This window comes from Manihot esculenta, chromosome 5 (assembly GCF_001659605.2).
Source record: "Manihot esculenta cultivar AM560-2 chromosome 5, M.esculenta_v8, whole genome shotgun sequence".
In the NCBI taxonomy this organism is placed as follows: domain Eukaryota; kingdom Viridiplantae; phylum Streptophyta; class Magnoliopsida; order Malpighiales; family Euphorbiaceae; genus Manihot; species Manihot esculenta.
This window is the reverse complement of record NC_035165.2, coordinates 1,696,191-1,757,138: the sequence shown is the minus strand read 5'-3', so window position 1 is coordinate 1,757,138 and position 60,948 is coordinate 1,696,191. Positions and strand designations below refer to the sequence as shown.

The 60,948-nt window shown below is 38.0% G+C and overlaps 5 protein-coding genes and 1 long non-coding RNA gene across 6 annotated transcripts; 2 read left to right on the top strand and 4 right to left on the bottom strand.

The window, feature by feature from the left end:
• Nucleotides 1-16,942: 16,942 nt before the first annotated feature.
• On the bottom strand, nucleotides 16,943-17,455 carry LOC110614546. The gene has a single exon (XM_021756106.1). The coding sequence runs from the start codon at nucleotides 17,453-17,455 to the stop codon at nucleotides 16,943-16,945; it is 513 nt and encodes a 170-aa protein (XP_021611798.1).
• A 3,368-nt stretch (nucleotides 17,456-20,823) lies between these two features.
• Nucleotides 20,824-22,892, bottom strand: LOC110614889 (cytochrome P450 78A9). Its single transcript, XM_021756579.2, has 2 exons — nucleotides 21,845-22,892; nucleotides 20,824-21,649 (listed from the first exon to the last, which is right to left on the bottom strand). The coding sequence occupies exons 1-2, from the start codon at nucleotides 22,808-22,810 to the stop codon at nucleotides 21,032-21,034; spliced, it is 1,584 nt and encodes a 527-aa protein (XP_021612271.1). The 5' UTR covers nucleotides 22,811-22,892; the 3' UTR covers nucleotides 20,824-21,031.
• Nucleotides 22,893-29,120: 6,228 nt separating this feature from the next.
• LOC110615807 (uncharacterized membrane protein At1g16860) lies at nucleotides 29,121-33,954 on the bottom strand. Its single transcript, XM_021757934.2, has 4 exons — nucleotides 33,046-33,954; nucleotides 31,319-31,474; nucleotides 29,786-29,997; nucleotides 29,121-29,705 (listed from the first exon to the last, which is right to left on the bottom strand). The coding sequence occupies exons 1-4, from the start codon at nucleotides 33,355-33,357 to the stop codon at nucleotides 29,492-29,494; spliced, it is 894 nt and encodes a 297-aa protein (XP_021613626.1). The 5' UTR covers nucleotides 33,358-33,954; the 3' UTR covers nucleotides 29,121-29,491.
• Nucleotides 33,955-34,107: 153 nt separating this feature from the next.
• LOC110615808 (homeobox-leucine zipper protein ATHB-12) lies at nucleotides 34,108-35,440 on the bottom strand. The gene is made up of 2 exons (XM_021757935.2): nucleotides 34,897-35,440; nucleotides 34,108-34,802 (listed from the first exon to the last, which is right to left on the bottom strand). The coding sequence occupies exons 1-2, from the start codon at nucleotides 35,254-35,256 to the stop codon at nucleotides 34,443-34,445; spliced, it is 720 nt and encodes a 239-aa protein (XP_021613627.1). The 5' UTR covers nucleotides 35,257-35,440; the 3' UTR covers nucleotides 34,108-34,442.
• Nucleotides 35,441-41,483: 6,043 nt separating this feature from the next.
• Nucleotides 41,484-44,357, top strand: LOC110614636. Its single transcript, XR_002487813.2, has 2 exons — nucleotides 41,484-42,055; nucleotides 42,329-44,357. It is a non-coding gene; the product is annotated as an uncharacterized LOC110614636 (long non-coding RNA).
• A 2,959-nt stretch (nucleotides 44,358-47,316) lies between these two features.
• LOC110614563 (auxin-responsive protein SAUR32) lies at nucleotides 47,317-48,223 on the top strand. Its single transcript, XM_021756123.2, has one exon. The coding sequence runs from the start codon at nucleotides 47,579-47,581 to the stop codon at nucleotides 47,930-47,932; it is 354 nt and encodes a 117-aa protein (XP_021611815.1). The 5' UTR covers nucleotides 47,317-47,578; the 3' UTR covers nucleotides 47,933-48,223.
• The last annotated feature ends 12,725 nt before the right edge of the window (nucleotides 48,224-60,948 follow it).

Below are 60,948 nucleotides of genomic sequence, written 5' to 3'. Positions count from 1 at the left end.
CCTTTCCAAGCGAAATCTAAAGTGCAAAAGCCTGAATAAAGTACTTCAAGGTAAGGGCAAGTCAATCCAAAAGCTAGAAAAAGTCTTAACAAATTAATGTGCATGTCTCTCTTGAGGAAAACAAATCCTAGCCATGGTAAGCAAAGGGAAACAAGGAAAAGAGGTAAGTAATCTTCATGCATATATTCTTCACTGCCATGCTTCAAAATAAGTGTCTAGAGTATGAGATTAAGTGGAAATAAGGATCTAGAGCAAAGAAAACTTATTTGACTATGTTTGTTTGCTTGAGGACAAGCAAAAGCTTAAGTGTGGGGGTATTTGATAGAGCATATTTTAGTCCATACTTTCATGATCTTATTGATGTTTATTTGCACCTATTCTACCTAATTTTGTGGTTTTAATCATGTTTTGCAAATATTAGGTGTGAAGAAACAATTTGAAGAAAATGCTCTTAAAAGTGCCAAAGAATGCCCAAAAACAGCCACTTTCGGAAGCACCTTCGGAAGCACTTTCGGAAGCCAAAACTCAACCACTTTCGGGGGCACCTTCGGAAGCACTTTCGGAAGCCGAAAGTCACCCACTTTCGGGGGCACTTTCGGCGGCCTAAAGTCCAGTCCAGAGGCGAAAGTCACCCACCTTCGGGGGCACCTTCGGCCGCCGAACCTTGGCTCCAGAGACGAAAGTCCTGCCCCCGAAACTTAACTTAGGCGGCCGAACTTGCCCCCGAACATGCTCTTCCCTATTTAATGAGCCAAATCTTGAAGATCACATGTTTCCTACATAGTGCCATGCTCATTCAAAATTCAAATCAAGGCTCCACCTTCCTCTTTAGTGCATGAATCTTCTTGGACACACCTTGGACATCAATCAAAAGACCAAAAAGGGCTTGCAACTCCACACATGCACAAAGAAAACTCAAGGGCACTATGGGGCAATCACTCAAAGATACATGGACACTAAAAAGGAAAAAAGGCAGCCTCTCAAGATCTATTTAAAGGCCTTTGATCCTCCCAAAAATCGGAAGGCCCTCCAAGGCATCTCTACACTTTAGTTCTTCATTTTCTTCTTCTTTTCTTTTATTTTTCTGTTTGGTTCAGCCATGAGTGGCTGAAACCTTCTTTCTAGTTGAAGTTTGGTTGAAACTAAGGTTGTTTAAAGGGTTGTGAGATCTGAACAGAAACTTTTGTCTTTGATTTTATTCAATATTCATGCAATTGATGCTTAATTCTAAGATTGCTTTGTTGTTTTGATCAAATTGGCCACTTGATTCTTAATTGCAAAGTTAATTGATTGTTGGATTAGGATATTTGTTAGTCCGTAATTGCTGGAAATATTCTGTCCATAGAACACTTGGTGTAAAAATCCAAGGAGTTGCGTGATCTAACATCATCTCATGCGTTTGAGTAGTTAGGGTTTGGATCTTTCTTGTTCTTCATGCAATTGGCAATTGTTTTGATGCCTATGGCCCAAGGACGTTCCTTGGCAATTTGTTGATTAGTAATTGGTTAGAGGACGTTCCCTAATCAATTTGTTCATAAGAAAAGACATGGTGGTGAGAAGCGTCTTCCACCCCCATAACCAACCTATTGAGTTAATCAAGATAACCATGTTTCAATGATCAACCCAAACAACCAAAGTGGATCCATATCTTCAACTAGACCTTTCTCTTATTGATTTCTCTCTTATTTTAGATTACTTGCTGTTTTAATTACTTTCATTAGTTGTTAATCCAATCATCTCAAAACCCCCCTTTTTACTTCCCTTGCACTTTACTTTTGTTCTATTTGCAATCACTTGCTTTCACTTGTGCTTTCAATTGGTCTGATTGGTCTTGATTAAGATAAACAAATAGGTAATCAATTCTTTGTGGATACGATCCTTCACCACTGTCTACAGTTGTATTTTGTAGGTAACCAAAGAAGGTTATTTTTGACCGGCTTCGACAACCGCTCCTGTCATTAGCCATAGCAGGATATTCAGCTTCTACTGAGGACTTAGAAACAATGGTCTGTTTCTTTGTTTTCCAAGATATGAGTAAGGCCCTAGGAAAATGCAATAACCATATAGTGATTTCCGTGAGTATCTGCAAGCAACCTAATTAGAATCACAATATGCACTGAGAGATAAATCTGAGCTCATAGGAAAACAAAGGCCCTGATGCAAGGACCCCTTAAGATATTGAAGCACATGCAATACAGCCTCCCAATGAGGCTTTCAGGACATGCTCATAAATTGACTTAAGTGTTGTATAATACACCATATATCAGGTCTTGTTAAATTAATGTAAAGAAGTCTCTCAAGCAGCCTTCTGTACATATCAGGTTTAGAAAGAAGTTCTCCTGAGTCAGGAGTCAAATGCAAACCTTGTGGTAAAGGAGATGATGCAAGTTTACAATAAAACATGCCTGCATCTTTAAGCACATCTGAAATAAATTTCATTTGACTGAGAACAGTGGCATGTGAAGATCTAGCAACCTCTAGACCCAAGAATTATTTCATAGGTCCAAAATCTTTAATAGTAAACTTTGCATGCAATACATGTTTGCACTTGTTAATGACATCAACTGAATTTCCAGTCTAGATAACATCATCAAATATACCAGCAGAACTAAAAATAAAGTATCAATATGTTGTATAAAGAGATAGTGATCATATGAGGATTGTATAAATCCCAAAATCTTAAGAAAGATAGTAAATTCAATGTTTCATTATCTAGAGGTCTGTTTAAGCCCATACAAGGACCTTTCAATCAAACAAATTTGTCCAAGTTAAGCTTTGTAGTAGCCTTGAGGAGGTATCATGTATACCTCTTCATTCAAATGTCCATGTAAGAAAGTATTATTGATGTCTAACTGAAAGATTAGCCACTGTCTAGAGGTAGGAAAGGCAATAAAGATTCTCACTGTGGTAATTTTAGCCATAGGAGAGAATTTACCTTTGTAGTCTAAGCCCTCTATTTGATTGTAGCCTTTGGCAATCGAACGGACTTTATATCTATCTACATCCCCATTGGATTTAAATTTCACTTTATATATCCATTTACAGTCTATTGCCTTTTTATGCTTAAGTAGAGCAGTAAGAGTCCAAGTGTTATTATTTTCCAAGGGCTTGAAGCTCTTGTTCTATGACCTCAATCCACTGAGCATTCTAGGAAGCCTGAGCATATGTGCAAGATTCATAGACCTTGTTAACATTGCAAATATAATAAGAGCTGTGAGAGGGACAAAAGGATAGAATAGTTGTGTGCAATAGATTTACATAGTCTTATATCCAAACAGGTGGCTGTCTATGCCTTTGAGGCCTTCTAGATGAAGGACATTCCTGAAGGCTTTCATTCACAGGACTTGAGAATCAGTGTAATCATGTTCAACCACAAGTATTGGAATAGCACGACTCTCAATATCCTTATTGTTTTGAAAAGGAAAAATATTTTCATGAAAGATGACATCTCTACTGATGAAAATACACTTATCAGTGAGATTATATAGTTTGTAAGCCTTGTGAGTGTTAGTATAACCCACCATTACAGCCTTGATAGTTCTTTTTTGGAATTTATCCTTATGAGTGCCCATATAAGTGGCAAAGCATAGAGACACAATTTTCTGAGATGAAAGTAATATGGTAAGGTTCCATAAAGTCTCTCATACGGTGTGGTCCAGTTAAACTATTCTATAGGCATTTTGTTTATAAGATAGGTGGCAGTCAGAATGCATTCTGATCAAAACTGGATAGGGGCATGAGATTACATTTTTAAAGCTCTAGCAGTGTCAAGGATGTGTCTGTATTTCCTTTCCACAACTCCATTCTGTTGTGGAGTATATGGACAAAATCTTTGGTGAATAATGCATTTGCTGGCTAGCAAAGAACTATAAGTATGACTTAGAAATTCTCTGCCATTATCTGTTCCAATAGCCTTAATTATGGTGTTAAATTGAGTCTCCACCATATTAATGAAATGTTTAGTCAGATTAAAGGATTGGCCCTTCAGATGCATCATAAAGGTCCAGACTGCCCTACTATAGTCATCCACAATGGTGAGGAAAAATCTAGCTCCAGTGATAGAACTAGTCTTATAGGGTCCCCATATATCAATGTGGATAACTCCAGTGATAGAACTAGTCTTATAGGGTCCCCATATATCAATGTGGATCAAGTCAAAAGGTTTTGAAGCCAAGGTATGGCTTCTAGGCAAGGGCATTTTGGCTTGTTTTGCTAAAGGGCAGACAAGACATGTAATACCCGGCTAGACTCCGGTATCGGAATTCCTACCGTCCGGCAGAATCTCGGATGTCGGAAGCCTCTAGTAGGGTAAAACCATGTTTTTATGAAATGTTTTAATGTGTTTTATGTTTTAAGCGTGAAAGAAAATGAGTTTTTGCATGAAAATAGCATTGGAGGAAAACTCAGGTTCGGCCGCCGAACATGCATGCGTTGCGGGTGTGCTTTAGGCCCCCGAAAGCATAAGTGAGGGAAGTCCAGGTTCGGCCGCCGAACCTCAAGTTCGGCCGCCGAACATGGCATGCATGCGGAGGCACATTCGGCCCCCGAACGTGGTCTGGCCAGCCACTATAAAAGGGTCCCTTAGCCGAAAACGGGCGAGCTTTTCCCCATTTTCGGCCAAGGTGAGCTCTCCGCCGTCCCTCACCCATTTTTGATGTTCTTCCTCTAAATCTTTCAAGATTTTCACTTGTTTTAACTTGGTTTTGAAGATTTAAGCTTTTGAGCAAAGTTTTGGAGCTTGGAGGTTCAAGAACCAAATCTCTCCCAACTCCGAGTTTTTGGGTCGTCTCTCTCGATCTTCAAGAGGTAAGAGCCGATCTTAAGTTCATTATATGTTTTAAACAAGTTTTATGAAGTTTCTTTGGGTAGAAATGCATGCTTAGGATAGTTGAGCTTTGATAGGGTTTTATGTATGTTTATGGGTATAAATGTGTGTTCTTGAACAATGTGGATGCTTGATGTGTTGTAGATGGGGTTTATGATGGTTTGAGACCCCTAGGAACATGTATGCTTGCGTTTGTGTGTTGTGGAATAGGTTTGATGCATGTTTGATAAGTTTGGAGGCGAAATGTGCATTGGGAGCCAAGTTTCTGCCCTTTGGCAGAAACCAGGTTCGGCAGCCGAAGGAACTTTCGGCCGCCGAACGTGGCTGGGGAGGCAGCCTTTCGGCTGCCGAAGCTTGCCCCCGAAAGGAGACTTTCGTCTCTGTCTGGCAGTTTCGGCCGCCGAAGGTGCCGCCGAACATGCATGAGTTTCGTCTCTGTCTGGGAGTTTCGGCCGCCGAAGGTGCCGCCGAACCTGCCTGACTTTCGGCTCTAGAGGGACTTTTGGCCGCCGAACCTGCCGCGCGAAAGTGCCCTGTCCAGGCCTCCTTTGCATGTTTTTGTATGGTTGTTTCATGATACTTTAAGGGGTTTTTGGGGAGTAGTTTATAGTTATGTTCAGGTATGTTTGGTCCCTCATTTGAGTCAACCTGTGTAGGTTCGGACCCGAGGAACCGAGGACCCCAGCAGTGAGTTCAGCTGCTTCGGTGTTGTCAGAGTCAGCCAGAGGTGAGTGGAACTAAACTTAATCTTTTAAATTAAATGTTTTATCATGTTTCATGCATCATGGTTGTGCAATAGGATGATTGCATTAGTTTCCACGAATATGCCGCATTGCATCAATTGTTGTTGATGTGGGTGAATATTGGATGACCCAATTAGTCCATGACAGGAAGACCAGGACCCCATGCTACGGCCTGGCACTATGTAAGGAAAGACCAGGACCCCATTCTACGGCCTGGCACGGTTATGAGACTCGAAGACCAGGAGCCCAGAGGAGGCCCTGGGGAAATGGTAAGTAATGTATGTTATGACAGGAAGACCAGGACCCCATGCTACGGCCTGGCACTATGTTAACTTGGACTAATTGGTGACAAGTTCACCCAACCCTTATGTGAATTGTCTGTGTTATGATGCATTTCATTGGAGCATAGTGTTAATATGTTTTATAGTCCTACTCACTGGGCTTTTAGCTCACCCCTCTCCCTTACCCCCAGGCTTGCAGGTACAGTATAGAGCGGGAGTCCGGATAGAGTAAAGAAGTCATGTTTATGTAATAGCTAGCAATGGACATGATCAAATTGTAATGTAATGTCTTAAGTACAGTATAATTATATAATGATGTTTATGGATGATTAGAGGTGTGCTTGACCATAGATGTTGCAATCCCTTTTAATACATGATCTTGGTTATTTTATGTCATTTATGTAAACCAACTCAGCATTTGTTGTGTCACCCATTGGGGACACTGATGAGATCCCATAGAGGGATCAAGGTTATGTTAATGTATATGCACAGGTTGAGTTTGGTTGATGTATATGGAAAGAAAAGATTTAATTTTTATGTATGTTGTTGATCATGTATGGGATTAAGCAGGTTTACAGGATGCATGTTAGGCTTGCTACGGGTCCCGGCGGCCTTAAGTCGACCCGGATCCTAGCGCCGGTAGCGGTCCGATTTTTGGGTCGTTACAGAATGGTATCAGAGCCCTAGGTTCATATGGTCGGACCTAGAGTGTCGGGCTCATAGATGTTATAGAAGGTCAAGCACAATAGGAAAGATCATGTCCACTAGGATAGGATGTGGAGTCCTGTCTTGTATGATGATGTGAAATGCCATGATAATATGCATGTGCATTAATGATATGCTATGATATGTGATGTAGGTGATGCGGGTTCATGTGTGCCCACATGAACCATATGATGCTAATGTTTGCTTGTGATGTGTACTGTTTTTCAGAAAACAGGATGAGAGGAACTCGTCGATCAGCAAGATTGACTGGAGTACCACCTGAGGATGAGGGCATGAGCGCCCGTCCTCCAGCATTGCCGAGGGCAATGTCTAGTAGGTCTAGCAGAGAAAGAGCAGTAAGAGACCCTAGAAGGTCTCTGGATCTGGGTAGAAGCAGATCAGTCAGAGGAACAGTTCAGGGAGGAGCGTCAGAGGACGTGGGGGATGATATGGATGTAGAGCAGAGGAGGGATGGCAGTCTGGGAGTTAGCATGTCGGAGGAAGGTATGGGAGAATCCCAAGGAGGCACTCAGGCCTCGGAATTTGTTCAGCCACCTTACTACCCACCCTTCTCACAAAACCTCGGGTATTCGATGGGAGGCACATCGGATTACCCTAGCTTCACTCCTTATCCCACACAGATGCCATACCCACCATACTACCCACCATACTCACAGTACCCAATGTATCCACCCCCACCTTACTATTCAAATCCAACAAACCCTACCTCAGAAAATGTTGCACCACCTCCACCACCCACAGAACCAGCAGCCCCCGTTACTCAACCTTCTAGACCTAGCTCAGCCAGTGGGAGCAAGGTCAAGATGACTGACTACATGAAATTGGGTGCTCCCCAGTATGAAAAAGGGGATGACCCATTTGTATATCTGGAAAGGGTTAAAGTGATCACAGAGGAGATTGGGGCTGGTGACAGTAGAGCCATTCAGATGGCTGGGTTCACGCTTAAGTGCAAGAAGGCACGAGAGTGGTTCAAGAATTATGTGAACCCGAGAGTGGACAGCATGTCCTGGGAAGAGTTTGCAAACGAGTTTGCAGGATGGGCTTTTCCCGATAGTTCAAGGGAGTTGAAAATGATAGAGTTTGAACAGTTGAGGCAGACAGAGAATATGAGTGTAGAGGAGTACACCGACAGATTCTTGGAGCTGTTGCCTTTTGCTGGGCAGAGTCTGGATACAGATTCGAAGAGGTCAAGGAGGTATGTCATGAAACTTCATTCCAGGTATTCCTCCTTGATTCAGTCCGTGGACAGGGAGAGCTTCCATGCCATAGTAGATATGGCCAGGAAAATGGAGGCCAGTGCCATCGTTCAGGGGACAGTTAAGCAGTCAGTGGCACAGTCTTCCGGTTCTAAAACTCCGGGTGGGGGAAGATTAGATCCTTCTACCCTGAGTGCAGCAGCTTCAGGCAGTAAGAGATGGGGTAAGTCCAAGGGTAAGAAGAATAAGTTCTGGAATAAAGTCAAGTCCAGTCTGGGATTTGGGAGTGGCTCAAGCTCTGGTGCGGATAATGCAGTTTGTGCGAAGTGTGGTAAGCCACACAGGGGAGTATGTCGGTTTGGGACGAACGCCTGTTTCAGATGTGGTCAGGAGGGGCATATGGCTCGAGATTGTCCAAGAGCAGTTCCGATGGCTCAGTCCCAGCAGACAGCCTCAGGCAGTGTAGCGCAGCCAGCAGCTCCAGCCATGACTCAGGCCAGTGGCAGAGGTAGAGGGAGAGGAGCAGCCTCTTCTTCAGCGGGTTTCAGAGGTGAAGGTCCATCAGCTCCAGCACGGATCTTCACAATGACACAGCAGGAGGCAGATGCATCTAACACCGTGGTGGCAGGTAACTTAATCATTGGTTGTTCAGATGTGTATGCCTTGATGGACCCTGGTGCATCTCATTCTTTTATAGCTCCGAGAGCCGTGGGGAGGTTAGGTCTGATGACTTCTGGGTTAGAGTGTCCTCTCTGGGTCAGTGGACCCAAGTGTGATCCATCAGTGGCATAGTCAGTCTGCCAGTGTAGTCCTGTGTTTGTTGAGGGAAGATGCTTGTCCGCCGACCTGGTGGTTCTAGATTTGACAGATTTTGACGTCATTCTAGGGATGGACTGGTTATCTACCCATGGTGCTACCTTGGACTGCAGGGACAAGGTAGTCAGGTTCAGAGGTCAGGATGGGTCTGAGGTTGTCTTCAGAGGAGACAGGAGGGGTACACCTAGAGGTCTGATATCAGCTCTTCAGGCTCGTAGGTTGCTCAGGAGGGGATGTCAGGGGTATTTGGCTCATGTGAGAGAGCTTAGCAGTCAGGTCAGAGAGCCCGCCTCAGTGCCAGTGGTTAGAGAGTTCTTAGATGTGTTCCCAGACGAGCTGCCAGGTTTACCACCTGCTAGGGAGATAGAGTTCGAGATAGAACTGATGCCTGGAACCCGACCGATCTCTATCCCTCCCTACAGGATGGCGCCAGCAGAATTGAAAGAGTTGAAGGAGCAGTTGCAGGAGCTGGTAGACAAGGGCTTCATCCGACCGAGTACCTCACCCTGGGGTGCTCCAGTTTTGTTTGTGAGAAAGAAGGATGGATCCCTTAGGCTTTGTATCGACTACAGGCAGTTGAACAAAGTCACTACCAAGAACAAGTACCCATTGCCAAGGATCGACGATCTATTCGACCAGCTAGCAGGAGCGGGTTGTTTCTCCAAAATAGATCTGAGGTCCGGGTATCATCAGTTGAGGATCAGGGAAGAGGACGTGCCAAAGACAGCTTTCAGGACCAGATATGGGCATTTTGAGTTCCTTGTGATGCCGTTCGGGTTAACCAACGCCCCTGCAGTATTCATGGATCTCATGAACAGAGTGTTTAGTCAGTACCTGGATCACTTCGTTATTGTCTTCATAGATGATATCCTAGTGTATTCTAGGAATGCAGAGGAGCATGCCCATCATCTGAGGTTGGTTCTACAGATCTTGAGGGAACATGGCTTGTATGCCAAGTTCTCTAAGTGTGAGTTCTGGCTGAGGAGCATTGCGTTCTTGGGGCATGTAGTGTCAGAGAATGGTATTGAGGTAGACCCCAAGAAGATAGAAGCTGTGGCTAACTGGCCTAGACCCACTTCAGTGACGGAGATCAGGAGTTTCTTGGGTTTGGCAGGTTACTACAGGAGGTTCGTTCAGGACTTCTCAAAAATAGCAGCTCCTCTGACTAGGCTAACCAGGAAGAACCAGAAGTTTCTGTGGACGGACCAGTGCGAAGAGAGTTTTGAAGAGCTTAAGAAGAGGTTGACTTCAGCGCCAGTTTTAGCTCTGCCATCTAGTGATGAGGACTTTACAGTCTTTTGTGATGCGTCCCGTGTGGGACTGGGTTGTGTACTGATGCAGAATGAGAGGGTGATTGCTTATGCTTCGAGGCAGCTAAAGAAGCATGAGTTGAATTACCCCACACATGACCTTGAGATGGCAGCAGTAATCTTTGCACTCAAGATGTGGAGGCACTACCTCTATGGGGTAAAATGCGAGATCTTTACAGATCATAAGAGCCTGCAGTACATCCTGAGTCAAAGAGATTTGAACTTGAGACAGAGAAGATGGGTAGAGCTGCTAAGTGACTATGATTGCAAGATTCAGTATCATCCGGGTAAGGCGAATGTCGTGGCAGACGCCCTAAGCCGGAAGTCACTAGGTAGTCTATTCCACATCACGGCAGAGAGGAGACCAGTGGTGAAGGAGTTTTACAAGCTCATTGAGGAAGGTCTACAGTTGGAGTTGTCTGGTACAGGTGCTTTAGTTGCTCAGATGAAAGTGACACCTGTGTTTCTGGAGCAAGTGGCTCAGAAACAGCATGAGGACCCAGAGTTAGTGAAGATTGCCAGGACGGTTCAGTCAGGCAAAGACAGCGAGTTCAGATTTGACAATAAGGGGATCCTCCGCTATGGGAGTCGTTTGTGTGTACCAGATGACATAGGGCTAAAAGGAGACATTATGAGAGAGGCTCATAATGCAAGATACAGCATTCACCCCGGAGCCACCAAGATGTATCAAGATCTGAAGAAAGTTTATTGGTGGCCAGCTATGAAGAGAGAAGTGGCACAGTTTGTGTCAGCCTGCGAAGTTTGTCAGAGGGTGAAGCTGGAACATCAGAAGCCGGCTGGAATGCTTAACCCGCTACCTATTCCAGAGTGGAAATGGGAGAATATAGCTATGGACTTCGTAGTGGGGTTACCGACGACGTCCAACAGATTGGACTCCATATGGGTGATTGTGGACAGACTCACCAAATCTGCTCACTTCATCCCTGTCAGGAGTGGCTATTCTGTGGACAAGTTGGCGCAGGTGTACGTTGATGAGATAGTCAGACTACATGGGGTTCCTATTTTTATAGTGTCAGATAGAGGACCCCAGTTCACCTCCAGGTTTTGGCGGAGTCTGCAGGATGCCATGGGTACCAGGTTGGATTTCAGTACTGCCTTCCATCCACAAACAGACGGACAGTCAGAAAGGACCATCCAGACCATAGAAGATATGCTAAGAATGTGTGTGCTGGACTTTGGCGGTTCTTGGAGGCAGCATCTACCTTTGGTGGAGTTTGCCTACAATAACAGCCATCATGCTAGCATCGGGATGGCTCCATATGAAGCTTTATAAGGAAGGAAGTGCAGGTCACCCGTTTGCTGGGAAGAAGTTGGAGAAAAGGCCTTGGCAGGGCCTGAGCTAGTAGAGATCACCAGCAGGGTGGTACCCTTAATCAGAGAAAGAATCAAGACTGCTGCAAGCAGACAGAAGAGTTATGCAGACATCCGCAGAAGACTAGTAGAGTTTCAGGAGGGGGATCTGGTATTGCTCAAGGTGTCTCCAATGAAAGGAGTGGTTCGGTTCAGGAAGAAAGGTAAGCTGGCTCCGCGGTACATCGGACCCTTTGAAGTCTTGCAAAAGATTGGGAATGTATCGTACAAGCTGGATTTACCTGCTTCAATGGAGAGAATCCATCCGGTTTTCCATGTTTCTATGTTGAGAAAGTTCGTGTCAGATCCGGGCAAGGTTCTTAGTGAGCCTGATGTGGAGATCCAAGAGGATCTCACCTATGTTGAGCAGCCAGTGCGGATCATAGACACCCAGATCAGAAAGCTAAGAAACAAGGAAATTCCGATGGTGAAAGTCCTGTGGAACCACCACAATATGGAAGAATGCACTTGGGAGACACGGGAGTCCATGCTCCGGCAATATCCTCATCTCTTTTAAGGTTAGTCTCTATGTGTTTTATGTTGTATGCCTTACATGTACTAGTTGAGGAACATTCGGGGACGAATGTTCTTAAGGGGGGGGAGAATGTAATACCCGGCTAGACTCCGGTATCGGAATTCCTACCGTCCGGCGGAATCTCGGATGTCGGAAGCCTCTAGTAGGGTAAAACCATGTTTTTATGAAATGTTTTAATGTGTTTTATGTTTTAAGCGTGAAAGAAAATGAGTTTTTGCATGAAAATAGCATTGGAGGAAAACACAGGTTCGGCCGCCGAACCTCAAGTTCGGCCGCCGAACATGCATGCGTTGCAGGTGTGCTTTAGGCCCCCGAAAGCATAAGTGAGGGAAGTCCAGGTTCGGCCGCCGAACCTCAAGTTCGACCGCCGAACATGGCATGCATGCGGAGGCACATTCGGCCCCCGAACGTGGTCTGGCCAGCCACTATAAAAAGGTCCCTTAGCCGAAAACGGGCGAGCTTTTCCCCATTTTCGGCCAAGGTGAGCTCTCCGCCGTCCCTCACCCATTTTTGATGTTCTTCCTCTAAATCTTTCAAGATTTTCACTTGTTTTAACTTGGTTTTGAAGATTTAAGCTTTTGAGCAAAGTTTTGGAGCTTGGAGGTTCAAGAACCAAATCTCTCCCAACTCCGAGTTTTTGGGTCGTCTCTCTCGATCTTCAAGAGGTAAGAGCCGATCTTAAGTTCATTATATGTTTTAAACAAGTTTTATGAAGTTTCTTTGGGTAGAAATGCATGCTTAGGATAGTTGAGCTTTGATAGGGTTTTATGTATGTTTATGGGTATAAATGTGTGTTCTTGAACAATGTGGATGCTTGATGTGTTGTAGATGGGGTTTATGATGGTTTGAGACCCCTAGGAACATGTATGCTTGCGTTTGTGTGTTGTGGAATAGGTTTGATGCATGTTTGATAAGTTTGGAGGCGAAATGTGCATTGGGAGCCAAGTTTCTGCCCTTTGGCAGAAACCAGGTTCGGCAGCCGAAGGAACTTTCGGCCGCCGAACGTGGCTGGGGAGGCAGCCTTTCGGCTGCCGAAGCTTGCCCCCGAAAGGAGACTTTCGTCTCTGTCTGGCAGTTTCGGCCGCCGAAGGTGCCGCCGAACATGCATGAGTTTCGTCTCTGTCTGGGAGTTTCGGCCGCCGAAGGTGCCGCCGAACCTGCCTGACTTTCGGCTCTGGAGGGACTTTCGGCCGCCGAACCTGCCGCCGAAAGTGCCCTGTCCAGGCCTCCTTTGCATGTTTTTGTATGGTTGTTTCATGATACTTTAGGGGGTTTTTGGGGAGTAGTTTATAGTTATGTTCAGGTATGTTTGGTCCCTCATTTGAGTCCACCTGTGTAGGTTCGGACCCGAGGAACCGAGGACCCCAGCAGTGAGTTCAGCTGCTTCGGTGTTGTCAGAGTCAGCCAGAGGTGAGTGGAACTAAACTTAATCTTTTAAATTAAATGTTTTATCATGTTTCATGCATCATGGTTGTGCAATAGGATGATTGCATTAGTTTCCACGAATATGCCGCATTGCATCGATTGTTGTTGATGTGGGTGAATATTGGATGACCCAATTAGTCCATGACAGGAAGACCAGGACCCCATGCTACGGCCTGGCACTATGTAAGGAAAGACCAGGACCCCATTCTACGGCCTGGCACGGTTATGAGACTCGAAGACCAGGAGCCCAGAGGAGGCCCTGGGGAAATGGTAAGTAATGTATGTTATGACAGGAAGACCAGGACCCCATGCTACGGCCTGGCACTATGTTAACTTGGACTAATTGGTGACAAGTTCACCCAACCCTTATGTGAATTGTCTGTGTTATGATGCATTTCATTGGAGCATAGTGTTAATATGTTTTATAGTCCTACTCACTGGGCTTTTAGCTCACCCCTCTCCCTTACCCCCAGGCTTGCAGGTACAGTATAGAGCGGGAGTCCGGATAGAGTAAAGAAGTCATGTTTATGTAATAGCTAGCAATGGACATGATCAAATTGTAATGTAATGTCTTAAGTACAGTATAATTATATAATGATGTTTATGGATGATTAGAGGTGTGCTTGACCATAGATGTTGCAATCCCTTTTAATACATGATCTTGGTTATTTTATGTCATTTATGTAAACCAACTCAGCATTTGTTGTGTCACCCATTGGGGACACTGATGAGATCCCATAGAGGGATCAAGGTTATGTTAATGTATATGCACAGGTTGAGTTTGGTTGATGTATATGGAAAGAAAAGATTTAATTTTTATGTATGTTGTTGATCATGTATGGGATTAAGCAGGTTTACAGGATGCATGTTAGGCTTGCTACGGGTCCCGGCGGCCTTAAGTCGACCCGGATCCTAGCGCCGGTAGCGGTCCGATTTTTGGATCGTTACAAGACAACAGGTTATAAAACTATCACTAATGTTTATGTCCTTGATGTGTTTGAGTTTGCTTACAGATGCATGGCCTAATCTATCATGCAGATCAATTATGATCACAACATAATTATACATATGTTTAGAAGGTATGAGGCTTCCTTTATTAGAATCAATTATAGGAAGCATGGTATTTACAAAGTTATGAAGATCAAGACCAAAGTTTATGATCTGAGCTAAGCAATATTTAATGTCAGTATGAGAGAAACTCATTTGATTCAGCCTGAAAAGGCCTCCTTATTTCTTTCCTATGGTCACCACCCTCTTATTCAATGGATCCTGTTTGATGTAATAATGATGACACATTATAACACAATAAGCATAGTTATTCACAAGTTGACTAATAAATATCAAGTTGTATTGAAAATGAGGGATATAGAAAACATCGTCAAGTATCAATTTCTCAAAAAGATTTAGTTTTCTAGAATGTGATACTTGTATTGTGTTTCCATCTAGAAAGCATACAGAAATTTATTTATGCAGAGGGTGCAGGGAAATGAACAGTGTTTTATCTGAGCACATGTGATTTGTGGCTCCAGTGTCTAAAATCCAACTAATATCATTATATAATTATGCATAGCAAGTTTTAAAAACATTGGATTTACCGGCAAAATCTATTAAATGAGAGTATAGTTCAATTGAGGTACTTGGGGTTCGAACACCCTTGCCCTTCACTAGCTGTGTAACTTCTTACTTTAATGAACTTAATATAGATGTTAGTTCATTAATTCTGGTTGATGTGTCAGGGTAGTCTAGAGGATTATTCTCTTCAGTGTCAGCTCCCTCTACAGTAGCCACCATTCTAGTGTTTTCATGTCCTGATCAAGCATAATTTAGCCACATTTTTATTATATTTATTATTGCTTATTTAGACATTTTTCAGCCTAATTTATGGTTTTTATATTGTTTTTGTAGAAAATGAAGAAATTGAAAAACTGGAGAAAAAGTGCAGAAAATGACAAGAAAAGTGATTGGGTCAGTAACTTGGCCAAATCACTGCTCAGATCAAGCTAAAGCAGAAACCTGAACTATCTCACAGGAGACTGATTGGATCAAAAAATTGGCCAAGTCACCCGCAGGAACAGAAACCCGGAGGCAACACGCAGAAATGATTTGGGCATGACGATTTGCTCAAATCACTGCCCAAATCAAGCGGAGGAAGCAGAGACAGAAAGCTAAAAACTAGACTGACTCACAGAAAGCGATTGGGGCAGCGATTTGTCCAAATCACCGCCCCAATCACATTGATAGCAGAAATTGACAGCAGAGGCGGGAAAGTGTAGAAATTCAAGATTTAAAATAAAGAAGTCCTAACCCCTCTCAAACACTTCAAGATCAATCCTAGGGCATCTCAAAGAGTCACTCTCAAGATAGACCTCCTCAAGAAGAAGATTTATTCACAATTAAAGAAGAAATCAAAGACAAGGACCAATCCAATTTAGGATTCCAAAACCTAATTGGATTGGGATTCCTCACCTATAAAAGGAGGCAGCCTAAACCAGCAAACACATCTTCTCTCCATCATCGGCAGTTCTGCAAAAGCACAGCAGCAAGCCTGCGGCAGTCCCCATCTCTTTCTTTTCTTCTTTTCTTTTGTGATTTTATCCACCATGAGTGGCTAAATCCATTCCTTTCTAGTTGAAGTTGGAAAATTCAGATTTGTGAAGAATTGGGAGATTTAAATCTCCATTGTTAAACTTCTATTTATTTTCAATATTTATGCAATTTGATCTTTCTATAATTGTTGCTTTGCTTTTAGAATCAATTTAGGCCTATTGCTTTTAATTGCTTGAGTAACAATTGTTTGAATAATTTAGGTCCGTAATTGCTTAGATTATTTAAACACACATTTAATCAAGTTGCATAATCTAAACTTGACCACGCGGTTGGCAAGGTTAGAATTAGGTTTCTCTAAGTCTTAATGCAGTTAACAGTTGTTCGATGCTAAAAAGTCTCAAGGACGTTCCTTGGCAACTTGTTAACTAGTGTTTGATTAGCGAACGTTTCCTAATCAAACTAGAACTAAGGAGGAATTTGGATTGTGAGAAGCATCTTCCACATCCTAAACTAATTTATTGAAATAAATAGGAGTGTTAAAGAATCAATGATCAATTCTAAACAATCTGAAATAGATCCATACTTCAACTAGAAGTTTTTCTCTTATTGATTTACTCATCTTTAAATTATTTGCTTTCTATTGTTAATTAGCTTTAGTACATCTTCAAAATAAAACCCCCTTTTTATTTTTGCTATTTACTTGTCTTAGTCATTATTAGGAAGATATTTGGTGTCAAATCCCTATGGTTCGACCCTATTGCCACTATTTGCAAATTTATTTGTTGATTGATAATAGGTTTATTTTTTACGGCTTCGACAACCGCTATCATGTCCCTTAACTAGTTGTGTGCCAGATTTGATTTTAGTTTTTAATCAATCAAGGTATCCAATTAGTTTAAAACATCCTTCTCGTACGTGCCCATCTATGTTACAATAAGTGCAATATTCCCTTTTTATATTAGACCTCCTTGTTCTTGTTTGGGTTTGAGAGTGTGTCTTATTGAATAACACAAGGGACTTAGAACTATCATTCATGACTCCCATAATCTTTCTTTGGGATTCAAAATTCATAACCATTGAATAAGTCTTGTTTACTATTGGCAAAAAATCCATTCCCAAGATCTTATCTCTTACAAATCCAAAAACCTCATTTAGACCCGTTAGAAACTACATAAGTCTGTTTCTACTCGTTATTTCTGTAATCGCTCTAGAAACCCCACAGATACAAATAGGGAGAGTTTCCATTGAGCTAAGCTCATCATAAAATCTCTTTAGCTTAGTAAAGTAGACAGAGACAGAAGCATTCTCTTGAGATATAGGAGAAATTTTTCGATGCAACTTATATATCATAGGCCTGTTGCATTCTCCAAATCTTTCACAGATCTCTAACCAGAGGTCTCTAGCAGAAGCAATATAGATGAATCCATCCACCAACTCTTTGGAGATGGAGTTAAGAATGCAAGATGTGATCATGAAGTCACATCTTCTCCACTTTTCGTAACCCTTAGAATCCTTACTAGGTGTCGAAACTGTTCCTTTGACAAACTCTAACATCATTTTGACACCTAAGGCTATTCTAACAACCCTATTCCAAGATTGAAAGTTAGTTCCTATGAGAGGTACAGAGACCAAAGCCATACCTGGACGATCAAAAAGTTGCAAGCTTAGAGGATCTCCCATTTCTTGAATCACGGTCTGTCTCTTTTTCGGCACCACCGTCGATATCTGCTTGTTTCATTCCGTCATCATCAGATCTCTTGAGAGCTCTCAGATTCACTCGCATACAAGGAACAATGTGTTGCCGTGAGCCAAATCCTAGCTCTGATATCATGTTTGAACCGAGAGAGAAAAATATTTCCTGAAGTTTTATTTTTGAAAATTATAAAATTACATACTGTCTAGAAGCTTCAAAGATTCCTTTTATATCTAAGAGTAAGCCACGAGAATAGCATGCAACTATTACAAGAAAAAAGGTAAAAATTACATGAAAGGTTCTAACAATGGCTTCAAAAGACAATAACACCCAAATCTCCTATTACAAGATCAAACAGCATTAAAACAACATTAAAGAATTGATTTAATACAATTCAACACATTCTAGATATCAACTCTTGGGAAACTTAACAAAAAACAGGTATAAGACATAGTACTTGGCAATAGTTGGAATGTCATCGATATATATACATAATAAAGTGTCCTTGTAATAAAAATGTATGAAACATCAGAAATGGCTATGTTTTCTAATAATACAAAGGCAATTAGCTATGTGGGTCTGAATTTATTTGTTGACATGATTTTGATGATCACACCACTCCAAGTACTTAATAACTGTATAAATATATATACATGGGAGGCCCAGTGAAAAAAAATAGAAGCTAGATAAGCTATGTATTAATTTTATGAACATGTGCAGAAATTTAAAAAGGGTCAGTAAGTAACCTGGTTTGCTGAAATCTGACGCTGCCGACACAAGAAAATTAATAAAAAAAAAAAAGGATTATCTGTATGATTAATTGTTCAATTGTGCTAGATTTGTGGGATATGCTGCATTGGTTAAATGGCAAAGTAGATTAGACATTGTAAAGGGAAGTAAGTTCACCAGCTAGACAAGATGGGAAAGTTTGTAACAGCATATGAACAACAAAGCTAATTATAAATTAGTACAACATCCTTATCTGTATTTAGTCATTATTATTAGGTTAATGACATGATGAGCCTTCCCTTTTTCCTATTCATGCTGTTTCATTATACATGCTTTTGGCTAAACACTAGCCCACTCCAATACATAACTCTTTGATGCCTAAAACCCTAATCCACATCAACGTACTTTCCCTTCTTCCTTTATATATAATTGTAAAACACTTGACGATTTCAACTGGTCATAACACATATCTCCATTTGCTCAAAATTATTAATTGTAAATGTAATAAAGATATGTATAATTGAATTGATTGGGATCACTTTCAGCATAAGCAAGTTGACCCTTTCTAAAGAACAATATGAGTATTCATTAATTAATTAAAAGGATGAAGAAGGGTTCAAAAGATTAAACAAAGCAGAAAGCATCCATCCATATAAAAGAGACTATGGGGATGTTGAAAAGGACTTGAAGTAGCCATAGCTCCAGAATTGAAGCTCCATTGCTTCTTATCCAAAACACAAGTCACCTCAAATATTTGGTGGGTTATGCTTAGATTTCTCAAGAGGGTCGCAATCTGGGAGTGGAGATCTAAAGGGTTGGAGAGGGTGTTGCGGGGATTGATGTGTTGGTACCATACACATTGATGTCTACTTCACAAACCACACACCATCTGTTGCCTGTTGCTGGTGGTAAGTCTCTTTCAGTTTCATGAGAAAATATATATATATATATATATAAAAGCCCTTCAATTTTTGTTCATTACATCACTTTCGTTGTCTCCATTTTATGTTCCTCTTAACCGTCTTAATTCCATGAGATCCAAATGCTCGACAACAATTTATCATCCTTGTACACGTAAGATTTTGTTTTCTTATCGCCATTTTCCTCTGCTACTAACTCATCATTTCCATTTATAATTAACTCCTTACTCAATATATGTAATCACCCTTCTTAATTAAGACCTACTAAATCATTATTCTTATAACTAAACCTTAATTATATCAATATTCTTGAGCAATAGCTAGTGATTGAACTTTAATTAATTCTTGTGCATATTTCATCAGCTTTATCATTGCTTCAATGGCTGATTTCAATATTGACGATCACAAAAAGGCAAAACTATTAATGATTACATTGCTAGAAAGAACTCTTTCCTTCCTAATAATAGAAATGATTGATTCAAGAAACAAAATTATTATTTTTTTTAAAAGATAAATCTTCTTTTTTTTTTTTATTTGTTAAAAAAACTGTGTTGTAATAGAAGAATTCTTAAAACAAAACTATGTTTTATATATATGATGTCCAGAAAAGAAGGAAATTATGAAAGGGAAATTGTATTTACAACAGTGATCATGGGCCCTCAACCATCATCCATGACGCCTTATAGAGCAGTAGTTGATGTAATAGGCATATTGTTATGAACAAATTTTAATGATTTTAATCATGTGTTCACAGCAATAAGAACAAAATTTTCATATAAAAACACTTGTCCAATTTGAGTGTACTAATGTCCAATTCCATGATTATATACCTTAATAATAATTCTACAGGTCAATGCCGTGTCTTAAACGTTTCTCATATAACTAAACACAGCGCGTGCCCTTGATTTTAACCAGTTTATGCAATAAATAAATTAAGCAGCTTAAATTAATCAGTTGTTAAATTTTATCTGATAAGAGCTTGTATGGTGGTTATACGGTTAACATAAGTGATTTCAAAAGTAAATTACTCACATACCCATTCACTCTCGTAAAAGAGATTACTAAAAATGTTATAAAAATTGTGATATTATTTTAATTTTATTTTTAAATAATTTAAATGTGTGGTGAAATTTTTTAAATTTTAGATATTACAATTTTTTTTTAAAAGAAAAAATTGCAATGAAAGAATTTTTTTTTTAGATCTATTATGAGATGTTTTAAATTTAAGAAGTAATAATTTTTTTCTAATAAAATTTAAGAGTATATTTTGCCGTTACAAATAAGAATAGAATGCATCAAGTTTTGTAATGAAAGAACTGTTTGTTTAGGTAAAATTTGAATTTCATCAATTTCAATCTCAGTTTTAATTTCAAATCAAGTCAAATCAATTATGCTCGTAAACCGGCCAGCCAGGGCTGGGTCTAGCAGCAATCCTGAAAGATAGCTTGTGACACATAAACCTCGGTAAATATAGGAAAATACGCGACCCCACATGCGATTGGTGAAAAAGAAAGCAACTTTACATCCTCAGACGACCTGTCCCGATCCAAGAATGACGGCTTCATACGATCATTAATTTTTAAATGTATATGCTCAAATCAACGCTTAATAATTGCGGCTCAATTTTAATATGAAATTTCACCTTCGCTTTTAAAAAAAAAAAATTTATTGTTATGAATTTTTAGCAATAATCGGTGAAGCTGAAGTGAAGATTAAAAGTTGAAATTTGTATTACTTTTTCACCCGTATTTACATGAGTGGAAAACAAGTCATATAATTTTATAAAGAGATACCTTAACAAAAGCGACACCCAACAGACACACCCAAGACAACCTGATCATATGGTTGATCGATTTTTAAGATTTCTGAACTCTGATCATACTAATAAAGATAAAAGGAGTAATGAGGCTTAATTTAGTGCCGTCTGGCCCGTACTTTAACGGTCAACGGATTAGCCATCTCGCAGGACAGCCCCAGCACCTCTGATAAGTCAACACCATTCTCATCGGACGGTAGCCATTCAAATTCATGCAACAGTGACGCAACCCAAAAGGTTACCGTCGTTAATCCCAGGTTCTTTCCCGGGCAGGTACGCCTACCCGACCCAAAAGGCGCAAGCCTAAGATCCGACCCTAGCACGGAAAACTCCATCTCGCCCTCTTTTGCCACGAACCTCTCAGGAATAAATTCAAGTGGGTCAGCCCACAATTCTGGGTCTCTTGCTATGGCCCACATATTCACCATTGCAGTGGTCCCTGCAGGCACGTGATACCCATCAATGACTGTATCAGTTATGGCTAACCTGGCCCAGGAGAGTAGTGGGCCTGGTGGGTGCAGCCTCAGCACTTCCTTCACTGCCGCGTTGAGATACAGCATAGCCGTGATATCAGACTCAGCAACGGCCCGTGATCTACCCACCACCTTGTCCAGCTCATCATGGACCCTTGATTGAACATCAGGATGAAGCACCATCCTTGCTAGTATCCACTCGATCAGAACCGCCACAGTGTCAGTGCCTCTAAAGATCATTTCCTGTGCACACATGAACATATAATGATCAGTACGAAAAAACGTTTGATTTGCTTTGTTATTGTGATACACAATAATTTAAGGGCACATCCGCTACCAAACAACAAATAAGATACATCTTTGTGCCAAAGATATCAATAAGGTACATATGCTTAATAATGATAACGATATCTGTCTCTTGCTTTTGCTTTTGCTTACCCAAAGAACGGCGATCATATCGGCGTCTGATAGTTTTTCGGGGCCTTGAAGAGACAGTAAAACATCCACGAAATCTCTGGTTTCGCCACCTCTTGGAACTCGGTGTTCTGCGATGATTCTGCTCACGAATCGGTTCACTTTTGGCACCAGGCTTGAGCATCTGAACCGGATTTTTTGGGGGTCAAAGTCTGCTAGCCAAGGAAGGTGGTCGGTCCAATTAAGGGTACCCAATAGATCGTATCCTTCATCAACTAGTCCTCTAAGCTCTTCCACTTCATTAGTTAGAGAATCTAGTCTATATTCGAGTCCAAAAACCGAACACATCATGTTGTTCAAGGAAGCACGTTTAAGTAATCCACGAACTGTAAAATTTTGATCATGGTCCTTCAACATGTCCACCATCTGACAAGCTATTATGCATCTCTGAGCCTCAGCAGCTTTTATTTGCTTCGGACAGAAAAGATGTGTAGCTGCGATTCTTCTGAGGGTACGCCAGTACACTCCATAAGGAGCGAACCCAATTGCTCTGTTGAACATTAGTCTGTAAGCAGACTCCTTCACTGGACGATCTGCGAACACCGTACTGTTAAGTATTTCTTTGGCAACGTCGGGGTTGCATGTCACGATAACACGTGTATCGCCTAGGCTAAAAGCCATAAGTCTCTTGGCTTTGCATGCTTTGGCGGCAGCAGCAATCCGGTGGTGCGCGAGGGAAGCCATTAGGTTCATGCTGCCAATAAGAGGCAACCCCCTCGGACCAGGAATTGTCCTAGCACCAGTTTTAAATCCTTTCTTAAGGTTGTGTTTTCCCCAAGCTGGACCACCGGGATGAGCCCAGTGAAGAAGGACAATGGCTAGCGAAGCGAGACCCATGATCAAAAGTGACCATGCAATATTTTCTTGTGTAAAGGCTCTACATTTGGAGGCCAGAGCAAAGACCCAGAGGGTATCTACGTCGGTTCTCATGGCAGGCTTGGGAGGAGAAGACACAGAAGGGGTAGTAGCACACCGAGAAGAAGGGGTTTTTGGGGCGGAAAGGAGAGAGGTTGGCTGGGATATATATAGAGGATCGAATAGAGAAGAAATAAATAAATACATTTATACTAGGAGGTAGGACCGTATAACTGATTATATAATAAGTAAATGAAATTGTTTTGGAATTTTGAGAAGCGCCGCCACGAGTGCATGACGATACGTAGAAAGGTATCGTTCCACGTAGGGTCGCGTGAGAAACACGCTCCATTCGCGTGGGATCATGACGTTCACTTGTCGGGGAGTACTGCCGTATACGAAGGCCAATGAATGCGCCATGTCTTAACTATACTGCTTCATCGATAACTAGTCCCAGTTAAAAATCCAGGAAAATGTCAAAATGACATAAAAGTGGGAGATAGGATTTTATTATTTAAAAATAATAAACAAATTTCTCTAAACACAATTACAAGCTCTAGCTACATCACTTTAAAAGGACAAGCCTAATCAAGCATAATAAAATTTTCTTGTAGAGCATTCATGTACTTCACGAAATATTATTAATGAAGATTTTCCAACGGATGACATTTGATCATGTTGGTAGACATTTAAGAAAAGATTGTTTATGTAATCGATTGCTTAAATAATATCAAAAAAAATTTGAGGTCAATGGAACACAAAAGATTGTCATGATAAAAGAAAAAAAAAATCAATATAAACAAAAACCTCGGTTTGCGAAAAAGTCTCACTACAGCTGTTAGCGAGCTAAATTTGATTGTGGGGACCGGAGCGTGAAAAGAGGTGCGCGTGAGATTTGCAAGAGAGCGGGCAAACATGGGGGGTGTAAAATTCAGGTTTCATCGAATGACACGTAGGAAAAGAGTGGCTCTACGATGTCGGGTCCCTAGTAGAGGGTAGCACATGAGACCCATGCACTCATGCCCTTCACAGTCACCGCTTCTGGGCAGCAAAAATGGGGAAAGCCAAACGCGGTATGGCAATGGGAAATAAAAGAAGGGGCCGTCATAGCGCTGAAGTACAATAAAGCATGGCTGTTCAACCGCCACGCGTCGGTTTCATGCAAAATGTGTATGTTCATGACGGTGACTAATCATACTACCCGCTTTCCGAAGCTTCTGGCTGTAATAAATGCAGATGCTTGCACGTGGCATTCACTGAGGGTTAAAAAAAAGGAAAAAGAAAAAGTAATTGCCCCTGTGGGTTTTTGGATTGTTGCGAATGAATTGGAAGGGCAAAAAAGGAACATGAAATTATCAGACACCACACATGGCACCGTATACAATGTCTCAGGATTGGAGTGAGACCATTGTATTTGTATAGGAACTGGGGCCTAACTGTCAAATGTGGGACCAACGTGCGTCACGTTCTTAAACCCTTATAGCCAGTCGTTTAACGGCTTCGATTTCAACGTTGCACGATCAGCAATCCCTGACCGTTGATGTTGTTGCTCTATCAGCAACCGAGCGGTCAAATGGATATTTTTTCGAATCTAAAGCCTTATATAAAACGATAAAATTAATATAATGTATATATAAAAAAAAGTGTTATTAAATTATAATTATTTAATATTTTTGCAAAACAAATATTTTTAAATATTAATTCTTAAAATTATTCATATATGTTTTATTAACTTATTGTTTCATATAAAATTATTGCTTTGCTCTTTTTTATTTTTATTTTTTTATCGCTTTGCTCTTTAAAGATGAAAGACTCAAAGCTTTTTGACTTTTTTTAGGTGTGGTCACTGCTCAGTGCTTGGGACTTGTGTTTCAGGTTGTATGTTTCCTCAATAATACAATTATTACCAACTTCAATGAAATCGAGATTAACACCTTGTTTGGGTTTTGGAAAAAAAGAAAAAGAGAAAATAAAATTAAAAAGCAGAGGAGTTTTCACCTTGTTTAATTTCCCTCTGCACTTATTCGGGATTCATAAATAATTTTTTTGTCAAAATTAAAGAAAATTTGAATATTAAATGAGAAATTATTTTTTGTTACTTTCTAAATCATTTTTTTAATTACAAATATATAAAAGACAAAATAAATATTTGACAGCTACTTTCTTCTTTTAATATGTAAACATAAAGATAAAAATAAAATTGACTTCTTTTTATTTTCTATTTCTATTTTTCCTTTACCAAACACGGTGGGAAAGTGTTTAATGTCCTTCGTTTCAATTGCTCCTTTAGAAAAATATTTTTATCATTTTGTTTATAATTTTAAATTAATTATTTTTTTCAATTTTATTTTTTAGTATTATTCCATTGTAATAAAAGTGAATAATTTGATGCTTACATTTATTTTTTTTTTAACGGTAAAAATTGAAAATTTTGAAATGTTTTTGATGCTGTGACAAGGCATGGAAAATAATAAAATAAAATAAAATAAAATATATAGTTTATGTAGTGATTGGGGTTAATTAGTAAAGTGAAATGAGATGACCCATTGGAAAAATTTTATAAAAAAAAAAAATTAAAATTAAAATTAAATTTAAATATATGATTAGACAAAGTCATTTCATAAGACTAAAACAAGGTCATTGCATGACACGATGTAGACAGAATTTCACCAACTCAATTTGACCCACTTGTTTTTCCATTAAGACTTTCAACTCTGCAATTATTAAATAAACATTTAATAAAAATTAAGGGATAGGAGCCCATCAATTTCTTCCCTGACTAAGTTTTAAACATTTAAATTATTATTATTTTTAAATAAATTGTTCCAAATGAAAAGTGAATCTCAAATTGATTGGAGATTTTAATTTAATTTAATTTATTTATACTATTCCTTGATTTTATATTAGAAAGAGAAAGACCTGTTTTTCTTTGGTGGCTGCTGGGGAGTTACAAGGAAGTTTCTTAATCATGTAGCGGGTGAAGATTGATTAATCTCTAAGTCTATATCCCATCATAACATATATACATATTATATGTTGATCAAGAAATGAGGTATGATCCGAATCTTTCTATGGATGCCTTTGTCTCATAGGCATTGGAAATTAGTTGTGTGAATTCAGACAAGTTGCCTAAATTTATATACAAATCACTACGTATCTATTAAGGTTAAATTTTTAGTATTTATTAAAGAATATTCATACATAACCAATTAATCATGACTAAACCATCATAATAACGTTCAATTTTGTTTGTATATACATAGACATGTTGTGGCCAAAGAAAGAAATTTCTTGGGTGTTAAGGAATGGAACATTATTTTTACTTCTATATTGGCACATGAGATTGAATAGTGATGATCGCTGGATTTCTCTCACTAATGGTAGATTTTTCTCACTACGGTGAGAACGGCTGAACATCGCGTTATCTAACCCTGTGATGTGAAGTGGACTGAACTGACCGCGCATGTGGCCTACCCAAGAAAAGTCTAGCTCGGTGATATGATAAAAAGTAAGAGAAGCGCGCAGCTCTATTAGCGAGGGCGTCGGAAGAAATTAAATGGCCATCTGGCATGGACGGTTGTTCCGTACATACAAAGCTGAATGACAAAGATATGTGGCATAGGATGGCAGTTACGAGTCACTAGAGGATAAAAGAAAAAAGGATAAAAGAGAAGAGAGGTGATCTTTCCGAATCAAACTTACCCACTCACTGTAAATCTTATGTTCTAAATATAAGAATATCAAATAGATTTTTTTATTTTTTATATTTTAAATTAACTAATTTAGATGTAACAATTCAGTTAAAAATTATTTAAATAATTTTTAAATTTATTTTTCAATAAACTCAAAATGATTGATAAATTCTAATAATATCGTGGATAATTTTTATTTTTTACTTTATTTTTTTAAATTTTATTTTAAAAATATTATTCGTGAGAAAGAAAGATAAATAGTTTATTCAGACATTGAGATTTTTAAAATTTTTTCTTGTTCGGTTCTAATCCTGACTAGCATAGTACATTTTTTTCATATAAAAAATGTTTTACCTAATTAGCCTAATTATAAAGAAAATGGATAAGACAATCTAGTCAAACCCTAATTCAACTCAACAAAGCAGAAGTTTCTTCGAAAGGAAGTGGTAGAGTCGATGTTCAAAATTAATGAAGAAGTAAAGTGGTGTGAGATTGAGAGAAGGAGAAACCATGGAATTAGATTTGGATGCTGAAAAGTACGATTTGGGTAATAAATATAAAGAATGTAGCATAGTAGGTTAGTGGGATGGTTAAGGCCTAACCCACTTAGCTTAAACAAAACAAAAACTGTATTGATGATTGGATATAATTGGATGCCATAATCTAACAAATTCCTTTAGCTATTATGGGTAGGGGAAGGTCTAAATGATTCTTGAATTTTTTTTTTTTTTCATATTTTTGAATCTTTGAACACAACACAATAAAAAAAAAAAGAAGATAATATATTTTTTTTCCCTAGCATGGTCATTTTCTTTTCTTTTTGATTGGCTTCTTTAGGCATGCACAAATACTGTTGATGGATAATATTAGCTTCCCTTTGCCACTTGTTCTTCTGACTCATAAAAAGCTTAAAATTTTGGACCCCACATAAAGATTTCTGCCTTTGAAATATCCATAAATATCATCAAGAATATTTATTAATTAATTAAGTTATGTTGTTTCAAATGTCAGTTGTCTTCCCTAATACAGAAACAAGATGAACATACAATGACTTGAAATATTTTGCCTCTTTCTGTTTAATTAATTAATTAATCAAGTTATTAAGCATGATCATCTATATAGACACGATTGCTAAATTAGGCAATATGTCTAATGATTTATTGGTGATAAAACATCACAGCTGTCCAAAAATCAAGGGAATCATTTCATTTTTGCTAATTAATTGATTAGAATGAATTCGATCATTAGGTTTCAACTTACAGATATTTGTCATGAGATTAAAGCCAATAGAAACACAAACAGTAAAGTAAAAAAAAAAAAAAATTAATTACATGAGATACCCGAAAGGCTGCTGTTATAACTCAACAAGAAGAATATATGTAATATTTTTATAATTATAATAATAGTATGGAGAGAAGAAGCATCCACCTTTAAAGCAAAAAACCCATGATCTTTGAGTTGATGATATTCTTTAATTCCTCTAAAGATTTGATTCGAGCTGGAAATAAATATTAAAGTGCAGCTTTCATAAACCCTGCACAGGATTAGTCTTGTTTTTTGCCATTTTCATTTTCATTTTCATGCATAATCTTGTATAAATAAATATATATGTTTCTTTTTTTAGATATGAATAATTATTAAAATTGATTGGTGGCCAACAACTCATTTAGATGTATGAAGAAGAGCATATGTCCCCTACACTAGATAGATTTCTCCAACTGTTGCTTATATTCTAAAACCAACCAATTGTAATTAATGAATTATTTTTTAAGGTTAATTAATTTGAATCTAAATCCATGTTTGATGCAAATCATTGGCTTCAATAGCTTCTAGCTACCACATTCATTGATCCATAATTATGAAATATTTATAATTTTTCATTGATTTTTAATGCTTAATTATAAATCATGATTTTTGAAATAAAAGTTAATTAAGTTTAGGATTGAATCAACTTGCTTTGCTTTGTTGCTTTGACCTTGATGGGAGGGAAGACCAAGAGAGAATCTGTCTGCCACCTCCACTAAACCATTTAGTGCACTAATTTGTTTGTTGGTTTACCTTTAATTTTGTGCCAGAAATTCAAGTCAATAGAAAACAAGTTGGGTCAACTTGAAAAACGAAAAATGTGAAAGAAATTGAATAGTAATTAAATGATATTTTAGGATAAAAATAAATTTTTAGTTTTTTTTAAGAAAGAAAGAAAAAAAAGAAACTTAAAAAGGACAATTGATGTAACATTTTATCTCAAGGATGGAATGAGATGAGAAGGCTACCAAACTGAAGAGTACAAAAATTCTTGATTAAAGGAAATGTTTTTCTGGAGAAATTTCTGATGAAGAAAGACTATTCATTGGAACTGAAACTGCACAATCAAAGGGGTAAACAAAGTGATTCACTAAAACAAGCAAGAAATTAATAAAATAAATCACGTCCCAATCTTTTAATCAGGCAAAGGGGCCTAATCAAATTCCTTAAGCCCATCAAATCCAATGAATTCAAAGTGGAAATTGTTTTCAGTCTAGATGAGATGAATCCTAAGAAATGAAGTTTGAGTAAAGTCTATCCACATTCCAGACACTTCTTTCTTAACATTTCATAATACATGGATAATGATTAACAAAAGACAAATGCTAACTTAGACTCATAGGTTAATTAGGATAATGAACAGAAAAGAGTACAAGACAGGGAGAATGTAAATAAACAAACATAACAATACGATGTAGATTCATCCCAACATTCCCACTCGCCATTATTTCTTCTTTATTATCTTCTTCCCTAGAGCATTTGCTCTCATTCTACATCTAAATTAACCTTCTTCAAGCTTGTGAAAAAAAAAAAAATTACAATATTCTCGATCCATATCCTTTTCAGAAGATCCAGATTAGTGAACCTTGCTCCACCTGAGTCCACGTGTCAATCCACTGGCCATTAAGGATCTCTCAGTTTATCAAGTGCAAAGGTGCATGTACAACATGATGGGGATAAATTTCTAGAAGAAATCAATTTATCAACCACAAGTCTCTAAAATCCTATATTTCCCTATTTTTCCAATATGAGTTAGACATTATTGTTCAATGTGAGACCTGTAATCTGGGTTCATGATGCGGCCAGGTAGACTGGAGACTCCTAGTACTAGTCCATCAATATCAATGGGGAAAAGAAGCTTTTCCCACAGGCATCCTGTAGTGAGAAGCTCTTCTGGTTGAACAATCATCACAACTTCGTTATTTTTTTGCAGCACCCCAATTACAGTCACAGTGCTGCCTTCTTGTATATACCTGCCAAATCCAACACAAGTTTCCAGCTTACAGCTCCTAATAAGAATGCATAAATTAATTAGAAAATATTTTAGTTTTACCCTTCTTCCAAACGCAGGAGACGGGCTTCAACTGAGAGGTTTCTCTCTTGCAACCATTTCCTCAAGGGAGAGGATAGACTTCTGCAATTTCTTGTAGTACTCACTAGTTTGCTCTCAACAATCAGAGGAACAACTTTACAACCAGGACCAGCTTTCACCATAGCTCTGATACCAGACTTTTGATCAGTTATATAGAAGTCGGTTGAAAACCTCTGTCAGGTGGAAATCCTAATCAGAGATATATCAAGCTTCCAAACAAAAATGACTTGAGAGGGGTCTTGGACTCAAATGAGATCAATTCTTTGTAGCTAATTTAATATGGCATAAGACAAGGCTGCCAAATTTTCTTTGGTCTAGTTACATGTTAACAGGCAAATTTAGCCTTTCGATAGCATCAATAAAGGAATGGTGGATTGATTCCTAGTCTAGCATCAATAAAGGAAGATTGGCCGGATTGGTCAAAAAACATCCCAGAAATTTGCCATGAGATGGACCTCAAAATTGGCTAGCCACTACCAAAAAAGAAAAGAAGGCAAAAAGAAGAAGAAGAAGAAGAAAGAGAATCAAAATTAACCAAAGTGCTTAGGCAATTCTAAAGTAAATGAACAATCACCCTTAAATATTTCCAAGTTTCCCCATTTAATTTTCTTTGATATGAATTTCCAACATATTATGAAAGTAGATTAGGCCTAGCTTATTTGTATTTCCAGCCTGAGTTCAGTAGGCTAGGTTCTCTAGATGTACTTAATAACGTTTGAAATAAAGCTACAACACATTCACATCTTGTTTTAAGACTTTCAATCTCCCTCAATCTATTGTGACTTGAGAAGAGATGATCTGCACCAGAAATCAGCAGGTAACAATATTGCAGATTGAATAAATTATTTGATTGTAGATTTCTAATTTCGTCATTTCTGTTTAATAACTGAAGAAGTGATTGAGCAGGGCACTGCAAAATGAAGCAGAAAAGGAATATTTCAAGAAAGTAAAGGACCTGGAGGCGTAGTTATAACATTGAGCTTAATGCTTAGTTGTGTGTGTGCGTGTCTATAACCAGCACTTCAAGAAGCTTCCATTTTTATCTTCACAACTTTAATTGTCAGTATGGTTCTGAGACCACCCCCCACAATACATGGTACAAAATATAGAACTATAAGAAGGCAAATCATAAACGTAATTAGCCCAGTTGGAATAACAGCTTCAATATAAATTACTACAAACATACAAGGGGAGGAATCAGAGAAAGTAGGCCATTTGGTTCAAGCTGGGATGCTTTAAGGACACAAAAATGAAGTTGAAGAATTAGATTGCAAAGATGTAAGAAAAAGGGCATATGAAAGCATTATTATTTTCTTAATCATGTTCTGTTAATGCAAACTTAACTCTAAATAGACTGTCAGGTTACAACTATGAATTTAAAGAAAGTAGTTTGAATCAGACAAGTAAACCGACATCAGCTATCAAACTCCTAATGAAACCTTGACAAAATATCGACTCTGATTGCAACAATTTCTTGAAAATGAGGATCCTAACCTCACAATATGTTAAATTCCACTGGAAGCATGACATGTTAGCAGCACTTGGCTTTAGTCGAAATCCTCCATATTCATACAAAAGTGTAGATGCATAGATACATCTGGTAGTCCTTTCATATGAAGATTCCAAGGAAACACTCCCACATGACACAACCTAAAATCATCAGGGGAAAAAAAGAGTACCAATCATGCTTCAAGTTGAAGTAAGCAGTATAATTACCAAGAGCACTTCATCAAGTTCCAACTTCTACATCCATGAAGAAACTAACATATAGTAACCTGATCTACTTTGACTCTGTCAAGGAAATATTAAACTAATACCAGCTTTTGAACCATCTCTCTACCACACAAAGATACAAATTATAACTGTTATTGTCATGAAGCTATATCCTTGGCAGGTCAAATTTGTCAATCTATGTCATAATTAGTCTTTCCATGAATGTCTAATTGGTAATCAGAACCTCATGCTTAGTTTTGTAGATATTCAAAGTCCACAGATATCAAGAAGCTAAAATTGGCTCCAAATACTTCAAAACAAAATTTCAACTGACACTTTCCATGAGTTCATAATCTAGATAGTAACAAACTATCATATGCAAAGTAACACCTAAACTTTTGATAACAACTTCTGAAATATTTCATCAAATCATAAAGCTATTAACTTGCTCATTGTCAATGACTTGAGGAATCAGCAAAAGCAGGATGGCTAAAGCCCAGCAAAGTCTCAGTGTTCAATAACGTAAAATTCAAAAGCTGTTCTCAGGACTCAACCGTTTTCTTTTAGAAAAACTATATGCTTGGTGCAGTGAATCACTGCAGTGAATAATGTGGTAATGATCACAAAAAATGAATGGACAAATAAAAAAAAGTGACTGAAACATATGAGAAAATACGTATGGCTTCGTTTGAAAAATCAATCGTAAAAAAAAAAAAAAGAATTCAATGCAATTCCCACACAATCATATTATTTTTAGCCTGATTTTTATTTCGTTTAATTTAAATTATTTTTAAGTTAAAAAGAATTGAATTCTTTTACTTATTAGGTTTCCAAACATGAGAATTGACAAAAGAAAAATCAAATAAAAATTTAGTTTTGAAGGGAAAGTGAACAATAGAAATATATAAAGTGAATGAAGCATGTAAAAGAATTTCTGCAACTTACTATGGCACTGTTTATCATCACTATACCTAGTAAAATCTTTTCCCCCAAATAGTAACCAACCCTCTCCCCGAATCCCCAAATAACATTCTCTAATTTTGATCAAGAGAACCGCATTCCTTACAAAGGAGAACTCATTGACATCCATTTCCACAGAAAATAAATCAACCAATTTTCCATTGTGACATCTGAGGGTTAAAAACTTTTAACTTATTTTGATAATCACAATATTACTTCTTTGCACAGCATTTTCATAAAGCAACTCAATAGGCCATGAAACCTTCACAAACTTCACAATGTCATTCTTACATTCATACTGTACAACGACAAGCATACAAATCCATTGCTTGAGATTATCTGAGCTAAAGATTGATGGTACACTACCCCAGTGAAAATTCCACAAAAAAAAAAAAAAAAAACAGAAGCAATGCAATATATATTTTATAAAAAAAAATCTTTTTTACACAAAAACTTCTTTTTTCTTCCCTTTCACAAAAAGCTAAAAACATGTATGAAACATAGTAAATTAATAAGGGAGAAAAAGACAGAGAGAAACAGTGAAGTACCCCAGTGATCTTAACAAGCTGTCCCTCACGTGCAGAAGCAAGCTCAGAATCGGGGAATGAGCGAAGAAAGCGAATAGTAGCATAGTTATGCCTCCAATTAAGCCTGTTCCAAGCTATGAAGGATAAAACGAAAGCAGAGAGCAAGATGAAAGAAAGAAAGAAAATGGGGTTGTGGACCACAATCAAAATAAAAATAGAAACCGAAAGCCCAGTCACGAACAAAGCCACTAGAATGCAGATTGCTTTTCTCGGTATTGGATTGCAGCTCTCGCTATTCTGCTCTCTCACCACCGCATTAGAGAGGTCGTTCATTAGTTTAGTTCCTCTCTTCCCCGTCAGAGGCTCAAAGGCACTTTACTAAAACTACAACTCCAGGGAAGCAAAAGCATTGCGCTGAGATTCGGGAGACATTGCCCACTAAACGACACCTCGTCTCTTGCGTTCGAGAAGAACACGGCGCCGTTTATCCGGTAAACAAGCGAAAGACAGGACGCGTCATTGACTAAGAGATGAGATAATGGGACCCATCAAGCTTTAGTTCCAATCGTAAAAAACAAGAAATCTTAGCCGTCCGATTCGCTCTCATTCCCGCCCGGGCGCCCTCTATTTGTTTTCTTATAAATATAAAATACACTAAGCCAGCGATGAATTAAAAAAATAAAAAATAAATTTCAGAATATATAATTGAATTTGTAAACTTAATTATCTAAATATATTAATACATCTGAAGATTAGATAATAACTATTACATTTTTAAATCTTTCTAAAGGGGAGTACGGTTGGATTCTTCAATTTATATGGTTTCTATTATATAAATTGGCTGAATTGAACAATTGAGACATAATTAATTATGCTTCCTGATGCCTAGGCTTGGCAAGCATAAAACTATTATATTAAAAGAAAAAAGAGAGAGAAAGAATATGGAATAACACTCTGCGACTGTCAATGGTAGCCAATAGCCATGGTTGGCATATATATAATCTGATTAATTATCATGTTCCCTATCTGTTCTTCTGCCAATTGTTTAATTTTAGCTAATTATGTGGATGAAAAGACTATCAATAACGCATACAAACACACTCAACTGAATATATAGCAGATGGTATGTAACACCAAAAACTTGTAAGTTGTAGCTAAAAAAGCACAAGTTTGTGTATCCGAAGGTACGTATTTGTGCAAGATGTCTGTGTTAGCTTCCTACTTTTATGCATGGATGATCATCTTCATTGGCAGCTTTTGCATTTGTGTTATTTCTATTTGCATCCCGCAAAATTCATCATTTCTTCCATCTATGCATTTTACTGAAATGTTCTTCTCTTTGATGTTCTCTCAATTATCAGAAAATATTATTTTTGCGAGTTTGATCCATGTTTTGCTCTTACCCGTTTCCATTAAACTCAAGCCCAGAAATCCCACCACTGACAACAACTGTTTGATTGACCGAAAAGGCCATCAGAGTCTAAACTCCCCCAGTCTTCTTGTGATGTTGTCAATGATCCATCAGCTGGTTCCATTTCCACCATGCTCATAAGGTTGTGTTCTTCCTCTAATCCAAAATATTCAACCTTTATTTTACTATCTTCATCTGAAACAACTCCCAGTCCATGTGCTGATCTTTCATATAACAAGCTGGCCTTCTCTTCTGAATCACACTTTGTGGCGTCTCTATTTTCTGATTCACCTTCATTGCTGTTCACAGCTACACAACACCCGCCTTCCTCTTTCGGCTTCTGCATCAGATCATTTAGCTTCTGCAACTGTCAAATTTTATAATGATAAATGAGCACAACCCAGGAGTAGCTAGGTAGAACATAATAAGCTATCAACAGTAGCCAATGTGTAGCCAAGTACCTGAACTGCCAACGCCTGTTTCTCCTTCTTGAGAGACTCAAACCTGGTAGACAAGCTATTGTAATTGGATCGTAGAATACTGTAGTCTCTTTCTAGCTGCTTGGACTTCCATCTAGCTCTCTTATTCTGAAACCATATTGCAACCTGTCTCGGCTGCAAGCCAAGCTCGTTAGCTAGCTGTAGTTTCTTTCGAGCCTCAAGCCTTGATTCGGATTCAAACATAGACTCCAAAGATTTAATTTGCTCATCACTGAACCTTCTCTTGTTCATGTTCTTCTTCTTTCTTGGGGTTGCGAGAGTGTCGATGGAGCTAAAAGGCTCCTGTGTTGAAGGAGAATATTGTGCTTCATCTAACATCATCTTGTAGAGATGTGAAGTGAGCTGCAGGAATTCTGAGTCCCTGCTTAGACAAATTATGTGAATCTATGGATCCGCTTCCGACCGAAATGATCTATTTGTTGCTTTATATCCAACGAATTGGGGCTTGGCTTCTATGTATCTAATATCGTATGGTAATTTTCTTCTAACATTCTCCATCTTTTTTCAACACTCCTAATTAATTTTCTTTCTTTTTCGATTTCATTTTCTGAACAAGGCTTCAGCTTAAAGAATAGACTAGCTGATACGTTGCGTGGCCAATTCAAGCCGGCTTGTCTATTTGCTTGTAATTTCATGTCATGTATATAATTAAAATATACTATTAATTAAACAAACAAAAAATTAATCTGAAAAATCAGATATCCACTACATTTTTAAATAAAGAATTCAAGCCTGATCCAAATTTAATTAGAGAATATTCATCAATTAATGTGATAGATAATGTTAGTAATCACCTTCTCAAATATAAATGATTGAGTACTCCACCGTATGTATTATGCAAAATGGTGAAAGAGAATATTAAAATACATTGCAGTATAGAATAAGGTAGTCACCAATCACCATCAAATTTCACCCTATTATTGTCGTGATTTAACCTTTAATTGTCGGCAACGTGAATCATGTGCTACCTCCTAATTCTTCCGATCCTTACCCCAGAGAAGTGAATTGCGAAGAAACATTATTCAAAATCTTAAAATACATTCTCCGTATAAAATAAATTTTTTATTAATATAAGGCTGATACACAAATTCTTTTAAAAAATTTAAAATTTTTTAAATAAAAATAGATGATCTATAGATAGTATGGTAAATGATCTTTAACGAGGTGTGACGATTTATTAATGGGGTGTTTTGTTAGAGAGTAAACCTGGCTGATGAGAGAAAGACTGGAGTGTCCGAGATGCGGGCTGATGCTCGTCAAGGCAGGCAAGGTATCTAGAAAAATTCAAATACTCAAAAGTTTATAAGGTAAGAAGAAAAGTTTGAAAGTTCGAAAGTTCGAAAATTCGCTAAAGCTTGAGAATTCAGAAGTCCAAAAAACTGGAAGGCGAGGGTAACCCGAAAGCTCGAAGACTCATTAAGGCAAAAGTAACCTGGATACAAAAATTTAAAATCCCGGAAGTTTAGAATGCACAAATTTCTCAAAATACTCGAAAGGTTTTGATAAGCATATGTTTTAGGAAAATAAAAAAGTTTGCAAGAATTAAAAGGAACAAAGATATTTTATTTTCCTACCTTTATTTAAAAGATCTGAGAGATTTTTCAGTTTTTTACTTTGAAAATCAGGTTCATTGAGTTTGCTATTTAAGTGACAGATATCTCTCTATTTTGAATGTAAAAAAATGTAAAAAATATATGAAACAAAAAATATCGTGATTGTTATTTTTCTTTGCTATTGTTAATTTATAATTAAGTTCGTGTTTATTTTTTCTCCATAATTCATAGTGAATAAATGATTTTTTCTTTCAAAATATAGTATGATTCTCGAAAATTGATTCAAACTCATAAAAATTTTTCTATATTTTTTCTTTATTTTTTTATTTTTTTATTACGTTATCAGAACAACTACAATTAATTATATAAATAGTATTACATTAATAAACTCAGCTAGTAATAATATAATTGGATTATAAGAGTTATATAACATTCTTTCACCGGCGATAAATAAAGTGATTTTATGCTTTTAAAAAAAAATAAAATGATTTTAAAAATTGAAAAGAATGGTCAATTAAGCAACTAAATTTTAATACTATAAAATAATTAAAATTTTCGAATTACGTTACCTACAATAAGATAATTTATAATTAGGCATGGAGTCTAAACGGCGGTGACGGGCGAGCCAACAACAAGCCGATTGGAGCCATGTTCGGTTCAGTCATTGTCGAGACCACAGGCTCAACGTGCCCGACTTTGGTTCTTCGCCAAATATCAATTAAAAAATCTATATATTAAATTGCCAAAATTAAAAAAACATAAAACAAATATTTATTACAGCCAATGAGATTAGTTGCCCAGGAGCAAGTATCTAGCAGCTGCAACACGTCACCCAATAGCCTTTCGCCAGGTGCAATGAGTCAAAACAAAGTACCCTAATTTGCCTTCGTCGTCATCCCCTTTTGGAGTTTTTTATGCGCTAATGAGAGACGTAGCAGAAACTCTGTGGTTCAACGTAGAAAGCTTGTTAAATATGGAGGACACGTGCCTTTTGTTGCTTTAAAATCGTAGCTTACAGAAAGTCGCCTGTGGGGACAAGTTTTGAATCAAATGTCTCTGTTGTCTATTCGCTTGCCACGTCGTGAGGCTGCCTTTGTCTTGCATTCCATTGATTAAACCCAACAAAATGCAACGTCGTCTTAAAAAGGATTAGGGATAAACTTCATCACACACGTGCGAAGAACATAAACCGTCGAGATTCATTGTGTACGAGACTTTGATTAATACAAGATTATCATGACAGACGGCCGATTCGCGAAAGAGTGGTGTTTGGATTTTGGAAGGACAGGCAATGAGCAATAGTTGCCACATGAGCTGAAGAAATGTCCAAAACAAGCCACACAGAGGCTGCCCAAATGGCGGAAAGTGAATGGGACATGGGTCTGAAGATGTAATTAGTGAGTGAATTTAGGTACGTAGAATTCTGGGGAGTTAAGGAATGAGAAGGGGATTGAATTGCAGTCATAATCATGAAGTTTTTGTTGGCTTATGAGGTTGTACAAATACATAACTTGCATCTCCTGTTAACATGAAGTTTGGTGGAGATGAAACATTGACTACGTCGTATTCATGGCATGTCTTGTTAATGATTACTCAGTCCCATGATTAGTTTGTACGCATCTACTTGTGTGCAAGGAATTTCGATTTAGGATACGAATGGAGTAATTAGCATATATATCCAAATTTGATAATGTTGGAATCCAATCTAAACTATATAAAATATATTTTAATATTTATTTATATAAACAGCTTCAAATAACGGGATATCAATCTATTGGGCTCAGGCACTTAACGATCATTGCCATGTTTGGGCCGCTTTTTTCGGCATTGATCTTATCCGTGCCTCATTGGGTGGGCTTGCAACTTCGAACACGCAGGCCGAGGGGCCAGAGAACTGACAGATAAGCGGGTTTCTATTCGGCGCTGCACCTCCTAAAATGGGCCTCCAAGCTACAACCGAAATCAGAAGGTTTCCTGTTTTAGGCTTATTTTTATTTATTTAATTATTATTATTATTAGGGAAGGAGGTCTCTATTTCAACTTTCAACTCATAAAGTGATTTTGCAGGCTGATAATTTCGATCTTTTAATTACTTTTGGAATGACATCTGGACTTTGCATTTTCATTATTATTATTATTATTATTATTATTATTATTATTATTATTATTATTATTATTCATAATGAGTGAGATTTTTGGATACATTCAACATCTGCCTTCATTCATAAATTAAACCAATTCAAATAATTCATGTTTATCAATAATTATAATATGTATGTATATTTATTATTATTTTGCATAATAATTAAAAGTAAAAATGTATAGACAGAAATACAGAAGCAAGTGGAGAGAAGAAATAGGGGAGGAAAATAATTAATTAAAATTAATAAACAAACAAACAGGGTGTTACAGTTGCTTGAAACTTTCACTAATTACAATGCTACAACCTATAGCAACAGGGTTTTAGGTGTTTCAAAAGTCTTCTCCCAGTACAAGTATTTTTTTCAAAATCAGATTAAAGGTGCCAAATTTACGTGGGGGAGCGTGCACATTGGCCGTCTTAATAAATTTTCCAAATTAACAACACTAACCCACGTAAGCTTTTGCACCTTTGTTTTTACTTTTGGAGTGTAATTTCTGCTCTCTCCTCATTCCAGACATCAATTTGACTTAAATATCCAAAAGCTCCTCTGTTTGGATGCGTGGAAAATAGGGAAAGAAAGCTACAAGTTTAAGAAAACAAAAAAAAAATTGTACTAGTTATTTGTCCGGGTAAACAGGGGGGAAATGGGTAAAACTTGTTTAAAATTTTCTATCTTTTCAACTACCCTACACAAACATATGGCACGTGACCATGCATTTTGAGGACCAGGCGATGGAGCTGGACTAGTGAAAAGGCTGCCTTGATTATTAATGAACTGAAAATTTGAAAACAAGGGAAAAAAAAACATTAGTTTAGATGTTAAAAATCACAAATTTCTCGGGTTTTGTCGTAATATAAAATTGAAATGTCGACAAGCTGGTTTAGAGATGCAGGGATTTGACATTTACGTGTTGTTCCTATCCCACTTTCTCTTTCTGTCCATATATATTATAGAGACACAATTTTCAAGACTGTAAAAGCGTTGAAATCTGTAGCCAGTATCGTCCTCTCCGTTTGTCACTCTGATGTACTGTACAAAAAGAGAGAGAGAGAGAGAGAGAGAGAAGGTGATAGCTAACATGGCAGCACTTCTTACGGGCACCAACCTCACATGAAAACAAAACCCTCATCTCTTTCACACAATTCCACTGTATAAATTAGTTAACTCTCTTTATAATCCATTCTTTGATTATTTTTTCTCTATTCCAATTACAACCCATTTCAATCCATCCCATCACTCAGAAATCAACTCATGAATTCACCTTATATTTTCATTGACTTGTTTAAATGTCAAAAAGTTGTATACATGCTTCAATTATGAACTGAATTTTCGAGGTTCACAAGTTAAATTAATCTCAGATATTTGTAATTCTTATGCCACCCAGGAAATTATATTTTATATATATATTTTGGGGAAGGGATCGAGAATGCAATAGTTGCTATGTAAGACAAAAGCATTACTATGGTCACAAAGTACAAGCAGAGTATCCTCTTTCATCAATTCCGAATCAATATTTCAGACATGTATACAGTTGCAGGTTCAAAATTAATTAATTAATATATGGTCTCTGCATATGTAGATCTTTATTAATTTATATCAACCTCAACTTAGTTCTCTCTAAATGACGCATTTGGCTAAGTATTCTATCATCATTTATTATCGAAACTAATTATAAAGATGAACGAAAAGGAGATGTCTGTCACAGAACAAGAGAGAGAGAACAAATTGGACCCATTAAATTTCATGGCGATGTGTGTCCGAAGATGGTGGTTGTGCCTAGTCACTATCTTGACAACAAAGAAAGAAGAGGGAAGTTTTTAATAAGCCAAACACATCATTATCTCAAAGGCATGTCTTGTTTCCATCCCTTACTCCAATCTTAATTGCTTTGTTGCTTGCGAATTGCCCTCACCGCCATTACCAGCCAAACATTCAAAATTATATCTACTTCCAAATCAACGATAGCAGCTCGTCTTTCTTAATATTTTATTTTGTAATAATGCAAGCTTCTCCTTCTTACAACCACGACTCTAATTTCAAAGGGACTCCATATTCGGACCCCACAGTAATAAAAGTCCTTGCATGGAAACTATAATGTCATTTATGGAGTCTAATCAGAAAAATAATTAATTTCTTTTTTATTGAATTACCACGAACATAAATAGATAATCTTTCATTTGGAAAATAGGATGGAATTTGAAGTGAAAAAAAAGAAAAAAAGAAAGCTAGGCATTTTGACCTAAGAAATGCAAGAAAGAGTCACCGAGGAATTGGGATGGGGTAAAAAGGCAAAGCGAAAAGGAGAAGAGCGTGGACCCCTGACTCTATCTGTCGGTCATCGCCTCGAACTCCTCGCCCCTGCCCAAAAGTGACACGGCAGACGAGGGTCCAATATTTCAATTCATAATAAAATACAAATTTTTTAAAATAATTATTAAAAAAAGGAAAACGAGGAGGAAAAACTATATGTAATAGTAATAGTAAGAAAAATTATTAAATTAAAAAATCCTGATAATACAAATAATTGATTCTAAAAAGTGAAAGCATATTAAATAGGGTTTCCATTATCGGGCAGCTCAATAACTCAACCACTCCTCTGACTCAATTCTAGGCCTCCTTTATTTTGATTCCTTTTTCTATTCAATTATTTAATGCTATTACATTATGAATTAAAGAGTAGAATGATATTACAGCTTTTTAGATCATGGTATACAGTCCAGTCTCTTCATCCTACGGTGGATAATGAGTCTTGATTTCTAGGTTAACATAGTACGTGGACAGCACAGTCACAGCAGTTGATGTTTGATGACACCATCAACCATCATACCTAAAATCTAATGGTGGGTTTCTCTCCTGTGCATGTAGTAAATCCCGTACGAGGTGTTACTATCAGAGTCATCTGGGAAATCCAACGGTGGAAATGGATTTTAGCGCATGTATGTACATGTTATCATGTATATACATGAGAGAGGGAGAGAGAAAGAGAGTGAGGTCGTGGTCATTTCTGGAACTGAAAAACCAGCTGGTAGGGTCGGGGCCTGCACCTATCTTTTGTCTTTTTTTAACATTGGCTTTCCACTCTTTTTTACTCTTCTTATAACCCCCATGCCATATCATTCCCTTCATCATCTCTTCATGATCACCAAAATCTCTCTCTCTCTCCCTCTCGCTCTCATCCCCCTTGAAGATAGGCGAGACTCTTGGGGGATACAGAGATAAGATCAATTTTCTCTGTTATGAATTCAACACCATATTCAAGGGAAGCTTCTCTTTTGAGGGGAATGTTGTCTGGCTCGAGGACTCTCTTTTGATGCTTTTACATACAGATCTAAGCATATTGATCAACTGCTAGTGTCGTCGGACCAGGCTTCATTCCCCCCAATTAATGCTTCCATACTGATTTTTCAAGACCTGCATGTAAAGGTTTGCTTTTCTATAATTAAATCTCTTTTTTCTTTTTCTCTAATTTGTTGTATTGGTCTTTTTTTGGGAAACATCGGCAGTTCTAGATCATGGGTTTTCATTTTTAGGCTAATCTAGGTTGTTAGACCTTTGCAGCGTGGTGTAATGATGAAATATTTGACCATCCACTTTGAATAAAAGTTTCATCATTACCCTCCCTCTTTTCATTTCTTTTTCTGTTGTTGCGATTATGGTGTTTTCTTTGTCAGACTTTTGTAGTTCATCATTATGCAGATTTCTCTCATGATGGTTTGCAGTATCTGATCTGTTTGTTTCTGGTACCTTCAGATCTGGCTTTCAACTCTGGTACCTCTCTCTTCCTTCTCTCTCTTAGGGTTTCATGCTGTTTAAGTTTTTGGCTCTAATCTCCAAATAAATCTTTTAAAAAAGGTATAAACTTTGGGAAGATGCACTAGCAAGAAAGTGATTCCTTTCCCTTCCTTTTTTTTTTCTGTCATTATTTGAAAAGTTGCACAACTCTGTATTAGAGAGAAAAATTGGTGTAGAAATGTAGTCTTAAAAACTTCTTTTTATGTACAAAATTTTCGTACATGTCTTTGTGGTGCTTAATTACTTGTAATACGTTTTCAAAGGTTTGGATGGTTGTTTCATTTGTTTATCAACTTCTGCTTTAATGTAGTTTTGTCTTTATCTCAAATCCAAGTTGAATAGTCGAACAGTATAGGATCATTTGATTTGCATGCCATTAATCATTGGTGGAACTCCATTAAGGCTTTCGATTTCTAATACTGGCTTGTTTTCGTTCTTTCAGTCGAGTATAGACATTGTGTGTCTACAGGTGAGGATAATGATGTGTGTGTCTGTGTTTGCCATTAAGGGAACCCCACAACTCTTGGCTTTGTTATCTCCTTGTTTAAAACCCTAATACGAATCTTTTGTTGTAAATGTATCAGAAACATCAGCTCTACATCTCTTTGCTAAACTTGCCCTCTTGTCTTTTTCATTTTAATTAGTCTTACTGGTGCAAGAATTATTTCATGTGTTTTGGGCACTTGTGAAAACCACTTGAACACCTAGCCAAACGTTATCCACTTGATATTGTGTGTTGGATTGCCTAACTCCTTAGGACTGATTGATAATGATTGGTGAAATATAAAGTTTGATAGATTTGCAGAGAAACATTGTGCAGCTAAACGATATGCTTAAGCAATGAGCCTTTTCCTTTTTTGTGCTTTACATTTTAATGGGTTAGTGATAGAACCATTGCATCAGCAAGGGTTTTAAGTCGTTGATGACTAATATACTGTCTGTACATGTGAAAATTTTTATGGGAGTTGGGGGTAGGGGTGATTTCGAATGAATGTAATGAAACATTTGATTTGAAAGATGAGCAAAATAGTGGCCTAGCTACAATGCCTTCTAGGGCATAAACAACACGTCTTCTTCCCTTCGGCCCCCTATCTGGCCATCCCTCTTTTTCTCTTCCTCAACTACACAGATTTTCACTGTGCATGGAAAAACGTGAAACAATGTGAAGAATAGCCATGAATGTTTCTATATTCCTTCTCCAATTCCCACCCTGTTCATGGATGAAAAGCAGGAGTTTTGGAATCTAGGAAACATGTGTAAACTTTGAACAGGTGCATCACCTTAACGTTAATCAGAACAACGTTGATGCTACATAAATTCAAGGATAAGGCTGTTAGCCTTTACCTAAATTTCATTGAAAAGGGAATGGTGTGAATACTGTCTTGTAAAAGAGCGCTTTTTGGGAAATTGAATCTTTTTGACCTTTGCAAAACATAAAGTAAACCATTTTCTGCTTTGATTTTATCCATGATTGCATTTGTTCTTAGTCCTTGATTTTGACAAAGAAATGGAGTAGGTATCGGACTCTGGCCCATGTTTATGAATTCCTATAAAAGCTTTACGACCACAAATTTCCATGAATGATCTGTCGGCATACAACTTGAGTAGAAACTTTGAAACAACTGTGGAAGAAGATTGCCTTAATTTGTGGCTCCATATTTATAAGGGTGTACATTTCTCACGTCTCTTGTGAAACCCATGTTAATTACGTAGTAATTTGCTCATTGCAAATGAACACGACCATGAGAGAAATAACAAGACATCTCCTACACCGCCACCTGTGTAGACCTGCACATCAGTTCGAGTTGCTGAATAATAGATTAAACAAGAACCGTATTCAATTCTGGTTTAAGGCAGTTTGTTTCCAGCAATAAATTATTAAAAAAAAAAAAGATAATCAAAATTTTCTGCAAAATTATGGATAAAAAATAAAGAGAATAAACGATGCATATAATAGTCAATGTAACTCATTTCTTAATTTAAACATTGAAAATAAAAGTGTGAAATGAACATGTGGAAAAGAAATATTATAATTTCGACTTGTAAATTCGTCATTGTTGATATCGATTTTATTTTCTCATTAATAATTTTCTGCTTTATCCAATAATATATACAAGCTTTTACTTTTAGCGATTGAATTTGAAGGTCCATACTAAATGAATTGATCAAATTTAATTGGTTTGATATGAGAATTAATCTTATTATTTTTTATTTGATAATTAAACTAATTAAATAACTAAAGTTTTACATTCACACGGTGATAAATGTATTTGAGTAAATTTGAAAAGTTTCAATTTTTATTCTCCAATCGCGAATTCTGAAAAAAAAAAAAACCAAAGTTTTATTAATTAATACAAATTAGAATTTTATCAACGGTTTGAAATTTCAGGTAACATCTGTCCCTTCGGATGACTTGCAAGCCTTTTATACTTTGGGCCGACCCAGTTCTCCATTTTCTTCTCTTAACACTATCGACTAGAAGCCCAATACAGTATTGGATCTGCCAAAAGTTTCTTGTTAACCCAGAGAGGCAGTAGGTAAACGAAGACTCTTAAAAGTCAATCAACCTTGAGTTGACCTATCATTACAAATATCTGAATTTTGTGAAGGTGACCCTATCAAGACCTACTGAATTTTCCAAGTGTCAATAGATACTTGTGATCAGAATTAATAACCCATATTACAACTTAGCATTATTATGTGAATTAATCAATGATAAAATGAATTCATTGTATAGCTACCATATTTTCCTTTGTTTTGGAGCTCCACTTAACGAAAATGGCTCAATGGTGTGCAGAGAGGAAATGAGCAGAAAATGGCTTTGACCTTTGAAAGTGGAGGAAGGGTAATGATGATGTTGTGAGTGGAAATGTGTGAAGTGGAACATTCTTAATATATTTGATCCATGCCATTCACCTTTACACATGTGACATTACACAAATAATTATTTAATTTCAATTTGCAAGTCAAAATATCATATTCATATAATTGGCTTAAACCAAACCAAGGCCATAACAAATAGAATCAAATGTAAAAAATAATGTTTTTTTTTTTTTTTTCCTTTTGCTTTCTTCAAAAAGACACTATGCTAATTTCCTCCCTCCTCCCACTTTGGATGGTCTTTCCATTTCCCCACCTTCACTTTGCATTTTCCTCCACCCACCTTTTTTTTTCTTTTTATTTTAATTTTATTTGATTCAAATATATTACATTTTTAAAAAAATCCACTTTTCAAAAATAACTTAATTAAATTACTTATTTTTCCTCCATTAAAAAAAACTTTTAATTTTTTAGGAAGTTGTCCAATGTGCATCTTCTTTTAATTTTATTTGATTCAAATATATTAACTTGCTTTTGTTTTTTTATCATTTGCCACTTAGTGCATTTGCTTTATTATTATTATTATTGTTAATAAAACATAGAGAGAGAGAGGACATTCAGTACAACTCCAGTACATACCAATAATTCCGATTAGATTAAAATTTTTTTTTAATAAAAATAACCCTAAATATTTTTATACCCATAAAAACAAATTCTCACGTAACTTACACTCCCAAACCCAAAAAGCATCTGATTTTCTGGAACAAAATAGCACATCCATAAAGCCAACCTAACAGAATCAATTAATATTAATTCCACATAACAATAATAAAAATTCAAAAAAAAAAAGAAGAAGAGAATGCTTCTAAATCCAAGTTACCCAATAGCCTTTCCTTCTTTATTTGTGAAAATCCAGCGTTTCGTCATTGACACGTCACATAAATTTTACTTTCTTGACAGAGAAAAGCAGTGCCACACCATATCTAGCCAACGGATCTTGGGTCCCAGCAATTAAAGGAAAAAGAAAGGGATATTTTTGTCATTATGTCACTGATCTTTATTTTATTTCCCTTAATAAAAATGAGAATTTTACTTTGCTAATTACGACTTCGGAGAATCTCTCCGTTCTTCTCAAACTAGTGTTTCTGTTGAATTCGTGAAGACTACGTCGTTCCATCCAGTGGACACCATTGCCGTCTCATTTTGATTTTTTTTTTGCTTATTAGCTTCACCTTTCTTTACGTCCAAAAAATTATTAGTGATCATCAATTCGTGACTTGTTATGTCTAACAAAAATCAACGTCCCACGCAAAAACGACATCATTTGGACCACCTCTCGATATTGTTTAGAAGAAGCATAGCTCCTACAAAAGCTATTATTAATAAAACCTTGATAGTTGGTACTTGCTCCAAGACTGGACCCTATGTGTCTCTTTATTTACAAGATAACTCCAATCAATATATCAATATCATATTATTCCATTTATTTTACTTTTTTATATATATTAAAAAATATTTTTTATTAATTTTTTAATTATATTTATATTAAAAATATTAAGAGATATTTCAAGAAATTTATTAAAAATTATAAGAAATTATTTATATTTTATTATGGTATAGAAAAATAGATAATAATTTTAAAATAAATAAAAATTATAATAGGAAAATAATAATAATTTTTATTTAAATATACCTACATCCAAACACACGTAAAATATTCTATTTACAATTCATTGCATACTTCCTTGGTGTCTACATGGACATGTTCTAGACCTGCAATTGGCTGTCCCATAGAATTGCTGGACTGCATACAACACTCGATTGTCGGCTATGTTTATGATGCACAGCCCCACATCTGTCCACGTGTCCACATCAACTCCGCTCGCCGTCCACGTTTCTTCTCTTATACTTTCTAATTACAGTTCTGCCACTAAGAATCCTAGCAAAAGTCCGTTAATTATAACGCCAATTGCAATCGTATCATATCTCGTTATGATTGCCCGTTTTGATCAAACGGTTCAAATCTACTGTGTAACAAACAAGTAGCTTTATTTACTCTAAACTGCTATTTATGCTATAAAAGTAAAACCCACTTTTTGGTGCTCTCTCAATTCCTCAATTTTCTATATAATCTTCTCCTCTTTCCTTGGCATGGCTCGCTTTGGGTTTTGTATCCGCCATGGCCAACGTTCCTACGTCTCTTAGATACTGGTCTCTAGCCCTCTTTGAGCAACCTATAGCTGCAGACCCTTGGGCTTTTCCTCTTGTTTTCTTGTAAATTTTTTATTGGCTTTCTTGTTTCTGTTTCTGTTTCTGCAGTAGTTGGTCGTTATAATGGGTAGTGGAGATAAGAGTCTAAAGAATTTTCACCTGCACTTGCCTCATCTTTATCACCATCATCACAATCATGGAAGTAACAAGAAGCAAGCGAGAGACGTCCCAAAAGGCTGTTTGGCAATCAAGGTTGGGCAAGGAGAGGAGCAGCAGAGATTTGTGGTGCCTGTGATATACTTTAACCATCCACTGTTCATGCAATTACTTAAAGAAGCTGAAGAAGAATATGGATTTGATCAGAAGGGTACGATCACCATCCCTTGTCATGTGGAGGAGTTTAGGTACGTTCAGGGCATGATTGATAAGGAAAGATCCCTTCATCACCACCATCATGTTGGGTGTTTTAGGGTTTGAATATGATTTTGAGACATCATGAAAGATTGTGGGAGTTGTGGTGCCAAAACAGGCCTAACCCCCCTCTGAAACAAACAGGTTTTGATGGTTCCAAATCTTTTTTCCCTGATGGGATGTGCAAATCTGTAGTCCTTATTAGGGTTTGTTTTAGTTATTTTCTTTCTGTTTCTTGGTGGTGGTTGCCCGATGATGTGAATTGATGAGATGATGAAGACAAAATGTTGCCTTGCAATTGTATTTGAATTTTGTTAGGAAACGTAATGAAAAAGAGAAGTAAATGCTTTTCGTTTCTTTTTCTTTCTTTTCTTCTTCTTTCTAGGAAAATTTTAATGGCATGGCATCATCAGTACAATCCGGAGAGTGAGAGAATGGACAAGGCTAATCAATTGTAGGACCATATCAGTTGCTTTAGACCATTAAAATTTTGTCTCAATAATTAAACAAAAAAAAAAAAAAAATCAGTACAACAATCACGGAATATTAATTTAAGTATAAAGCAAAACTACAGTTGATGGGATAAAACTTTTTCTCTCTCAATCTTGTTAACCAGAAAAATCATATAAAATCAAATTCTTTAAAGAAAGGGTTCCATACATTAACGGCAATCAATGAGAACCACAATTGAAGAAGAAGCATGGACCATCGTAAGATTCTGCGGAGTGGAGAGGAGTGCATCGCACTAGTTAACAGTTATAAAGAAAAGACTGAATACAAATCCAAGGTTGCATTTGCTGTTTGGACCGCATATGCAATCAATTGGGTGGGTGAAGAGACGAAGACGAAGAAGGAGAAGAAGAAAAAAAAACAGTGATGTTTGTAGGCCACACTCTGTTCTTGATTGGAAGGTTCACAGCGAATAACAAACGTTCTTACTAGTATTTTTGTAAAAGGTGGGGTATGAGTTTTGACTGCTTTGCCTAATTATTTTATTAGTGAGGATAGTGACAAATTTAATGAAAGTGATAATGATTTTTGATCAGCCATCACTCAGATAATGACAAGTTAAGAGTAAATCAATATTCTGTTTAATCAGTTTATATTATCTTCTCTTAAATGGTAATTTTTTTTAAAAAAACAAATGAATAATGGTAAAAAATTAAAAAAATAGAATTTGAAATAATTAAATTTATTTAAATATATTTATTATTTGATTAAATTCGTGAATGTTTTAAGTAATAACTTTTAAATTTATTATTTTTAACTTGTATATAAATGCACGGAGTCCAAATTGTTGAGTCAGACGAATGATTTAATATTTTATAAATTTTTAATAGTGAGTATATATTGAATATGCCTTAAAGAAAATTCTTTCTTCTAGCCGATGTCTTACGCATCTGATGTAAGACACAAGTTTAGGTGGACAACCAAGCTAGCTTTATTATTATTATTATTATCTTCTTAATAGGCAATTAACTTTTTTTTTTTAATTAAATACAGAACTGAAGCCGCATGCGGCAACGGAATGACGTAGGATTTGCAATTATTAATTATTGATTAATCTTGTGAATTCATAAATTCCATATTTTTAATTGAAAATTTCATTAATTTGAGTAATGTGAATTTAGTGAAATGCGTGGGTGGACTAAAATTAGGGGTGAGCATTTGGTCGGTTCGGTTCAAAATCGAATCGAATCGAATAAACCGAAAATTGAAATTATAGTGTTTATGAAAATCGAACCGAATCGATTTTGGTCAGAAACCGAATCGAACCGAACCGGTCTGATTCGGTTCGATTTGGTCGGTTTCGATTTTAATAATTTTTTTATTTTTTACACTTTATTTTTAATATTTTAAAATTTAATTAAAATATTTTAATTTTAATATAATTTAATTTCTCTATATTATTAAAAAAATATATTATTATCATTAATCGGTTCGGTTTGGTTTTTTCGATTTTTTTTATCAAAACCGAATCGAACAAATAATTGAAATTTCTAAAATTAAAAATCGAACCGAACTGAAATGTATAAAAAATCGAACCAAATTTTTAAATCAGTTCGATTCAATCAATTTTTTTGATTTGAACCGAATACTGCTCACCCCTAACTAATATAAGTAAAAATTATCCCATTCTAAACGCAGCGTAAAATCAAAAACTCAAAAGCTTATAAGAGTGATCACCAATTGTAAATTGGCCCTTAGGAGAACTCCAAAAGCTTTCTGGTATCATTTTTCTTTTAAATGAAAATTGAATAATGAAACTTAAAATCTGTCAAACTTATTAAATTAACGTACCATCAAATTAAAATGTGAGTACAGAAAATTTTATCTTTTATCTGCCAAAGTTCGGCAGTACAGTATTATTGCTAATCTAGGTAGTGGTGCCTTCTAAAATTTTAATTTTAAACGAGAGTAAGCTAGAATGTATAGTTTATTTTTAATACATTGTTACTTTTAATTTTTATATTTTAAAAAATAAAATATTAAATTTCTATTAGTGTAGTTAAAATAAAAATTAAGAGAAATGCTAACAATTCTTTTTAAGTGATTATTCAGTATTCTTCATTTTATTAATTAAAAAATATTTATTATATTTTATCTCTCTTTAACTAATGATTAGTTAATTTTTTTTTTAAAAAAAAGTTGCAGTTGAGAAGGCCATTAAATCTAACTGAGCAGCAAACATAATTATTCCAAAATTATAATAATATTGTAGTAAAGTCTAAATCAAAGTAGGAAGTATGGTATTCAACATAATTAAGCACATAATATTATTAACTGAAAATAATTAATAATCAATATACTAATATTTGTTTGAATTCAATATATTTAAAATTTAAGACTTAAATATTATTTATATAATCAATTAAAAAAATATTTATATAATATTAGCCTGCATTTATATACCGAATATGCCTATTTTGAGAAAACATGTTTAAATAATGTTACTTCCACTATTCTATTTTACACTGTTTAAAAGGTAGGAAGTTAAACTGAAATTATTTTCCTTTTACTATTCCATATATATATATATATATATACCTCCAATTAATGATGGCTAGAATAAATAACTTAAACAAAATAGGGGTATAATTTTTTTAGGGTAATTCATAGAGCTTTATAAAAGTTGAATGGTCAATACTTGTCTGTTATTTTCAAAGTATTTTTATTAGTAGATACTCCACTGTCTAGATACATATCAACACTTATACATGGCAAAGTTAAAAGAAATTTACACAAATGAAAATGATAATATATATTATTTTGGGATGAGAAAAAAAGAAGGGACTTGGCCAGACTACAAGCGCCCGAGTATTGGCGACGCCCAAGCTAGAAGGACTAAATTTAAGTTCCAGGTGAGTTCAATAAGCAGCTCTAAGTTTCGTGTGGGATCAGAATCAGTTTGGATAAATGGGCTAGACATGAATTTGTCCTTAGGATCTTGACTTCGAATACCCATTTCTCCTCGTGGTAAAATAGACTCCATAATATTTGAGATCGTGTTCAGATGGTATAGAAAGAATTAAATAGCCGCCTGACAAAAAAGAAAAAGGCCATACGTCCGTACATACAGCTAGCGTGACTGTGGTAGGAGAGTACGAATATGGGACGGAGGTTACATATCACTAAAAGACCAAAGAGAAAGGGAATAAAGGGATACGTAAGGAAAATAGAAACCAAGTTCACCAAAATATACCCTGAGTCTAGACCTATTCTTGGATCTCAAACATCAATTAACGCCGTTTGTAGAAAAGGAAGGAGATCTTTTCATCAACGGAGTTCTCATTTTCATTCACCCACTGAGATCTACATGGTCAATCACGGCGAAAACTACACTGGAATCACCCTAAATGACCTGAGCTCAACTCAGGAAGGTCCGCAATTCTCATTCTCTAACCCAACAGCCCCAGTAAATCAGCCACCTATGTTGTTCAACCTTTCACCAAGCTCAACTGGGACTATACCCTAAACTTCCCTGTCTGACTAAGAATTACAAAGCATGGCTCTCCAGTTACAAAACACTGCCCACTGGCCAAGCTAGATGTTATAGCAGAGAGGGCTTAGTACCCCATTGAGCAGTCCACCCGTAGCCGAAGAGTTCAATCTCAATGAGCCCTAACCCACATTGAACTATCAAATCTTCCAACAAAGCAATAGGAGGACTAAAGACAAATAAGGGGAAGCAAGTCAGAGAAACGAGCCAGTAGCCCGAGCAAGAGGTAGGATAACAAAGGAACTCATTAAAAATGATAGGGCCGAGAGCTACTCTTTCAAACCAATAAAAAGGTCGGAGAGTGAAGAGTTAGAAAGAAGTTACCGCCTAGAGAAGAGGCCTAGAAGGGAAGACACTAATATAGATAAGAAGTTAGAGAGAATGAAAGAGTAATTATTGACGGAGCTAGGAGCCCGAGCAGCAACAGTCCCCTATTGCCAACCTCATCATCGTTTGTAAAATAGATTCAATAGGAAACAATACCGAAGAAGTTGATGATGTCAACCTTGGCAGCCTACGATGGGACGGGAAACCTCCGAGAGCATGTTTGAATTATAAGATATTTATGGAGTTGCAGACCCATTTAGATGCCCTGATGTGTAAAGTCTTTCCAACCACCTTAATAGGACTAACTCGGGCATGGTTCAACAGCCTGGAATTGAGGAGAATTAGGAATTTCATAGACATGGCCAACATATTTATCAACAGATTCATTACCGGAGTTCTGCAAAGAGAAAGATGAGCTACTTAAAGAGCGTTCGACAAAGGAGGAATGAATCCTTGGGAGAGTATGTTGCCACGTTTAACTCTGAAGCTTTGCAGAAACCCGAGTTAGATGAGGGAAGAGCAATAGAGGCCATACAGAAGGGCACGACTGTAATACCCGGCTAGACTCCGGTATCGGAATTCCTACCGTCCGGTGGAATCTCGGATGTCGGAAGCCTCTAGTAGGGTAGAAACATGTTTTCAGAAACTTCTGATTCTTCCTGGTTAGCCTGGTCAGAGGAGCTGCTATTTTCGAGAAGTCCTGAACGAACCTCCTGTAGTAACCTGCCAAACCCAAGAAACTCCTGATCTCCGTCACTGAAGTGGGTCTAGGCCAGTTAGCCACAGTTTCTGTCTTCTTGGGGTCCACCTCTATCCCATTCTCTGACACTACATGCCCCAAGAACGAAATGCTCCTCAGCCAGAATTCACACTTGGAGAACTTGGCATACAAGTCATGTTCCCTCAAGGTCTGTAGAACCAACCTCAGATGATGGGCATGCTCCTCTGCATTCCTGGAATACACTAGGATATCATCTATGAAGACAATAACGAAGTGATCCAGGTACTGGCTAAACACTCTATTCATGAGATCCATGAATGCTGCAGGGGCGTTGGTTAGCCCGAACGGCATTACAAGAAACTCAAAATGCCCATATCTGGTCCTGAAAGCCGTCTTTGGCACATCCTCATCTCTGATCCTCAGCTGGTGGTACCCAGATCTCAGATCTATTTTGGAGAAACAGCCCGCTCCTGCTAGCTGGTCGAATAGATCATCGATCCTTGGCAAAGGGTACTTGTTCTTGGTAGTGACTTTGTTCAACTGCCTGTAGTCGATACAAAGTCTAAGGGATCCATCCTTCTTTCTCACGAACAAAACTGGAGCACCCCAGGGTGAGGTACTCGGTCGGATGAAGCCCTTGTCTACCAGCTCCTGCAACTGCTCCTTCAACTCTTTCAATTCTGCTGGCGCCATCCTGTAGGGAGGGATAGAGATCGGTCGGGTTCCAGGTATCAGTTCTATCTCGAACTCTATCTCCCTGACAGGTGGTAAACCTGACAGCTCGTCTGGAAACACATCTAAGAACTCTCTAACCACTGGCACCGAGGCGGGATCTCTAACCTGACTGTTAAGCTCTCTCACATGAGCCAAATACCCCTGACATCCCCTCCTGAGCAACCTACGAGCCTGAAGAGCTGATATCAGACCTCTAGGTGTACCCCTCCTGTCTCCTCTGAAGACAACCTCAGACCCATCCTGACCTCTGAACCTGACTACCTTGTCCCTGCAGTCCAAGGTAGCACCATGGGTAGATAACCAGTCCATCCCTAGAATGACGTCAAAGTCTGTCAAATCTAGAACCACTAGGTCGGCGGACAAGCATCTTCCCTCAACAAACACAGGACTACACTAGCAGACTGACTCTGCCACTGATGGGTCACACTTGGGTCCACTGACCCAGAGAGGACACTCTAACCCAGAAGTCATCAGACCCAACCTCTCTACGGCTCTCGGTGCAATAAAAGAATGAGATGCACCAAGGTCCATCAAGGCATACACATCTGAACAACCAATAATTAAGTTACCTGCCACCACGGTGTTAGATGCATCTGCCTCCTGTTGTGTCATTGTGAAGATCCGTGCTGGAGCTGATGGACCTTCACCTCGGAAACCCGCTGAAGAAGAGGCTGCCCCTCTCCCTCTGCCTCTGCCACTGGCCTGAGTCATGGCTGGAGCCGCTGGCTGCGCTACACTGCCTGAAGCTGTCTGCTGGGACTGAGCCATCGGGACTGCTCTTGGACATTCTCGAGCCATATGCCCCTCCTGACCACATCTGAAACAGGCGTTCGTCCCAAACCGACATATTCCCCTGTGTGGCCTACCACACTTCACACAAACTGCATTGTCCGCACCAGAGCTTGAGCCACTCCCAAATCCCAGACTGGACTTGACTTTATTCCAGAACTTATTCTTCTTACCCTTGGGCTTACCCCATCTCTTACTGCCTGAAGCTGCTGCACTCAGGGTAGAAGGATCTAATCTTCCCCCACCCGGAGTTTTAGAACCAGAAGGCTGTGCCACTGTCTGCTTAACTGTCCCCTGAATGATGGCACTGGCCTCCATTTTCCTGGCCATATCTACTATGGCATGGAAGCTCTCCCTATCCACGGACTGAATCAAGAAGGAATACCTGGAATGAAGTTTCATGACATACCTCATTGACCTCTTCGAATCTGTGTCCAGACTCTGCCCAGCAAATGGCAACAGCTCCAAGAATCTGTCGGTGAACTCCTCTACACTCATTTCATTCGTCTGCCTCAACTGCTCAAACTCTATCATCTTCAGCTCTCTTGAACTATCGGGAAAAGCCCATCCTGCAAACTCGTTTGCAAACTCTTCCCAAGTCATGCTGTCCACTCTCGGGTTCACATAATTCTTGAACCACTCTCGTGCCTTCTTGCACTTAAGCGTGAACCCAGCCATCTGAATGGCTCTACTGTCATCAGCCCCAATCTCCTCTGTGATCACTTTAACCCTTTCAAGATATACAAATGGGTCATCCCCTTTTTCATACTGAGGAGCACCCAGTTTCATATAATCGGTCATCCTGACCTTGCTCCCACTAGCTGAGCTAAGTCTAGAAGGTTGAGTAACTGGGGCTGCTGGTTCTGTAGGTGGTGGAGGTGGTGCAACATTTTCTGAGGTAGGGTTTGCTGGATTTGGATAGTATGGTGGGGGTGGATACATTGGGTATTGTGAATATGGTGGGTAGTATAGTGGGTATGGCATCTGTGTGGGATAAGGGGTGAAGCTAGGGTAATCCGATGTACCTCCCATCGAATACCCGGGATTTTGCGAGAAGTGTGGGTAGTGGGGTGGCTGAACAAATCCCGAGGCCTGAGTGCCTCCTTGGGACTCTCCCATACCTTCTTCTGACATGCTAACTCCCAAACTGCCATCCCTTCTCTGCTCTACATCCATATCATCCCCCATATCCTCTGACATTCCTCCCTGAACTGTTCCCCTCACTGATCTGCTTCTACCCAGATCCAGAGACCTTCTAGGGTCTCTTGCTGCTCTATCTCGGTTAGACCTACTAGACATTGCCCTAGGCAATGCTGGAGGACGGGCGCTCATGCCCTCATCCTCAGGTGGTACTCCAGTCAATCTTGCTGATCGACGAGTTCCCCTCATCTTGTTTTCTGAAAAACAGTACACATCACAAGCAAACATTAGTATCATATGGTTCATGTGGGTACACATGAACCCGCATCACATACATCACATATCCTAGCATATCATTAATGCACATGCATATTATCATGGCATTTCACATTATCATACAAGACAGGACTCCACATCCTATCCTAGTGGACATGATCTTTCTTATTGTGCTTGACCTTCTATAACCTTTATGAGCCCGACACTCTAGGTCCGACCATATGAACCTAGGGCTCTGATACCACTCTGTAACGACCCGAAAATCGGACCGCTACCGGCGCTAGGATCTAGATCGGCTTAAGGCCGCCGGGACCCGTAGCAAGCCTGTATAATCCCATACATGATCAACAACATACATAAAAAAATTAAAACTTTTCTTTCTATATACATCAACCATACTCAACCTGTGCATGCACTGTATATAACATAAAACATAAACATTGATCCCTCAGTGGGATCTCATCAATGCCCCCAAATGAGTGACATAACATATGTTGAGTTGGTTTACATAAACATCATAAAAATCTCTAAGATCATGTATAGAAAGGGATACAACGATCTATGGTCAAGCACATCTCTAACATCCATAAACATCATCTCATTAGATAACTATACTGTACTTTTACATTACATCGTACTACGATTTGTCATGTCCACATTCTATCTATTACACAACAAGCTTTACTCTAACCGACCTCCTCTTCTATCCTGTACCTGCAAGCCTGGGGGTAAAAGGGAGAGGGGTGAGCTAAAAGCCCAGTGAGTAGAACTATAAAACATATTAACACTATGCTCCAATGAAATGCATCATAACACAGACAATTCACATAAGGGTTGGGTGAACTTGTCACCAATTAGTCCAAGCTAACTCTGTGCCAGGCCGTAGCATGGGGTCCTGGTCTTCCTGTCATACATACATTACTTACCATTGTCCCAGGGCCTCCTCTGGGCTCCTGGTCTTCGAGTCCCATAACCGTGCCAGGCCGTAGAATGGGATTCTGGTCTTTCCTTACTCTGTGCCAGGCCGTAGAATGGGGTCCTGATCTTCCTGTCATGGACTAATTGGGTCATCCAACATTCACCCACATCAACAACAATCGATGCAATGCGGCATATTCGTGAAAACTAATGCAATCATCCTATTGCATAATCATGATGCATGAAACACGGTAAAACATTTAATTTAAAAGATTAAGTTTAGTTCCACTCACCTCTGGCTGACTCTGACAACACCGAAGCAGCTGAACTCACTGCTGGGGTCCTCGGTTCCTCGGGTCCGAACCTACACAGGTGGACTCAAATGAGGGACCAAACATACCTGAACATAACTATAAACTACTCCCCAAAAACCCCCTAAAACATCATGAAACAACCATACAAAATCATGCAAAGGAGGCCTGGACAGGGCACTTTCGGCGGCAGGTTCGGCGGCCGAAAGTTCTTCCAGAGCCGAAAGTCAGGCAGGTTCGGCGGCACCTTCGGCGGCCGAAACTCCCAGACAGAGACGAAACTCATGCATGTTCGGCGGCACTTTCGGCGGCCGAAACTGCCAGACAGAGACGAAAGTCTCCCTTTCGGGGGCAAGCTTCGGCAGCCGAAAGGCTGCCTCCCCAGCCATGTTCAGCGGCCGAAAATCCTTCGGCTGTCGAACCTGGTTTCTGCCAAAGGGCAGAAACTTGGCTCCCTTTGCACATTTCGCCTCCAAACCTTCCAAACATGCATTAAACCTATTCTACAACACACATACACAAGCATACATGTTCCTAGGGGCCTCAAACCATCATAAACCCCTCATCTACAACACATCAAGCGTCCACATTATTCAAGAACATACATTTATACCCATAAACATAACCATAACCTAAACATGCATTCTACCCCCATAGATCTACTTAAAACTTACTTTAAACATGCAATGAGCTTAAGATCGGCTCTTACCTCTTGAAGATCGAGAGAGAGACGACCTAAAACTCGGAGGTGGGAGAGAGTGGGTTCTTGAACCTCCAAGCTCCAAACCTTTGCTCAAAAGCTCAAATCTTCAAAACAAAGTTAAAACAAATGAAAATCTTGAAAGATTTAGAGGAAGAACCTCAAAGATTGGTGAGGGGCGGCGGAGAGCTCACCTTGGCCGAAGATGGGGAAAAAGCTCGCCCGTTTTCGGCTAAGGGACCCTTTTATAGTGGCTGGCCAGACCACGTTCGGGGGCCGAATGTGCCTCCGCATGCATGCCATGTTCGGCGGCCGAACCTGGACTTCCCTCACTTATGCTTTCGGGGGCCTAAAGCACACCCGCAACGCATGCATGTTCGGTGGCCGAACCTGAGTTTTCCTCCAATGCTATTTTCATGCAAAAACTCATTTTCTTTCATGCTTAAAACATAAAACACATTAAAACATTTCATAAAAACATGGTTTTACCCTACTAGAGGCTTCCGACATCCGAGATTCCACCGGACGGTAGGAATTCCGATACCGGAGTCTAGCCGGGTATTACATCGACAGCATTTAGCAGGTCGTTATCTGGGGCAGAAGATAGGTTCTCCACCACCTTCTTCCCCTTATCAACATGAGTGGAAGGAACTTTCTCCGTGGGCTATGAAGCCCTGGCGCGCTTAGCAACCTGACCCTCCATAGCAATAACTCTCACGGCCCTGATGGGGGAAACGTCCAAGGGTGGAGACCCGATGCCCTCCTCCAAGCTATTGTTCGCCGACTCACTAACCACAATGGGCTCCTTGTAAACTTCCTTTGGAGCGGTTAGAGCCTTAGAAGAGGCCGACGCCTTGGGTGGGATCAACATCCTGGAGCCGCAAAACGAGAACCCCCGACACTGGCACCAAATTCAAAGAGGGTGTGAGGATATGAGCAGAGGGGTGAGCTAACAATATAGGAGTTGCAGCCTAGAAAACCTCCGGGTCACATCGGTGATAGACTTGTTAACCTTGAAAGCAGCCAAAGTCTCCTTCATGCTCTCTCTGGACAGGGTGAAGTTCTTAGGGAGTTTAATAGTACCCATTGGAACGTAGGAAACTGAAAAGAAAAGATCGGTTCAATTAGAGCTCAAAATAACAAAAGACAGACATAAAAGGAAAAAAATCAAAAGCTACCAGCTTCCTAGCAGTCCCGTAGGTTAGACATGAATATGCACTTCTCGACATTATATTTCTTCCTTATAGAGGTTAGTCAAAGAAGGCAGATTTGATCTACTAGGGTTAACCTAGAAAACTCATTACAGCCCTAAGGAATCTCCCTCCAGGAGAGGTCAATGTCTCAGTTAATTCCCAAGCTCTCCTTCAGCTCAATAACAACAAACTGTTTTGGCCAACCCTTAATGGAATCCTTATACCTCGTAAATATTGACAACCCAATTCGGGGACCAAAATAGTAGAACCCATGGTTAGATCTAAGCAAATGGAAGAAAGTACAGAATAACTCGAGGGAAAAAGCAAAACCCCTACACAAGCAAATAGATTCAAAACAGTATATAAACAAGATGAAATTGGGAGATAACATTCGAGGGGTCACTCTAAAGTGACGGAAGACCTCAATGAAAAAGGGAGTAAACGGAAAAGTAAGAACCAAACTCGTGCTGCTTTACAAAAAAGACCAAATTACGCGCTTGTTGAGCATCTATCAGGCCTACAGGTAGTGGGTTAGGGAGAACTATATGCTCATTAGGCAAGAGAGCTCTAATTTTGAAGATTGTGGTGTCAGTGAGGTCGCGAGAAAAATAGTGGGAGAAATAAAAAAGAGTGATAGAAGACAGAAGACCGACCACCTCAAAAATCCTAGTAGAAGGCATGAGTGAAGCAAGACGTACCTTAGATTGGAAAATCGAAGATTACAAAGAAGAAAAAAGTAAGATAGCAGAAGCAGCACAAAAGACAAAGCAACGAGCGAAAGCAAAAGCACAAGTTTGAAATGGAAAAAGGTAAAGAAAGGACATTTTAACATAACTTTTCTGGAGTCGCGCGGTAATAATTGAGATTTTTAAATTTAGCCCTCGTAAATTATGGAATAATTAATGAGCGGATAAAATGACACTTAATGACGGCCATACTCCAAGCACCTGGGCCTTGGTAAAGCCTAAGCTAGAAGGACTGGGCCTAAACTCCAAGAGGGCCCAATGAGCGGCTTTAAGCCTCGTGTGGGATCAAGGTCAGTCTGGAAAAATCGGGCTGGACATGAATCTGTCCTTAGAATCCTGACCCTGAATACCCATTCCTCATGGTAAAATAGACTCTGTAATATTCTGAATCGTATTCAGGTGATGTAGAGGGAATTAAATAGTCGCCTAACGTAAGAGAAAAGGATGTCGTACGTTTGTATGCACCGCCAGCTTAACTGTGACAGGAGGGTATAGATATGGAAAGGTTGTTACACTATCACTGAAAGACAAAAAAGATAAAAAAAAAAAAGATAAAAAGGGATACGCAAGAAAAATAGAAACTAAATTCACCAAAATACACTCTGAATCTGAATCCATTTTTAGATCTCAAATATGAGGATTTATATGTGTTTATTATAATTAATAAGATTATTGTAAATTTTTTCGAAAGAGTAGATATGAGCGGAGACTTTTATTATAAGGAGTTTCTAATATTGCTGCTGGACTAAGTTATAGGAAGTGAATGAATTTGAAGTATAAATTTGTGAAGACAGAGTCAACGATATAAACATTATCATATTGCGGGGTTAATCTTGCCGTCTCCAAATACGCTTCTATCTTATCCAATAATGCTCTCCTCTCTCTCTCTCTCTCTCTCTCTCTCTCTCTCTCTCATCATCTTTTTCTTTTCTTGTTATTTCATATATATTAGTGGATAGGCACCGCATATCCTGTTAGGCAGACTATTAGTTAAACTGTTACGCCATAATTTACTCGCTCGTTTAAAAGTGAAAAAAAAATAAAATAAAATTAGATAGACTTGATTTATTATAAACTTAATACATAAATGTGTGAATTTTATAATTTTTATATGGAATGATTTATATATTTATGTTTTGAATTTATAATAAGGTGTTATTTATTAATAAATTGTAACTCATTAGTACCGAGGTGTCTTTAAAATCGTAAAGTTTCGAATTTGAATC

Coding starts and splice junctions, on each gene's coding strand:
- LOC110614546 (XM_021756106.1), bottom strand. CDS start 17,455: ATGGGAGATCCTCTAAGCTTGCAACTTTTTGATCGTCCAGGTATGGCT.
- LOC110614889 (XM_021756579.2), bottom strand. CDS start 22,810: ATGAGAACCGACGTAGATACCCTCTGGGTCTTTGCTCTGGCCTCCAAA. Junction 21,650..21,844: donor ATATGATCGCCGTTCTTTGG/GTAAGCAAAAGC, acceptor ATGTGTGCACAG/GAAATGATCTTTAGAGGCAC.
- LOC110615807 (XM_021757934.2), bottom strand. CDS start 33,357: ATGAACGACCTCTCTAATGCGGTGGTGAGAGAGCAGAATAGCGAGAGC. Junction 29,998..31,318: donor GGAATTTAACATATTGTGAG/GTTAGGATCCTC, acceptor TCCACCTGACAG/AGGTTTTCAACCGACTTCTA. Junction 29,706..29,785: donor CTCCTGCGTTTGGAAGAAGG/GTAAAACTAAAA, acceptor TGGATTTGGCAG/GTATATACAAGAAGGCAGCA.
- LOC110615808 (XM_021757935.2), bottom strand. CDS start 35,256: ATGATGTTAGATGAAGCACAATATTCTCCTTCAACACAGGAGCCTTTT. Junction 34,803..34,896: donor AACAGGCGTTGGCAGTTCAG/GTACTTGGCTAC, acceptor AAAATTTGACAG/TTGCAGAAGCTAAATGATCT.
- LOC110614563 (XM_021756123.2), top strand. CDS start 47,579: ATGGGTAGTGGAGATAAGAGTCTAAAGAATTTTCACCTGCACTTGCCT.